We start from the raw sequence: 72,089 nt of genomic DNA, 5'->3' as shown, positions 1-72,089 counted from the left end.
GGTCCCGCATTAATGCCATAGAGCCATTCAATGCGTGATCATCGACTTTAGAGTCGGTCCCTGACTAGTCAGTGTCTCAAGCAAGTAATCAGCATTCATTAGCATTTAATATGCACTCCACATTCACATATATCAACCAACATGCCTCAATATCAAACCGTGCATGTCATATACCTGTACAGGGTGCAACTGTGTTCATACACTGTTTTCTTACCTCAAGTTCGAGCGAGAAGTATGATAAAGACGACCCCTGAGAACGATCGATCCTTTAATTCCTTAGCGGTTACCTAATCACAACCAATTATAACCTCCATTAATGAGAATCCACAATAATAAGGTCTTAACCTAAGCACCACCCTCGGGACCTCGAAACATGCCCACACGGTGAGTAGATTCGATCCCGGGCCTTAAGGATTGAAACCCCAAGTCAAAAACCCTTAAAAACACTCAAAACGGGGTTTGGAAGGAACAGGGTAGCGCTACAGCGCTCAACCCCTAGCGCCACAGCGCTATACTCAGAAACTCCCAAGCACCAGAAAGCCTCCTGAGGAGCGCTATAGCGCCCTAGGGTGGGCGCTGTAGCACTACCTCCAGCCCAAAACATCCCTGAACCGACCTTCTTCATCTCCTTCGTTTCTAACTCGATTCCCAAGCTTCCAAAGCCTATTCTTGATTCCAAATAAACCCAAAAACCATCCTAACACACCCCAAACATCACAAGCATGGGAAACCTAGCCAAAACTCCCAACAAAAACCATGAATTCATCCTAGGAAACTCAGCTACAAAACAAAACCAAAACAGAGCAAACCAGAGAAACCATGGTTAGAAACTTACCCAAAGCTTGGCTTATGAAGCTCTTCAATAGTGGAACACACTCCCAAACTCCCAAGGCTTGCCTCCCAAGCTAGAATCCTCAAAGTTGGCTCAAAAACCACAAAGAAAAAAGAAGAAAAGAAGGTACGGGAGAACTCCTTTTTGCATACTCTGTTTTCACTACTTTCTTCAGCCAACAAGGGTTATATCTATCCTAGGGGTGAAATGTCCATTTTACCCCTAGGTCATTTAATACTTTCTAAAGGCTCCTAAGGGCATTTTTGGTACTTTCCTCCTAACTCGTTAATCATAATTAACGCTCTCCAATTCCCGCTATTCTCAATAATCTCAAACACCAATAATTCACATCCCGTTACCCTTTATCTCCCGGTAACGCTCTAATCATCAAAACCACCCCGAGACTCAACCCAAGTCCCAACGCTTAATCCCGTTGTGACTAAACCGCTAATCAATAATCTACGATCGTCTCATGTCGAATAGCTCGAGCAAACCCACATCATAATGTGGTCTCAACACATAACATCGATATGCATACAAGTAACATTATATTATAATATAATTCTCATAAACATGCATAAACACATTTAATGGCATAACTAAGCAATTATGGCCCTCCCGGCCTACAAATCCAGTCGTTAAACCACATTAGGGAATCCGGGGCATTACAAATACTTGGGCGAGGTTTGAAAGAGGAACTAGGGTTAAACCCTGTTTTGCTGCTTAGAACGGCCTGTTGTAAATATTCTTTTGTAATAGACTCTGAAATTCTATTTTTGGGATCCCAATGTATATATTAAACGTTCTAGTGAAATGTTACATCTTAACCGAAATTTTTAATCCCTAAACCGCTAATCACACTTAGTTACACGTTTATGGCCACTTGACTCGATTAGCGAGTTTAGCACTGTTTGCAATGTGCACTGTAGCGGTCCCTGGAGTTGGGGCGTTACATTTGGAGTATAAGCTAAAGCAAGGGGGAAAAATGGTCATTTTCTCTTTAGGTGTAATGTAGAATAAGCTGGAAAATGTTTGAGAAGGCTAAGGAATTAAAGGAAAACAGCAGCAGCACTCCCTTTCTCTCTCTCACGTTCTCTTTATGCTTCATGGAGGTTTGAGTGGTTTTTGGAAAAATTGAAGAGCAAAGCTTGGAGAATTAAGGTGTTAGGCTTGGGGAAAATCAGAGGCTAGGTTCAGAAGTTTCATCTCTGCTAAGGTAAGATTCTGAACTGAGAGATATCATGTTAATTCAGTTGGTTTATTAAAGCTATGGTGATGATGCATGTTGGATAGTTGGGAAATTGAGTTTTGAGGTTTTTGATGAGTTTAATTTAGTATTTAGTTGGGTTTGATTTCTGGAAAGAGGTATATTATTTTTGGGGATTTAATTGGAAGGTTGGGATGGAATTTAGTGAGTTTTCGCTGGGTTCGGTTGAAGAAAAACCCAGAAAATTTTGGGTTCGTGGTGATGAGTCGCGGCTCTTTTATGGTGAGTCGCGGCCTGTGAAGAAGATTTTGGAGCCAGTAGGGCTCGGATGCAGGGGCGGGCCGCGGCGCCTTAGGGTGTGTCGCGGCGCGCATTGGTTTCCAGGGAGGCCGAGCCTCTGGAATTAGAGGCAGGCCGCGGCTCGGGTGTGAGGGGCCGCGGGCCTTAAGAGGAAAATTGGGTTAAATGGGATTTTTAGATTGGGAACCTAACCATTTGGGCTCGAGATCGATTCTACTTCCTTGTTAAGTGGAATTCGATGTCTCAGAGGCTAAGAGTTGGTTTGGAAGTTGTTATTTACCTGTTATTGATGGAAACTTCCTTATCGCGGTTGTGACTAGGTTTTCGCTAAGGGCTTGAATCGGGGATCGTACTCAAAGGATCGTTGCTAATAACCCGCATATGGACCAAAGGTAAGAAAACTGCACCTGTTATGTGAATGCTTGAATAGAGCTTAGTTAAGGTAATGAACATGATTATAGTTATGTTGCGAACGTCTGATTAGGTATGCTGTAACGTGCATAATTATGATTATGCTTATGACTGTTGAGTGAACGTATTATAATGCATTGTGTGACTACTTGATAAGTATGCTATGTGAAACATATGACTGTCTGTTATGACTGTGAAGCTTAGTTTATAAACTAGGGTGTTATTAGGATGTTAAGTGGAGATCAACTTATTAGTTGATTATATGATGGGCTCTAGGAGATCCTTATTAGTTGAGAATCCCAAGGCTTCAACTTATAAGCTGGAGGCACGTGGTGGCTTGACTTATAAGTCAAGGGCATAAGAGACTTAGTTTATAAGCTAAGATTGGCATAATGCACGTGGAGTGCAGGCCACCATGGCTGGGCCACCCTGGGAGTGCAACATGCACTTGACTGGCTCGGATGCAAACAACTTGATAGAAAGTGCGACATGCACTTGTGTGACTCTATAGTCTCCAATTGAGTTTAATGAATGCGCTGGATTCATTTATTACTGTTTGATGGTTGTTTTATTCACTGAACTGTTGATTATGTTTTCTTGCTGAGTCTTCTGGCTCACAGGTGCTTTGTGGTGCAGGTAAAGGTAAAGAGAAGCTCAACCAGCCATGAGTCGGAGGGCATTAGCAGTGGTATGTACATATGCAGTTCGCTCGACCACCATGGCCGAGATGCTCAGAGGAACTAGGGTTAAACCCAGCTTTTGCCGCTTAGGTCGGCTTGTTGTGTAATCTGAGCGTTGTAATAAGTTTTTAAACTAACGTTTTTGGGATCCCATGTAAAGGACATGTTTTTAACTTAATGGAAATGTTTATGAGTTGATCAAAAAATTTAATATCTAAACCCTTAGTGGCTTTATCCATTGTTTAGTCCAAATGACTTGTTTAGCAAGTCCTGCACTAGTTTTTAACACACTTGGTAATGGACCCTAATTAGCAGGGCGTTACACCTAGTCACAACCATAATAAGGAATTCTATCAACAACAGGAGAATAAAAGCTTCCAGACCAAGTCCTAGCCTCCGGGACGTCGAATTCCACTCAACAAGGAAGTAGAATCGATCCCGAGCCCAAAAGGTTAAGTTCCCGACCTAAAAATCTCATCAGGGCCAAAATTCCCCTTAAGGGCCGCGGCCCGCCTCTAATCAGAGGCTCGGCCTCCCCTGCCTCCAGACACGCGTCGTGGCCCTTCCCCTGTGGCGCCGTGACCCGCCCCTTGCCTCTGAGGCATCCTGGCTCCCATTTTCCTTAGAGGGTCGCGGCACACCAAGTACAGAGTCGTGGCCCAGCCCCTCGAATCCAGAATTTCTGGGTTTTCCTTTAGCCGAACCCAACCACAAACAACTTAATTCTACCCCAAATCTTCCAACTCAATTCCCATAATCAACTCAACCCTTTCCAGCAACAAAACCCAACTAATTACTGGATTAAAACTCATCAATAACCTCAAAACTCTTCCTCCCAACTATCAAGCATGCAAAACACCATAGCTCTCTATAAATCAACAAAACTAACATAAGAACTTCAATTTAAAACCCTTACCTCAATAGTATGACTCAAGTTTTAATCTGCTCCCAACAATTCCCTGGTTTCAAGCCTCCCTTCCAAGCCAATTCTCTTTCAATTTGACTCAACCCACCAAAGATCCAAGACGTAAAGAATAGAACGTGAAAGAGAATGAGTGAGCTGCTGAGATTCCTCTTTACCTTAAGTTTCCTAAGTCATCTAAGGGGTTCCCAGCCAACCAAGTCCTAAACTTGGACGGAAATGACCAAATTGTCCCTTTGCCCTTAGCCTATTCATCATATGCTCTCAAGGGCAATTTTGTCCTTTGTCTCATACCCCGCTATTCACAATTTACGTCCTATAGTTCCCGTTACTTCCAATATTCTCACATGCTTACCAAATAATTTCCCATTACCCACTAAATCCCGGTAATGTACTATATTGCTAAAATACTCCCAAGCTCACCCCAAGCTGGGTATTAAACCCCGTTATGACTTTTCCGCTAACATGCTCATCAAGATCGCCTCACGCTGAGTAACCAAGATATATCCACATAATAATGTGATCTCAATCACACAAACACATATTTGCACTTATACCCTGAGCAGGTCAAATTACTAAAATACCCTTCTTATAAGAAACGGGCCCACATACACATATTTAATATTTCTAACATGCAAGCATAATTATATTATAATATAATTCACATAATAATACAATTATTGCCTCTCGGCCCCCTAATCCAGGTACTAATCCACAATAGAAAATTTGGGATGTTACATTGACATTGGCACTTCTTACTGAGATTGGGATTGTGTCTGGACTTCTTGCTACAAGGCATCCTGCAGTTTAGAAACAAGACAATTAATACATAATATAATTGAATAGTATACATAGATACAAAACTTAGAAAGTTACTTACATATGCATCCTTAGCATTCGTGTTCACACATCCTCGTGTGGGATGATTGTGCATGTCATGGAATGTATCGATAATGTTGGGCAGTTCCTTGGTTTGAAATTCATCTTTAGAAAACAAAATTTAACAAAATCTCAGTTAAATATTGAAATTATTATTTAGATAACTTAAAATATTTCAAATCATCTATATATTTTTATTTACCTTCTTAAATCGAGCAGAAGCATAAGAAGTCGATCCATGGAGACTTGGATACTTCTGTTTTGCTTTGTTGGCAGCATTTGCCTTTGAGCGTGCCATGAACTGTGGAGTGGTGAAAAGGTCAACCAACTTCTGCCAACTCTCGTTGTCAATGTCCTCCAGTGGATTCTTTCTGGCTGTCTCGATATCATCATACCCGTGTTCATCGAAGTGTCTTTTCTTGCGACCTTTTCTATCCTTGTAGTGATCCTGAAACTCTCGCTCAATCCCAATCTCTATCAATCGCCACTCAGGGAGAGCTTTGGGAAGAATGAAAAATTCCTTAAAAAAATGGTGAGATTTTTTAAATTATAAAAAAATACATTACACGTGAATAAGTAGATAAATTTACCTCAAGTTTTTGCATCATTCTAATCTTGTGCTCATCCGGAACACTCTGTCATGAGTCATAATATAACGGGACATGGTGACCAATAAGGTTGCCAATAAGTCTCGTGAACAACGTCCCAATATCACCAAATGCTTTGTAGGTTCCCTCCTTCAGATCAAATTGTAGAGCCAACGGACCTTTATTGTCGTTGACGAGCTGCTGCAAATTTTTGGATCGACACCGACCTCTTCTTTTTGCGGAAGCCGCTGCATATGTTAATTAAACAATACAATTAAATTGAATAAAATAATAACAATTTGTCATTTAATTATGAAAGATAGACTAATTATAGTATATTACCTGTCTCACAGGAAGTAGGAACTCACGTGGGATCTGGAGGAGGAGGAGGATCCGCTCCATCACCGCCATGAGAACGAGCAACAGTAGCAAACATATCTTTGCAGTTTAAATAATTATTAACTTAAACTCAGTTATAGTTGGAGGTTAATTACATAACTTAAATAATTTCGGTAATGCAGTTGAAACTATTGAAAAACAAACATTGTTGAGAAAAGTCATATATTGATTGAAAAATCTTCAAATTAAAACATACACATTAAACATACAAATATGAATATTATCTGTACTTTCTAAATATTATTCCTCATCAATGTCGATTCCTACATCATCATCTGTACTTTCTAAATCATCTTCACTAATTTCGTCATTGATGAAATCATCATCCACATCCAGAATAGATCGAGACATTTCCCCAATTATGCTGGTGTGACCAGGTCGATCCAAATGCATAATCTCCAACTTTCTTAATTCCACAGTGAGTACAAAATTTGATGAAGTGCTATCGTGTACGACATCAACCTCGTTATCATCATCGATACTTGGATGATCACAGATCTTTCGATGATTGACTTCTTGTTCTACCTTCCAATTTTTGTTTCTTGAAGGATCTTCCAAGTGGAAAACTTGTTTTGCTTGAGTGGCGAGAATAAATTGATCGTTCTTGTACCCTTTAGAATTAATCATGATACTAGTTATGTTATTCTCAGTCACATTTTGACCCTTTCTTGCATCGGTGTTGAACCATTTGCATCGAAACAATACTACTGAGAAACCATGGGAATAGCATAACTCTACAATCTCCTCAAGTTGGCCATAGAAAGTGAAACCTTTGGTTCCTGGCACCGAAACTCCACTATTTTGAGTGGTACATCTTTCATCACGACTATGGACCAAAAAGTTCACATTGTTAACAATGCAAGCCGTGTAGGAGTATGCATTCTGATTGGACCCGTTTGCTAAAGAAAATAATTCATCAGTACACTCAGCTGATTGTACTTTCCGCAAACGACCCATCTATAGAGTATGACACAAAAAAAGAAAACACAATGAGAAGAGTATTAATCGATACTAATTTCATAAGAATTCTACAGTTTCGAAAATTTACCTTCAATTTAAACCAGATAGGGAAATCTTTTTAAAGATTTATGTTTGAATTTTCTTGAAGGCATTCACTGTATAGCACAAGGATTAAGGTAAGATAACAGTTTGCCATGAATTAAATTTAATGAATTCATATATGTGTTGAGCTACTTTCTCCATATATGGTTGGATTTCAGGGCAATTGTTGAGTACAAACCACTCTGCTTCTTTCCGATGAGGATAGTCAAGGGATATGATTTTCTTTTTGCTACTTGGACGACATTGTGATTCAAAAACTAACAACTGTCTTTTAGGAATAACAATATCCACATTTCTTTTCGGACGATTAAATTTATTTTGTACGCCCTGAAGATATTGCGAACAAAAAGTCAAAGCTTCATCGGAAACATAACCCTCTGCTATAGAACCTTCAGGGTGCGCCTTATTCCTAACATAATTTTTCAACTTCTTCATATATCGCTCAAACGGATACATCCACCTCATGTAAACTGGTCCTCCGAGGATAGCTTCTTACGGTAAATGAAGAATTAAATGAATCATTATGTCAAAAAAGGCTGGAGGAAAAATTAACTCCAACTTGCACAAAAATTATATCACTTGATCTTCTGCATTCTCCATGTCCTTAACAACCAATGTATGAGCACAAATTTGCTTAAAGAAATTGCAAAGCTCAATGATTGTCTTCGAAATAGACTTATCCAAGTAGCCTCGAAATCCTACCGGCAACAGACGCTGCATAATGAGATTTCAACCCAACAATGTTGCCATCATTGTCAGTTACTTTCTTAGAGAAATTTGAACCGAAGCCATCAGAAAGTATAACTCCTTTTATAAACTGACAAAAAAATTGTCTATCTTCCAGTGTGAAAGAGTACATAGGATGTGGTTTGATCACTTTTGTACCGTCTTCCTTGAGGTACAACTCTTCTCGGATACCCCAATTCTTCAAGTCTACTCGTGCGTTGGTGGTGTCCTTAGATTTCTCATTCATAAGAAAAGTACCGAGTAAATTGTCGCAAATATTTTTCTCTACATGCATCACATCTAAATTGTGCTTTAGTTCAAGTTCGGACCAGTAATCAAGTTCAAAGAAAATACTATTTTTACTCCAATTAAGCTCTTTTGGATCTCGCTTTCTTTTAACACCCCCGAAACTGACATGTTTACCCGGAAAACGATCTAGAACATGCGCTAATTGTTCGAGTATGTCTTGACTACTGAATTTTCTTGGAGGACGTCATTTTTCATAATTCCCATCAAACAAGCGACTCTTCCTCCACTTATGCGTAAAAGATAAGAATCTTCTATGACCAACATAAGCCGTCTTCCCAATTACCCGACGTGAAGGGGTGTCTTCGTTGCATGAAAGACATGCCATATATCCTTAACCATTCCAACCAGACAAACTACTACGGGCAGGAAAATCATTAATAATCCATAATAGTGATGCATGCATTCTGAATACATTGTTCGTTGCTGCGTCTCTGGTTTGAACTCTCTCATCCCACAACTCCTTCAATTCATCTACCACAGGCCTCAAAAAGACATCCATGTCCTTCCCAGGTTATTTTGGACCGGGAATCAATAGGGTCAGCATGAATGATGACACTTTCATGCACAACCAATGAGGCATATTGTACGTGCAGAATATTACCAGCCACATGCTGTAAGATAAACTCATGTTACCAAATGGATTAAAACCATCAACAGCCAAACCCAATCGAACATTTCTGGGTTCTTTGGAAAAATTAGGATAGCTGGAATCAAATTGTTTCCAAGCACCCCCATCAACAGGATGGTGCGTCACATTATCTTCTTTCGACCGTCCCGTACTATGCCAGGTTATATCATTTGTTGTATGCCTTGAACCATAAAGACGCTTCAGCCTAGGAGTCAAAGGGAAGTACCACAACACTTTGTGGGTGACTTTTTTCTCCTTTGTGTCTTTGTCAACCCATCGACTCTCACCACATACAGGACAAATCTGTTTTTGGGAATTTTCCTTCCAGAATAAACATCAGACGTACTTGCAAGAATGAATTGATTGATAACCTAACCCTAACTTCCTCATTTTTTTCTTAGACTCATAGAATGAAGCCAGAATCTTATTCTCCTTCGGGAATGCAAATTTCATAAACTTCAAAAGTTCTTCAAAGGAACTATTTGTCCATTTATTCATAACCTTCATGTGCATCATCTTCGCCAAGAAGTTCAAGGAAGACAACCATGTACAACCAGGGTATAACTCAACTTCGACCTCTGTAAACAAATCATCAAATTAATTCTCTGCACTATTCCCACCACCATCTAAAATTCCTTCATTTACGCATTCTTCGTTAGTGTCTTGTTCACCAATAACATCATTGATGATGTCAGACATCTCATCAATCACTAGAAGCCCGTCGTCCACTACTGGAGGCATATCAACTTCACCGTGGTAGGTCCACTTCACGTATCGCTACAGAAACCCATATCTGTGTATGTGAGCCTTCACCACATCCAGTTTCTGATTCAACATATTGACACACTGAACACATGGGCATCTGACTTCTCCCGAAGCATTCACATGATTCTTGCCCATTTGTATAAATGCTTGAAGACCATTCCAAAACTCATCAGAGTTACGTTGTCTATTAATTATCCAACTCTTGTCAATCATCATAACTGATTCAAGTGGAAAATAAATTATCACAATGTGATAATCATAAAAAAACTACCTTTATTTGGTAATAAATTTTTTATCACCAAAGCACTAATTGTTTCAATTAACTTATGGTATCTTATTGAATTTTATGAATATATTATCATTTGTACTTTTATTTTTAATTATATGTTTATAATTTTCTATTTAATATTATTATTTTGATTTACACTTTATAATTTTTTAATTAATTGATTTAAAATTTACAATCATAAAAATTCTAATAACACTAATTTTAAAATTACATTGTTAAAATTTGTACATATTTATAATTTTCTATTTAATATTATTATTTGGATTTACACTTTATAATTTTTTAATTAATTGATTTAAAATTTACAATCATAAAAATTCTAATAACACTAATTTTATAATTGCATTGTTAAAATTTGTACTTTTTATTTTTAATTATATATTTATAATTTTCTATTTAATATTATTATTTTGATTTACACTTTATAATTTTTTAATTAATTGATTTAAAACTTACCATCATAAAAATTCTAATAACACTAATTTTAAAATTACATTGTTAAACTTTGTACTTTTTATTTTTAATTATATATTTATAATTTTCTATTTAATATTATTATTTTGATTTACACTTTATAATTTTTTAATTAATTTATAATTTTCTATTCAATATTATTATTTTAATTTCTACTTATTTTATAAAAAATATTTTAATTTCCAATTTATGATTTTTTTTAATTAATTTTTATTAATTACTTTAAAATTTATTATTTAAAAATTTTAAACACACTAAATTTAAAATGATTTTGTAATGTTTAGTTTTTCTAAATCTACAAAAATTTCGGCAGCATAACAACTGTAATCTAGCCTATCTCAAAATTAAAAATCTGCATAAAAACATATAAATCAGTCCCAGAACATACAATAATTTGAATTCACAAATAATAACAACAAAAAGATATTATAAACATATTATTTATCTAACCTAACATATATATATATATAATTGAAAACACAAATTTTATTTAACCTCACATATATACAATTGAAAAGAAAAAATTAATCTAACCATACAATTTTTCATAACTTAATATCAAATTAACAAACATAGAAATTTAATTTAATAACTATTTATGTATACAAATTAACTATAATTATTTATCAATACACTAATAATCACAAAACAAAACAAAAAATATTAAAAATTTGAAAAAATACCCAAAAGCTAGAGAATATATCCAAAGAGTACTCCAATGCAATCTGAAAATACAAAATAACAACCAAAAAGTTTAATAAACATTTATCAATTAATATACTAATCAATCACAAAAAAAATAAATAAATAAAGATTACAGACAATACCCTAAGGCTAAGGAAGCTCGGGATGAAATTAATGAATTGGGAAAATGCTCGGGATGCTCCAATACAATTTGAAAACAAAAAAAATCAATAAAATTTTAAACAAACCCATTACAATAACATACAAAATACACACAAATAATCATAAAAAAAAAACTATATTTAAAACAAATAACTACATTATTGGGTATAAATGAACTAACCTTAACAATGGAAGGCCTAAAATGGTGTCGAAACACCTTGGGCGACGTTGGGCGGCGCTGGGAGGCGGAGAAAACCAGAGGACTCTCTGTTTTTTTTAAGAAAGCAGAGCACAAATGAGGAAGAAAGCCTCTTCCTGGGGGTTATATCGTTGTGACCTATGGCGACGACATGTCGTCGCTATAGAGTATATGAATGTCATCTCTGATATCAAACGCACCGTTTCACTCAAATGGTGCGACCCTACAGCGACGACATGTCGTTGCTATAGGATAGTGAATAGTACACGAAATCCCCTTGTATGCTTTTTTGTACTCTACAGCGATGACATGTCATCGCTGTAGGAAGTAAAATTTGACTTAAATTTTTTGGCGATTCACGTTCCCACGTTTTATTTTGGACCCTATTGCGACGACATGTCGTCACTGTAGAGTACAAAATAACTGATTAATGGATTATATTAGACTCTACTATGACGACATGTCGTCGCTATAAGGTGTGCAAAATAGGCAACAAACTCTGGACGGTTGAGTTCCCTGAGCATCCAATAGCGATGACATGTCGTCGCTATAAACAAACATATTTCTCTCTTTTTTTCCTTACGAATACCCTACAGCGACGACATGTCGTCGCTATATAGTTAGTCCCCGCCTCCTGTTCCCTCCAAATTCCAGATACTCTATAGCGACGTCGCTGTAGGGTATCAGGAATTTGGAGGGCCAGATCGTGTGTTTTTTACGACCCTACAACGTTGTAGCTTATTTTTTAAAAAATTAAGAGAAAATAATTTTTCGAGGATTTTGCCAACCTACAGTGACGACTTGAGAGTCGTCGCAATAGATGTCGTCGCTGTAGAGCCTTTTTCTGTAGTGTTAGAGGTATTAAATATGCATATGGGTCCGCTTCTTATTAGAATGGCGACTTTGGTAATTTGGCCCGTTGCGGGCATAATTGTGTATTTATGTGCATATATGTATTTTATGTGGGTTTATTTGGGTTATTCAGCACGAGACAATCCTAGGGAGCAAGATAGCGGGAAAGTCACAACAGGACTCAATTCCCGACTCGGGGCGAGTCAAGGGGTATTTTGGGTATTAGATATTTAATTGGTTATCGGGTTATGAAAATAAATAATTGGAGATATATTTGGAGTTAGAGTGTTTGGGAGGGAATATTTTGGAAATTTACCATTTTTCCCTTGGGGACGTTTTTGGTATCCCGAGCTTTGGGATTAACTTAAGTGACTTAAGTTAGATAAGACAAAACAATAGAACACCTTTGGAAGCTGCCTTAACCGACCCTCTCCCTTATTCACACTCTTTTCTCCTCAAAACTCTCTTAAGCTAAACCATTACAGAACTAAGGAGAATTTTGGGCTAGAAATACAAGGATTGGAGCTAAAATCTCGGGGATTAACTTATCAGCAATTTGGTGGATTCATTCTTCAGTAGAGGTCAACTTTAACCTATGGTTTAAGCATTTAAATTCTGATTTTTTATGGCTGGGTTTTAGTGTTCTTGAGCCCTTGAAGTTCAAAGATTGAAGGTGTGATTTTGATAAGTTTTTAAGCTAGTTTTCATATGGGTTTTATTGTTGGGAACATGTTAGAGTGATTGGGATAGTTGAATTATGTTTTGGGGTGAAGTTTGGTGTAACGTCCTAAACTCCAAGGACCATTACGGTGCACATTGCAAACAGTGCTAAACTCGCTAATTGAGTCATTTGGCCATAAACGTGTAACTAAGTATGATTAGCGGTTTAGGGATTAAAAAATTTGGTTAAGATATAACGTTTCACTAGAATGTTTATTATATACATTGGGATCCCAAAAATATAATTTAAAGGTTTGTTACAACAAAATATTTACAACCAGCCGATCTAAGCGGCAAAACAGGGTTTAACCATAGTTCCTCTCCTTCAAACCTCGGCCATGGCGGTCGACCAGCTGCATATGTACACATTGTCACCTAAGCTCTCCAACTCAAGGATGGTCCAGCTTTCTTTTGCCTTTACCTGCACCACATAGCACCCGTGAGCCGAAGTCCAACAAGAAAACTCAATATTCTCATGAACAATCATATCATGATATCAAATCATATCTGGCATGCCTAGCAACATAGCTTTATTCAAGCATGCAAATAAGTTCAAACAATGCTGGGGAATCAAGGATAAGAAATCCTGCCCTCCTGATTGGATGACTAACAAGTCAATCCTAATCAGATGAGTGGTTCAACACTTGAGGTTCTGGTAAACCATACTGGGTGACCAACAAACAAGTCACTACAGGGCTCAATACTCAAAGTCATGCAAATGATGATCAGAATGATCATACAGAGCTCATAGCTCTGAATAGATGAGTGAATATCACTTGGAGGTTCTGTTAACCATACTGAGTGACTGACAAGCAAGTCACTATGGGGCTCAGTGCCCATAGCCGTGTAACGAAACCGTTACCTGGGCTTTCCTGCAATGGCTCTAATCAGATGAGTGACTGATGGGTAGTCACTAACCTAAACAGATGAGTGATTGACGGGTAGTCACCAGCTTAAACAGATGAGTGACTGATGGGTAAGTCACACAAGCGCTTTTAGTTTTCATCGAACTTGAGGTCGGTCCAGCATTAACGCTCTTCTGAGTCATTTAATGCAGATGTCGATTAGATCTAATCTTTATTGGCTTGCGTTAAACATGCTAAGGAGTCAGCACTGTGTGACCAGTGCAAAGTACCACTGCCAAACCTGACTAATGAGTCACAGCTTCACAGTTGATACTACACCTTTGCCAATTCTGACTAATTAGTCAGTGCCATGCACAAGTAAGCAATGCTATCAAACATATGTCATATGTCGAATATTCAAACGTAGGGCATTCAGCATGCTTACTTAACAGTTGCTAGCACAATTATGATCATGCGCAAACACAGAGACTCAAGCACTGATCAATCTCACAGTCAATATTCATGGCATGCCCTAATCACATGTTTCTCGTGCATCACACTTAATCATCCAACATGCCTTAATAATAACCATATGAAAATGAGCAAGATTGCTAAGTATTCAATCATCAATCCATGTCCACATTTAAAAATCAACATGCCTCAATAATCACCATGCATGTCCAATATGGGCTGCAGTTTTCTTACCTTTGGTCCAAGCACAAGTTACTAACCTAGTCACAACCACAAATGGTGATCTAATGAGTTCAAGTTCTAAAACCAACCCCGGAACCAAAACCTAGCCTCCAAGACATCAAACCCCACCAATCCGGGTAGTAGGAATGATTATGAGGCCTAAAACCAAGTTCCCGAGGTCAAAACACTCAAACGGGCTCAAACCTGCCCAAGGACTGTGGCCCTAGAACCTTGAGCCGCGCCCCCTAGCCTCATCAGGAGCAAGGGCCGCGACGCCCCACACATAGGACCGCGGCGCCCAGCAAGGCCAACAAGCCCCCACCAGTTTCTTCGAATTAAGGCCGCGGCCCAACTTCGGGCCAGCCATTTTTCTCCATTTTCAACCTTTTAAAACCTCCCAAAAACATACCTAAACACCCCCAAATCCAAAAATCAAAGTTCCCAACACATCCCCATGATCCAAAACCCATAAAACCCAAGCTTCAATTCTAAGAAAAACTCATCAAAACACAAAATCCAATTCAAGCTTAAAAACTCTTAAAACTTAAAGCTTGAATTACCTCTAATTGAATTGTTTCCAACTAAATCCTTCAGCTAATAAGCTTCTAATCTTCCCTAGGATCGCTATGCCTCGATCCTCGCTTGAATCCGAATCCTAGAACTCAAGTTATCTTCAAAAATGCGATCGAGAGACGAAAAGGAAACTTAGAGGGAGAGAGAACGTACATAACTTTCTTTTATTCTTTTAAAAGGTTACTTCAAGCTTAAGTAGCCTCAACTAAATCCTAATGCTCGGGGTCCCGAAAACACCCCTGGGGACAAAATAGTCAAAACCTCCAGAATTTCCCCCTAATCTTACTAACTCCCAATTTATCACCAAATATTAATCCCCATTACCCAATAACCCGGTAATACTCTAAATACCCATTGACTTACTCTGAGTCAAGAATAAACCCCGTTGTGACTTTTCCACTAACTTACCTCCTAGGTTCGTCTTGTGTTGAGTAACCCTAGCATAACCAAACAATAATGAAGCACCACACACACATCACATATATGCCCGAAAATGGCCAAAATATGAAAATCACCCAATTACTCAAAAATGAGTTCACATGCATATTTAATACACCTAAACATGCATATTATCATTTAATAACACAATAAATTAATTATGGCCCTCCCGGCCTCCTAATCAAGGTCCTAAACCTTATTAGGAAATTTGGGGCATTATATTTGGTATGGTTAGGATTGAATTTGGTTGCTGAAATGGAGGTTATTTTCTGGGTTTGAGGGGCCAAGTTGCGACCTTATTCTTGAAAAGTCCCGACTTAGCTTGAATCAGGCGCCTTGGGAGGCCTCTTCCTGGGGGGCGCGCCGCGACTTGATAGGCCAAGTCACGCCCTGTGCCTCTGGACAAAGAGAAGGAGGAGGTTGGTCAGGGGGCGCGCCACGACCCATAGGGGGGCAAGTCGCGGCCCGCCTGGGTAGTTTTTCCTTGGGGAGTTTGTTTTAAAATATAACTTTTTCCTTAGGGCTCAGGATTGTTTCCACTACCTGGTTTGGTGGAACCCGAGGCCCCGGAGGGTAGGACTTGGTCCGAAAGCCTTTGATCGCTCAATATTAATAAAATCCTATTTTATGGTTGTGACCTAGGGTGTCGCTAGGGGGCTCAGAACTGGGATCGTGCTCAAAGGTCGTTCTCATTTACGCTTGCTTGGACCTAATGTAAGAAAACTGCACCCAGAATGTGTTGTATGTGATTAGGGCTTGGCCCATCTGTTGTATATTAATATGATTAGGGCTTGGGCCCCAAGATTTGATATGTTAGGCTATTGTTCTAAATGCTTGTCGATAAATGCTTAAGTGCTTATAATCGTTACATGAATTCTATGATTAGGGCATGAGGCCCCGTTATATGAATATGTTAGTATTATGAAAATGGTTATTTACTGGGATTATATGATTAGCATGAATATGTGCTTAATTTTTCGGGATGTGCCTATCCACATCTGTTTCTTATAAGTAAGATATGTAATCCTGGATCAGGGCTTGACTTATGAGTCAAGGACGGCAATAGTGCGATGTGCGCTGGTCGAGAGGCATTGGCCTAAACCAGCAACGTACTATTACATTGATCGACTCTAAGGTCGATGGTGAACCACGGGGGTTGGGCTAGCTCTATGGCTAGTGAGATAGAGCTAAGGGCGAGGCCCAGGTGACTTTATGGTCACATAGCTAGGACATAGGCCCGGGAAGTGGCTTAAAAGCCAACTGACTAGGGCAGCGACCCCAGGTTGATCCAATGATCATGTGATTGAACTTAAGTGATATTGGCTATGTATTGATGTTACTGATTTTTATTGAATGGTTATTTTAAAGTTATGTTTTATGTTGTCGCATGTTCTGTTTTCTTGCTGAGCCTCGTCTCACGGGTGCTTTGTGGTGCAGGTAAGGGAAAGGGAAAGATCGACCGGCCATGAGTTGGAGAGCTTCGGTGGCGGCGTGTACATATGCGGCTGCTCGATCATCACGGCCAGGATTATCTTAGAGGAACTAGGGTTGTAGCTCTGTTTTGCCGCTTAGGCCGGCTGATGTAACTTTTGATATGTATCCATCCTTTTTAACAGTTAAATTGTAATATTTTGGGATCTCATGTTGTATAAAACTTTTGGAATAAAAGTCAATGGTTCTTTGACCAAAAAATTTAACCCTAACCCTTGTCACTAATCTTAGTTACACGTTTTAAGTCAAATGACCTGATTAGCAGGTCTGACACAATTTTAAGTACACAGTGTAACGGTCCTATATTAGGAGGGCGTTATAGAAAGGGCTACGGCGAGATCGGAGATGGCGTTGTGACCATAATCAAGAACGACGTTGGGGCTAAGGTTGGGGACGAAGGGACACGCGAAATCACAGTTTGAAGGTTTAATTTTATTTTTTATAATATAAAATCTTCAAATGGTTGAATTTTTCTTGCAGATGGTTGGGCTACCAGTTTCCTTTGGCAGAGGAGATGCGCAGATATGGAACTTGTGGGAGTGACCGAGAAGAGTAGAGCTGCGGTGGGAGGGTTCTTGTTCAATTGGGGAAATCTAAAAAGTGTTTGGGCGAAGGTCCTTATACGATTGAGGCAGATCTGAAAGGTAATTGTGCGTTTGGGTTTTAATGCTTGCAATGGATTATGAAGCTTGTACTGGGTTTTGTTTTGTTCATGTGTTTAGTTGAATTTTTGTTCATAATTTATATATGAAATAGATCGGTCTTTATGAGTTTTGGATCTAGATTTATGATGTCGATGAAGTTCATTTGTTTTTGAATCAACAATGATGAACTCATGAACAAAAAACATAAAAATCCAGTACAAGCCTCATAACAAGAACAATAAATTATATTTGTGGATTGTTTAAATTAATTTATGTTTTATGTGATTAATTAGATAATAAATTGTATTTGTGATTTGATTTAAGATTAATTAGTTTCAATTTAATGATATATAATTCTTTATGTTAATTTTTTAATTATATTTTATTTTAAAGTCAACTTATATATATTTTATTTAAAATGTATTTTTGATTATATAATTAATTCATTAATTAAAAAACTAAAAAGTATTTTGATCATATTAAATAATATTTTGACTAAAATTTTGTTGAGTGTATTATTTTAGTGTATTATTTTGTTTGATCAAAATTGTCATCTAAGAAGATATATACTATTATTGCTATTATTATTATTATTATTATTGTTAGCGAGTTCTACATTTGTACTATTCTTAAATTTATAAAAGAAGTAGAAGAAGAAAAACATATCCTTAACGCTTTCCCAAAGTGGTATAAAAATTCGAGTGATAACAAAATACAAGAATATAAACGTAGTATATAATTACAAAATTTCCTTTGAGGTGCATAAATAAGCAAGAAAATTACCTTATCATATCAATTTACGTTGAAATTAGAGCCAAAAATCCCAAGAGCATTGAACAACGAGCTATTAATACAACTTTCAATATTATTGTATTAATAAAAAGAAAGAAAGGTAGCCGCAAAATATAAAGAATCTAATTTCCCCAAGACCAACTAACCATATCCAGTGAATTAAACGTTTCCATCTATCCAGTGGCTATATTTTATTTGTATGTTCTGTTATTACTTTAGTAAAATAAAAATAAAATTCGATTAGAATAAATGAAAGTGGGGTGCGGAGATATATATATTTATATAAATATATATACTTAGGCACGTGACCAGATAACCTGAACTCCACAATTGGATATGTGATGACATAGGGTTTCAGGGATTCCTTCCTTAAAGACTCCATTTCCTCTGCAGCCAGTTTCCATCATACAAAAATAAAATGTATATATATATATATGTATATCATTTATTAAAAAAGTATATGGATAATAAAAAAAGTATATTTTGATAAATATAGACCATTGAGATTTCAATTTTAGAAGTCAAAATTTGGTTGAAATCAAAAGAATAAAATAGAAATATTTTCATTATCAAAACTTAGTATAAATTAAAAAAAATGGTTACATTAATGAAAATATGATGATAAATAATCCCACAAAAATTTATGCTTTTAATTTTATATATTAGGACTATTTTCATCCTTATTTTATTCTTTTATTTTGACTTATAAAGAGAGATTTTAATTGTTATAAAAACTAAAATGTTTTTTTTTTTAATTTATAAAATTAAAGAAGATTAAGCTAGTTTTTTAATTTATAAAATTTATAAAATATCTGATGCAAATCGAAATTGATCATGAGTTTTAAAATAATAAAGGGAATTGTCAAGTAGAGCAATACAAAAAATGATGGATCTAACATTTATCTTTTTGTTATATTATAGTGAAAATAACATATATAATAACGTACATGTTATACCCATTGGATGGTGATGGTTTATATAATGACTACAAGTTCTAAGTAACTGGACAAATATATTGCTATAAATATATGTTAGATAAACCACAAGACAAGATGGTAGGGTCCCAAGTCCTTCAACTTGGGGCTGCTCTGATATTGTATCTTCTCTTTCTTCTGTGTGATTTGTTTTCTTTAAAGTTTAATAAAGCAGCCATAGCCACTCATAATTTTTTTTTTTTTTAAATGACCAAAATAAAGGAGCAAATAGGGTTAGGAGCACGTGAGGTGAGAGGTGGCTTTGGTATTTGGAAGAAGGAATGAAGTCATATATATATATGTATTATCAGCTACTTTAATACTTTGAGTGAATCTTCAACTTCCCAATATATATATAATATTGGTTTCACATATAACTTGATCTTTCTAGGTTGATTTCAACTAGATTTTTTATCGAGAGAAGAGAAGTACTTATCTCTTAGTGAAAGGTGGATTACGTCACTAATCACTATCATACTTAAAAGCTCCCCTCGTCATTCACAAATTAATAAATCATAACTATCTCCTAATTAATGAGAATTATCACTTATGTGTAGTGGTAGAGATGTTTTTACGTACCAACTATTGTTTAAAAAATCGAAGTATATCAGATAGGATAGTATCTCGATCAAGTGAGCTCTTTTTCTTCGATCAAAAAAATCATAATAATGTTTTGATTTGGATTATATCATCACTTCATTTATTTGTTATATGTTTATATTCAATAAATTTAGTTATACAAAATTATCTGATTAATGAGCACTAAATTTTGATCAAACTTAAATTTATCTAAGAGCATAATGGCGTGTATTTAAGGTATAATTTAATATCGATTTATTGAATATAAAAATTAAAGTATTTTGATAAACAAATAATGAAATAAACAACAATATAATAAACAATTTATTATAATATTTTTAAAAATGTAACATGACTGCTGCTGCTAGGCTAGCTATCAAATAAAAAATATTGGGTTTATATTTTTTTTTAACCTTACATTTTATCAAATTATTTGTTTGGACTTTGTATTTTAACAAATAATTTTTTTTGGACCCTGTGTTTTATAAAATAGTTTAAATAGAATCCTAAAATCAATTTTGGTTAAATTTTTCTAAACTAAAATTACAAATAATTCATCAAATTAACAATTTAAAACAAAAGTAAAATTATTTTGCTTAATAACTGTGTTGTCATATTCAGTTTATCCTTTATCAAAATTATATTTAAAAATTTATTTAAATCATTTTACAAATTATATGTTCAAATTTTTTTTATCAAAACTAAAAACACAAGATACATAAAAATATAAATAAAAAATATTTATATGTTAAAAAAAAAAAAGGAGAATGGCAGTGTACTAACTCCGGCTAAATATAGTGGACGCGGATCCCTGTCCAAATTTGTGTCTTACTCCCTGTCCACCAAATAAGAATAGAACACGTGGCAGCTCACTCATCCACTTAAAAGCCAATAACTGAATCAATAAAATGATAAATGCACGTTAGCCTTTCTAGATCAATAGTTCATATTAATATAAATTAAAATCTATAATAAACATTAATATATTTAGAAAACAAATCATTGCAAAATCATATTTATATACTTTTCTTGACAAAAAAAAATTGTACATTCAATTTTATTTTTTTTCTTTACAAATTTGTTTAGATGTATAATGATGTAGTGTTTTCTTAAGATCTTAATTAAAATTAAACTTTAAAATAATTTTGCTTATTCAAAAAATTATTATAAATATAATTATCTGTTTTATTTTTTTCCCTATAATCTGCATTATTATTTAGCTTAAAAAAGAAAAAGAATAACCCATTAATGCTTAGCTAATACTATATCTATAACCTTTCATTTTTTTAATGTATAACATTTAACATTGAAAACATAAAAGAATAACCCATTAATGCTTAGCTAATAAAAATAAAACAATTATATAATCCGTTAAAAAAATGAACAAAGAAAACAGAAAAGAAACCATAATGTATATTTAAAAAAATGTGTAATCAGTACAAAATCATAAAAATTATTTATATACTTTTTGTTGATAAGAAAAACTGAATATTTTATTAATTTATAAATATACTATTAGCTAAACATTAATTAAATTCTTTTTTATTTTAAGTTAAATAATAATGTTGATTTTAAATTAAAAAAACAAAATACATAGTTAAATTAATTCTTTTAAAGTTGAAATTTTTAACTAAGATCTTAAAAAAAAATAAAAAATACCAGTTTGACTCCTCTGTTTTGCTCGAATACTCAATCGACCCATGTGTTTTATTAATTAACAAATCAGACCCCCTGTTTTGCAAAACGAATCAAAATGATACCCTAAGCCCAATTTTAGTCAATTTTTTTAATATGACCAAAATACCATCAAGTTTTATTAATTAATGAATTAAAAATAGGTTTTCAAATAAAAATATATTCAATTTAATTTAAAATAAAACTAAAACTTTTTTTAGCCTCTTGTGAAATTAAAAAAGAAACTAACTTTCTTTTCCCTCTCTCTCTCTCTCTCTCCTGTCCGACCCTCTCTCTCCTTCTCTCTTGTCTACCTCTCCTTCTTCTCCACTGCCATCCATGGTAGCTCCCGCGTGCGAGATCCCTTGGTCACATGTGCTCCACTAGCATCCTCCTCTCACCGTCGCAAGGCCACCTTGGAAGTTTGGAGTCTCGATTTGGGCCATATGATGTGCGTGGGAACCATTAAACTCGGCAGAGAGTTTGAAGTTCCACTGCTTTCCATGGAGCTGAATCCGAGGGATCTTCCAGTTAGGTGGGTCGAAGACCACCGGTGGCGACGAAACCAGCTCACTGGAATCCATAGACTCCAGGGATGTTTGTGTAACGTCCTACTAATCCAGGACTGTTACACTGTGTATTTTAAATAGTGCTTAACTTGCTAAACGAGTCATTAAATATTTAAATTTCGGTCAAACAGTAACCATTTTATTAAAAAGGTTTTAGTTCATACATGGGATCCCAAAAGAGTTTATAAACTGACACCAATACAACATAAATACAAAAAGTCGGCCTAGGTGGCAAAATCAAGGTTCAATCCTAGTTCCAGCAAGTAATCTCGACTGTGGCGGTCGAGCAGGCTGCATATGTACACTCCGCCAATGTAACGATCCGAATTTGCTAATCAGGCTTAGGGGCCTTGATTAGTGTGCCTGGAGGGCAATAAGTGGGTTAATGTGCTTATATGTGAATTTATGTGTATATATGATTATGATGCATGTTTAATTGAGTTAAATGTGCATGTGGGCCCCGTCTGGATATTAGGGGCATAAGTGTGATAAATGTTGTATATATGTGATATGTTTGTACAGCACGATCCGAGACAGTACTGGGGAGCGGTTAACCAGAGTGTCACAATGGGGTTGAGATTCGGACTCGGGACGAGTCGAGGGGTAATTTGGGTATTAGATGAGTTATGGGGTTATCGGGACATGAAAATAAATATTTGGAGATATATTTGAGGATAGAATGTCTAGGCGGGAATATTAGGGAAATTTGCCATTTTTCCCTCGGGGATTTTTTGGTACCCCGAGCCTTAAGGTAACCCTTTAGACTTAAGTCAAATAAAACAAAAAAGGGAAGTGTTTAGAAACTTGAGAAACCGACCCATATCTCCTTCTAACTGAAGATAGCTCTTGTTTTTCTTTCTCCCTCACTCTCTAAGACAAAACTCAAGAAGAAACTCAAAGGAATTGCCTAGGAATCAAAGGGATTTCAGCTGGGATACTCTAGGAATTTGAAACTTGGGGATTGAGGATCAAATTCAGAGACAAAGCTCTGCAAGGTAAGCTCTAATTACTAAGGGTTAGTCTTAAATTTCTGCTGGTTTTAGGGAATTGCATGTTAGCTAAGCTTGATTTATCTTTGGGTGTTCTAGCTGAGTTTTGGAGCATATTTTAATGAGGTTCTGATGTTGTTTCTGTGCTGGAATAATTGTGCTGGATATCTAGGAATGTTAGCCAAGTTTTAGGAGGAATTGGCTTGAGGAAAGGTTTAGAAAATGGTGTGAAAATTTGGGTTCGGTGTAGAGCGTCGCGACCCTAGGAGGGGTGCGCCGCGGCCCGCGTACGCGCGTGGCCATGGGAGGCCGAGAAGCTCATGCGCGCCGCGGCCCGTGTGGGGGTCAGTGTAGTGCTAGCCTCTGTTTCGAGGCTAGCCGCGGCTCTTGTGGGTGGGGCCGCGACCCTTAGTGCCAGTTTGAGTTTTTAGGGTATTTTAGGCTTGGGAACTCAAGGGGTAAGGCTGGGGATGGATTTTGTCACCCGGATTGATAGAATTTAATGGATGGACATTGTTAATGTGTTGTGACTAGGGTTTCGGTGAGGCTCACGTTAGAGGACTGTGCTCGGGGCATCGGTGCTCAGAAAGCTCGGAACTCATGTAAGAAAACCCCTGTTCCCATAGAGCTTGTGTGTAGGGCTGAGCCCAGTGTGCTTTAATGGAATTGATATGCAGGGCTGAGCCCAACATGTTAGAAATGCAGGGCATAGCCCTTTATATGTTTATGCTAGAATTATGTACTTGCTGCTATACCATGTATGATGTTATGTGAGTGATCGGCAAGAGCCGGTAACGGTGTAGACCAAGAATGGCGAGGGGCCGGGAACGGCGTCAGGCACATTGAGTGCAAGGCCGAGAACGGCAAGGGGCCGGGAGCAGCGTTGAGCACGTGGAGTGCGAGTTGCCAGGGCGAGTCCTTAGAAGGATACCTGGGATATCCTTACGGCATGGTCCGCGAACCCAGGGCTTGGTAAACGTCTGGGACGGCTAGGCCATATGTGTTTAGCCATTGGTGACTTGTTTTTATGCCTGACTTATGTGCTGCATATGTTATCTGTTTGTGGGTTTTCTTGCTGGGCTTCGGCTCACAGATGCTCTGTGGTGCAGGTAAGGGTAAGGAGAAGATCAACCAACCATGAGTACAACAGGCGTGTACATGTTTGGCCAGCCTGGCTGCCACAGCCAGAGATTTTTGGGAGATGCTTGTAAATGAACTTGAATTTTGTCGTTTAGTTGACTTAGTACAGTTTTTATGTTGTAAATATTTCTAAACTGTATTTTGGGATCCCATGTGTCAAACTTTTATGATTTACTATGAAAGATTACTTTTTCTAATGTTTTTCCTTTGTTTACGGCTTAATTACACTGTTTGGCCTAAAACCTCAATTAGCGAGTTAAAAGCATGTTTTTTTAAACTCACTTAGTAACGGCTCTAAGGAAGTAGGGCGTTACAACTTGGTATCAGAGCGAGCCAAGGTTATTGGTTCTGGAGATTGACCGAACATGTACACACACAGTCAGTGACAGGCTTAACTCAGGGTTGGATGGTAAGATTGGATGATATGTCTGAAAATGTGTTTGCATACCCTGTTTGCCTACCTATTTTTTTATAGAGCATGATGAATGAATTAACATATGCATGATGCTAGGGCACGACCCGTTGTGTGTTATATGTTATATGAGTTATTATGTGTGGATTACTGATGTGCCTGGGAGGTGGATCTTGGATGTTGTTATCATACCTAATGAGCGGCGTCGTTGGTTGCAGGCATATTTGTTGAGATGCCTCGTCAATCAGCTAGACTCCGCGACAGTAGGGCCGAGGATGACAATCAGGGTCAGGACCCTCCACCTGCCCCACAGAACTGGCAATAGATATTGGCCGAAATGGAGGCTAGACTGCAGAGAACAGAGGAAGAGCTGCGACAGATGAGACAGCAGGCTCCGCCTCAGGTTACTGGGCTGGCATTGCAGCAGGCTGCAGTGCCAGTGCCAGTGCCAGTTCAGTCTGCCTTGGAGAATAAGTGGGAACCTTTGTATGAAAGGTTAATGAAGCAACAACCTCCTACCTTTGAGGGCGGTTCGAACCCACTGCTGGCAGAGCAGTGGATAAACATGATTTCCTTGATCTTAGACTTTATGAGGGTCGAGGGAAGTGAAAGGGTTGCTTGTGCGAGCTATATGCTTAGGGCTGATGCACGCATCTGGTGGGATGTGGTGAGTCAGCGGAGGAATGTTGCAGTCATGACATGGGAGGAATTTAAGAGTATCTTTAATGAGAAATACTACAGTGTGGCAGTACGAGCTGCGAAGGTTGATGAGTTTATCAACCTGACTCAGAATCGATCGACAGTAACAGAGTATGCAATAAAGTTTGATAGATTGGCAAAGTTTGTGCCAGATCTAGTGCCGACAGATGCGACCAGGAGGGATAGGTTCGTTCGGGGGTTGAATGTCATGATCGCCCGCGATGTGAATATTACCTTGGATCCAGCGACTACTACTTATGGCCAAGCGGTGGATAAGGGCCTTACTGCAGAGAGGGCTAAGGATCAGATATGGAAGGACAGTGCTGTTAGGCGCGATGCCAGGAGGGCGGTGCCTCCTTTTGTTGGGTCTAGTCGGGGCAGTGGCCCCAGTGAGCAGAAAAGAAGGGTTCCAGATTCATTTACTCCTCCTAGTTCTGATAGGAGAGTGCGAGGTGCATCTCCTGGCCGTCAGGGTGGCAGGGATAATTGGAGGAGTTTTCCTATGTGTCCACGGTGTAGGCGTCGACACCAGGGTGAGTGCAGGATCAGGGCCTGCTTTGTTTGTGGGAGTGCCAACCATTTGAAGAGGGATTGCCCTCAAGTTAAGAAGGAGGAGCAGAAGCAGAGTGACAGTCTTGCTCCTGCCAGGGTATTTACTTTGACATAGACTGAGGCGGAGGCTAGCCCCTCAGTGGTGACAGGTCAGATCTCTAGTGCTGGTTCTTTGTATACTGCATTGTTTGATTCAGGGGCTACCCATTCATTTGTATCTGCTAGGGTGATAGATCATCTTTGTAGACCTAGTGGTGTGTATGCTAGGGGATTTCAGACTTTGTTGCCGACAAGTGAATTGGTAGTCTCTAGGAAGTGGATTAGGGCGTTGCCAGTGGAGGTAGATGGTAGGGAATTGTTTGTTGATTTGATTGAGCTAGAGATGGATGATTTTGACATGATCTTGGGAATGGATTGGCTATCCAAGTATGGGGCAACGATTGACTGCAGGCGCAGAATGGTGACTTTTGAACCAGAAGGGGAGGTACCCTTTATGTTTGTGGGGTCGGTTAGTGGACCGCGTGTACCAATGATTTCTACCCTAAAGGCTAGGGACCTGATGCAAGATGGTTGCATAGGATTCCTGGCAAGCGTTGTGGATACTTCTAAGGTGGTTCCGGTTGGACCGGGTGAGACAAAGGTGGTGTGTGAGTTTCCGGATTTGTTCCTAGCGGATTTGCCAGGATTGCCGCCTCAGAGGGAGATTGACTTTGTTATAGAGTTGGTACCAGGAGCGGAGCCAGTATCTAGGACACCCTATAGAATGGCTCCGGCGGAATTAAAGGAATTGAAGATTCAACTGCAGGAGTTACTTGATTTGGGGTTCATCAGACCGAGTTTCTCGCCATGGGGTGCTCCAGTGTTGTTCGTTAAGAAGAAGGATGGGTCCCTCAGGATGTGTATTGATTACAGGGAGCTGAACAAGTTAACCATTAAGAACAAGTTGAGCTTATAAGTTGAGCTTTTATATTCTCCCCGCCATTACGACCTACGTTTCACATGCTATTGCCATCCTCGACTTATAAGCCGAGCTTCTATGTTGGCCCTGCCAGTTCGGCCTGCGTTTAGCATGCTATTGCCATCCTTGACTTATAAGTCGGGCTTCTATGTTGGCCCTTCGATTCGGTCTGTGTTCAGCACGCTATTGTCGTCCTCGACTTATAAGTCGAGCTTCTATGTTGACCCTGCCATTCGACTTGCGTTCAGCACACTATTTCCGTCCTCGACTTATAATTCAAGCTTCTCAATTAGATACAAACAGATAAACATCTATTACTTAATACCGAGTTGCACAATGTACTCAATCAAGCTTAATCAGACATATAATACATGGTTATAATCATGTTCATTAATCGGGGCTCGAGCCTTGATCTTAGACCGGGTGCAGTTTTCTTACCTTAAGTCTTGAACGAATATAGTATAGCGACCCTGAGTACGATCCTTTCCTCCTGAGCCTAGTAGTACACCCTAGTCACAACCATAACAAAGAATAACCATCAAGAAATGAACCAATAAAGGCTTTCAGACCAAGTCCTAGCCTCGAGGACCTTGAATTCTACTAAACCAAGGTAGTAGAATCCTTCTCGACCTCTTAGGTTTGAGTCCACGCAACTCAAGACCTCATTTGACCATTCTCCCTAATTAGAGCCACGGCCTGCCCCTTGAAGGGTCGCGACACGCCTCTAGTCAGAGAGCCCCGAACCATAAAGGCACAGGACATGCGCCGTGGCGCCAAGACGGTTCAGAAGAACCCCAGCGCCTCTGAGTTCACGTGGGTTGCGGTGCAACCCCGCAAACTGGGAATTCCAGTGTTTTCCAGCCATTTTCTCCAAACCAAAACCCTTCAAATTAGTCCCCAAACTTCAAACAAACCCAAAATTGAGTTCTAAACTCATAACAACACATTATACACAGCATAATAACATCAAGAACCAAGCTAAAAACCCACCACAACTCAAAATCCAAACCTTGAGTTTAAAACTCAAGAACACTAAAACCAAACTAAAAATTCACCAGAAACAGAGTATAAATCCTTACCTCAGTTGAGAAATTCGACCCTAAGTTGCACCTTAATCCAATTCCCAGCTCTAAGCCTCCAATTCAAGGCCTTCCTTCCCCAAAATTTAAAAAAAAAAGAAGAAAAAACTTAACCACAAAGAAAGAGAGAAAGAGGGAAAACGAGAGAGAGAAATGGGAGAGCTGCTTAATTGTTCTCCTTTGGTTTTTTCCTGATTCTAAAGGCTTCTAATTGACTAAGTCAAACCATGGGCATGAAATGACCAAAATGCCCATTGCCCAAACCTTAGCACTTTAATGCCCTCAAGGGCAAAATAGTCTTTTGCCACCATTTCCTACTAATCCAAAATTAACACCATATTTCCCAATTAATCACCAAATAACTTCCCACTACCCAATAAATCCCGGTAATGTGCTAAATTATCAAAATATCCTTAGGCTCACCCCGAGCTAAGTATTTAACCTGGTTGTGACTAAACCGCTAATTTGCTCACTAGGATCATCTCATGTCAAATATCCCAAATATATCCATATAATAACATGGTCTAAATCATATAATATAATATAATCACAGATATACCCATAGTAGGTCAAAATTACAAAAATGCCATTCTTAATAAAAACAGGTCTATAAGCACATTTAATACACTTAAAACATACATAATCAGTCATATTATAATATAGCCCATGTAATTCACATAATCACATACATATTCAATTAATTCACATATAAACACATAATATTCCAATAATTCCCTCCTCACCCCCTAATCAAGGCACTAAGCCTTATTATGAAATTTGGGACGTTACAGTTTGGCTTCGATCCGACCCCCTCAACTCGTCGTGGATTACCCTATCACCACCGTTAGCTTCCTTGCGGTCAGGGGTTTAAAATCGAGGAATTTTCATGACCCCAATTTCCTTGTGGCTCTAAGAATTTCAAATTGTTCTTGGAGTATGTATTTGATTGTTTTGATTTGTAGTTTTGCATTTGTTTAATTTGATTTAGTTTTTTACATTTGTAGTTTTGATTTAGTTTTGCTTTTAAAGTATTGATTTAATTTTAGTTTTAGTTTTAGTTTTATTTTAAATTAAATTTATTTTTAATTCAGGTAAATATCATTTTGGACCCTGTGTTTTGCAAAAGTTACCAATCGGAACCCGTGTTTTGTTAAATGATAATTTGGACCTTGTGTTTTGCAAAATGGAACAAAAGAGTACCCTGGACCAGATTTCAGTCAATGTTTTTTTAATATGACCAAAATGCCCTCATATTTTTATTAATTAATAAATTAAATAAATTATAAAAATATATAAATTATTTTGAAAATAGTAAATAATAAAAAATATTTTAATCAATTAAAAATATTACAAAAAACTAAAATCTATTTTTTCTAAAAATCTAAAACAAAATCAAACAACATTAAAATTAAAAAGCAAAAACTTAAACAAAATAAAAAAAAATCTAAATACCCTAAACCCATATTCACTCTTCTTCTCCGTCTCCTTCTTCTTCTTCTTCTTCTTCTTCTTCTTGCTTGTAGATGTGAGGCAGCATAGGGTAGCTTAGAGACACAGATCCGAAGCTTGGGGCAGCATGGGGGAGGTGCAACGACGAGAGGCACTCCTCATCTTTTTCGTTGCAGGTGGTCAGACGTGGAGGAAATGGCGCGAGTCTAGAGCTTGGGGGTGCAAGGGATGCGCAGGCGACGACGGACTGATGGATGAGGTGGATATGCTACAATCGACGACAATGGGTGTGGGTCTTGATTGGGTTGTGGGTGTTGTTTTAGATCTGATTTCGTGGCTTCGAGGACAAAGATTGTGGACTTCAAGGATGAGGACACGCGAGTTGCTTCGAGAACGAGGACGGAATTCCGAGCTTCAAACATGGCGGAACAAATTCTTGTTGACATTGGGGCTCGTGAGGACTACTAGAGTTTTGGAGTAAATCTCCCTTTCTAATTTTGATTTTTTCCTTTTCCTGAAATTATTGAGTAAAGTATATTGATTTAGAGTTTATTTGTATACATGTTTATGAACATTTGAAGATGGTATATATTATGATATATGGGTTCTTTGTGTTGAAAAATTGATGTTTCTAATTTGATTTTGTTGTTAGAAGTAAGGGAAAAGCTTCGAATAAATCTGAGTTTAGATTTGTAATGGTTTCTGGTTTGGATTGAAAATTGGTGTTTGGATCTGTAATGATTTCTAAATTTTAACTTTTTGATAGAAGTTGTTGTAGTGATACTTGAATCTGGGTTTAGTATATGAACTCAAGAACGTATTTTGATTTATTTTTGGGTCTTAAATTTGGGTGAATATGTTTTGATTATTTGGTTTGATTTTGATTAATGTTATAATTTATGTTTAATTAATTAAAATATGATTTTTTTATTTTTATATTTTATATTAGTATTTTATTAAATTTTAATTTAATAATGTTTTATTTGGGATTATTAAATTCATTAATTTATAAAACAAGGGACATTTTGGTCTTATTTAAAAAAAGTTTGACCAAAATCTTGTCCAGGGTACTTTTTTGTTCCATTTTGTAAAACGTAGGATCCAAATTGTTATTTAACAAAACACGGGGTCCGATCGGTAACTTTTGTAAAATACAGGGGCCAAAATGGTATCTACCCTTTTAATTCATTAATTAATAAAACTCGAGGGTATTTTGGTCATATTAAAAAATTATTTGATTGAAATTGGGCTCAAGGTATCATTTTGATCCATTTTCCAAAATAGAGGGTCTGATTTGTCATTTAACAAAATATAAGAGTTGATTGAGTATTCAAGCAAAACACATGGGTCAAACTGGTATTTTTCCTAAAAAAAAATCTGCATCATTATTCATCTAAATAAATTTGAAAAATAAATTAACATTTAATGTACAATTTTTTTTATCAACAAAAGTATATAAATATGATTTTGTAATGATTTATTTTCTAAATACATTAATGTTTATTATATATACTAGATACAAGCAACGTGCAATATGCACTTTTACTTAGTTTTATTTATAGAATTTATATTAATGTCATATAAATTTTAAATAAATATCATATTTTAATTAAATAATTTATTTATTTTTGTTAAAGTTTATGTTTGTTCAAGTTTTTGAATTTGGGAGGGACACCAAGAGATCATATATTATATGTTTAATGTAATATTAAATATTACACGTAGAATTTAAGTTTAAATTTCTTGCTAGTTTTTTAAAAAAAAAAACAATTTGTTGCTAATTCACAGTAAATTATATTATATGTTTAATATGATATTATTATAATAAGTGAATTTAAGTTTAATTAAATTATATTTAAGTTATAAAACATATGATCTTATTATTTTTAAGTAATTATCATTGTAAAATATATCAAAAATATCATTTTAATTATTTATTATTTTTAAATAATTATTATTGTATAATATCTAAAAAATATCTTTTTTTAATTTTTTATTTTATTTTATTTAAGTTTAAGTATTTACAAACTATCGTTAAATATAAGAATATTCTGTTAAATATAAGAATATTCCGTTAAAGTTAACCTTTAAAAAATAATAAACCGTTAAAACTAAAAATTTCCTTTATCTACGCACTTATATATTAGTTTTTTTTAATATGAACTATTGATCTAGAAAGGCTAATGTGCATTTATCATTTTATTGATTCAGTTGTTGGGTTTTGTAAAGGATTAATTCCATTTGATTTGTTGTGAAAATGATTTAGGCAAACAAAGTCTTATAAGTGGATGAGTAACCTTACATGTGTTCTATTCTTATTTGGTGGACAGGAAATAAGACAATTTGGACAATAGGTAAATGATTTTTTTCTAATTCCCCCATATTTATTTACTTATTTATTTAGAGTTGTTCCCTATTTTGTTTTTCCAAATTAACATAGTAACACCCTATTTTGAAGTCTAATCTAATCTACAAGAAAAAAGTCATTTTGCAAAAATAATAATTTAAAAATAACCATTTTTAACTAAACACTCTACTTTTATATATACAATACATAGTATGTTAAATTTGACTACGAATATAAATATATCATTTGATGTGATGAGAAGAGAATTGGGATTACACACAATAAATATGGTTGGATGAGTACTACTACGGTTTGGGTCCCTCCAAGGCTGGAAACGCGGTGCAAAAACAGACCGAGATAACATTGATAATATGTACAAAACTAAAAACTATACAGAAAGAACGTGGCCACATGTCACATAATTTATTAACTCTTACATATATACATACCTAAAGTATTTAATTTTTATATTACATATTTGTATGTGGTCCAAAACCCTTATTATGATCACTTGGCCTTATTATTGGATCGATGTCTCTCATCATTTCCCATGTTAATTTCTGATCACATTTACATAAATCAAGAGTAATACAACTACTACTATATATATATATATATGGAGTCACCAAAATTTTATAGCAGCTGGCGTGATAGTTTTTTTTAATTAAACATATTTATTTTAAAGGAGATCCATTATTTTAAAACACAATAATATATAATATTTTAGTGAATAATTTGAGCCTATATCACTATTCATATATATGTGTATGCTTACGCTGATATCATGCCTTTCAGCCAAGGCTCCACCCCACCAAGATATTTTCAGATGTAACTATTAGACTGCTGATTTATTGTCATCATTATTTAATGTACTTCTCACTTACATATATATATATATTTATATCATTTTTGGTGAATATAATGATGGGTGATTTCACAACTCCCCGTTTAGGGGACTCAGGGCACACATCCCATCATCTATTTTATAACTGGTTTTATATATTTAAATTTAATTTATATTGGTTTTTAATCAATTTAAATTAAAGTACATGAATTTAAAAAATGTATGTTAAATTTAAAACTAAATAATTAAAATTAAACTCAAAATACATAATAAAATTTGTCTCCAAAATATAAGAGGAGAAAATTCGAAGTCTCCTATATATTAATTTGTTATAGGCTAGCAATTACCACAACCCAAACTTTGGGGACCTTTGGAGAAAATTTAAAATGAAATTCAAATTTTTAACATTAGCGTATCATTTAATAAATTAAACAGCAATATAATTTTAAAACTTATTAGCTTATAATAACAAAAGAAATTATTTTAAGAATATATTGTTTGTTTGGTAAGAAATGATACAATCATTAATTTAAATTAAAAATGAAAAAAAATCATTTTGTTTTTTTTAATTACACTGAACAGACTCACTACAGTGAATATTAAAAAAAAATAAGAAGAGACCTAATTTTTTTATTTTTTTACTAACATATATTTTTTAAAATATATTAATATCTATACTATAAAAACGAGGCTCCTATATTTGAACGTCTTTAGGTAAGGCCGGATATAACAACTTTGTTTGGCTAAGTTTAAACTTGTAGTTTAACTTATGAAAAAATATTTTTCCAATAAATCACATTTTGTAACTTCTTAAAAAATAGTTATAAAAGTAAAAAGTTCTTTTTATTGGAAAACTTAATCAAACATACTTGTACAACTCAATACACATAAAAATATTTTGAAAAGCTATGTCAACCACACTTTATTTATATAACACCGATATAAGAATTCATAATTACTATACCATTTATTTGTGTTATTAATTTTTGATATTTATTTGGATGACTCTATTTGACCCAAACTTTCTATTAATTATTAGTTGATTATAATTATTCAGCAATAATTAGCGTTTATATAATTTTCAGTTAGTTAAACCCACATGCAATTAAATACAAACTCTACCAAGCTAAAGAGCACGTTTTATTTTTTCCACTTTCTTTGGCCAACCACAAATGAAATTTTCTCCTACATTTTTGGTTTCATGGGTCGGTCATCCATTTCTCGGCAATTTATTTATTATTACCATTTTCAAATAATACATAAATACATATATAAAATAATGAAAAGGAAATAATAAAATTCACTAAAAACCGAGTTAAAAGTAATTTGTTAGAGAAAGAGTAACTATCAGTGAGTTTAGATAGATGCACATGTATTTAATGTTTTTGTCGGTTTTTACTCCATTTCTTTTTACCAAAGAAGGCTCGGAATAAAGGATCTTATGCCCATCTTAGTTGAGCTGTTCACACCAAGGAAGTTATATAAAAAACATGTGTTGCTCATGCTGGCACCCCCATCAAATAATTGCACACACACACACACACACATATATATATATATATAAATAGAGGAATTCTTCTGCAGGTATTCACTTTAAGCCTTATCGGTAGGACTTTCAGTGTTCTTGATATGTGAATAGTTTTCAGCGTGATTTTTTTTTTTATGACCGTATATATTGTAGCTATCTAGAGCATCTTGCAATTTTTCAGAAAATTTTGAATAATTTACAGTATCGAAAACTAGGTTCAAACATGTTGCTGCACGCGTGACTAATTTTTTTTATGCGAGTGAAAATCAACATATTTGAACCTACTTTTCGGTATTGTAAATTATTTAGAATTTTCTGAAAGTTTGTAGGATGCTCTAAATAGCTACAATATACACGGTCATAAAAAAAATCGCGCCGAAAACTGTTCACAGGTCGAGAAACACTGAGAGCCCCACCGGTAGGGCTTAAGTAAAGCCCCTATAGAAGAATAGTCCTATAAATATATACTGACTGAAATGTTAAGAAGCAGCTACCCAACACCACAAAGAGATGATATACTGTTTTTGGTGCAATCTAATATAAGATCCCGCACATTTGAAATTGCAAACTAACCATAAAGTGTCACCTCATATAGTATTGGACACCTTTGAGGTGCTAAATAACAATACATATGTGTATATATTAATTAAAATAAGGAGCCTTAATCTTATTATTAAATTTGTGGGGTATTTGTTAAAGACACATGAAGCCACACTTTTCATATTTTTGTCCCTAAAACAGCTACAATCTATGGTTATTATTCTTTCTTTTTCTTCAAGTAACAAATAAGATTAAGATACAATCTCCTAATTATACTTTGAGAGATAATAGAAAATTTAGGGTTTAAGGGGTTGTAGAGAGGTATATATTTTGTTACACGCCAATGCACGTTTATGGACTGTTATTTATTTTTTAATAAAGAAATGATAATAATGTTATTAAAAGGAAACATCGTAGTTTGTCTTTTACTTAATTAAAATAAATTAGTGTTTTTTTTAAGTGAACAAAATCCTATTGAAGATTCACCAACCATGGTACATATAATGGAAATCCCATGAAACAGTTTAATATGGTAATTAATATTAATATACAATTTATCAAATTTAGATTAGCATATGAATCTTATGGAAAAATAAATTAGTTTTTAAAAAAAAAAGATAACTATTACTTGTTTTTTTTTTGGTTGACATATAGGGAAACTATTAGTTGGATCTATCACCACATAAATCTTATTATATTTGAAATTTAAATATATAAAAGAGATTAAAAAAAAATCAAAGGGAAAAATCAACCATATCAAACACGTTTCTGTTAATTGCGCCAAAATTTGGAAAATCGTCAAAGAGGAAAGTATCCTTGAAAATCACGTGCTTTTATTGTAGAGCCTAAATTGAATCCCCACTAACTAAAAACTTTCATTTAAAAAAATATTTAATATATATATATATTTTTAAAATTAAATTAAATTAAAAAAACTTTCGTATATATATATGAGAACATGGCCGCTCATTTTGTTAGCTGTGTGTGTTGTTGTGACTTGTTACCTTTCGAGCCGCATAAAGACTCTCTCTTTTGCTTATCTCTCAAACTCTCTCTCTTTCTCCAGTACCATCAATGGAGTGGGTTCGTGGAGAACAAATTGGCCGTGGAAGCTTCGCCACAATCAGTAAGACAAAACCCAGAAAAGGTTCGCCATTAATGGCTGTCAAATCGTCTAAAGCTTTCGAAACTCTGGAGAACGAAAAGCGAGTGCTCGACAGAATCGGAACTTGCTCACAAATCATTAAGTGCTATGGGGTAGATAAGAGTGTCGAGAACGGCGAGTGTTTTCATAATCTACTGTTGGAGTACGCCTCTGGTGGCAGCTTATCCGACCTGGTCAAGATCCACGGCGGTCGATTGCCGGAACCCGAAATCAGAAGGCACACTAGGTCCATTCTCAAAGGGCTTTCTTTCATTCACTCCAAGGGTTTTGTTCATTGCGATATAAAGCTTCAGAATATTCTCATGTTCGATAATGGAACTGCTAAGATCGCTGATTTTGGATTAGCTAAAGAGATTTCTACTTCGTCCCAAACAGAGCCGTTAACACTCAGAGGCACTCCTCTGTATTTGGCTCCTGAGTCAGTAAAAGACAATGAGTACGAGTGCCCTTCGGATATTTGGGCTCTGGGCTGCGCCGTCGTCGAGATGGTGACCGGAAAGCCGGTCTGGAATTACACACAGGAACCGAATATTTGGGCTTTGTTACTTCGAATTGGAGGAGAGGAGGTTCCAGAGATTCCAAGCGAGTTGTCAGAAGAAGGTAAAGATTTTCTATCAAAGTCTTTGATTAAAGATTCGAAGAAGAGATGGACGGCTGAGATGCTTTTGAATCACTCCTTCGTTTGTGGAGGCGATGATGAGTCTGATAACACTGTTATATTGGAAGAATCATCTCCGAGGTGCCCTTTGGATTTCCCTACCTGGGAGCCTAATTCACCAAAGTTTTCTCCTGATTCGTTTAATGGGTTCGAATTCTCTTCTTCTTCTTCTTCAAATTGCTTTACTTCGCCGGAAAATCGCCTCCGGCAACTGGTATCCGGCGATTCAGCCAATTGGTCATTTTCAGAGAGTTGGGTCAGAGTTAGAAACTGAAAATCTCTGCTGATATTTTTTCTTTTTTGTTATTTTTTGTAAATATTAGTGACACAGACCAGATTTTTTTAGTTCGTCTGATCTGAATGAGGTTGATTTTTATAAATTAAATATTATTGTACATTAAAACAAAATTTTTGATTGAGTTATAATATATCAAAGAATTTTATTTTTCGGCGAAATATTTTCGTTTGATTTTTTGTTGGTTATAAATTCCAAAATCTTAAATTAATTTTCACGGTGTGCTAACAGCTCGAAAATGACGCATTGTGGCTCAACTTATTTGGACTCGAAAAGTAGTTGAAGAGCCAATTCAAATAAAAATATACTTATAATTTGACTCTTGAAAATTTGATTTCTTATTCAATAATAAAATTTAGAGTATATACCATTTTTCTTTCTTTTAAATGTCAAATATTACACCAAAATTAAGCTTAATGGTCAATTTGATATTATTATAAAAAAATATAGGGTTGTAAGTTAGTATTTAACTAGAACATATAAAAGTTAAAAGTAATATTACTATAAATAAAAATATAGAAGTTTATTTAAACAAAACACAAAAGATTAATGTGATATATGCATTAAAATTTATTATTACTATATGACCATTTTGCTTTTGTATACGAAATTCATTATGTATTCAATCAATTTCCTTTTTGAATTTTTATTTTTTTTCTTTTAACTATGATTAAAAAACTAATGAGAGGTACCTAACCAATCATTTGCTAAATGAAATAAGTAAATAATATATTATGTGGTATATAATATTTAAATATGCATTATTCTTTTAAAAAAAATTACGGGCTTGGACTTTAATTACTATATACTTTTTTTTTAATTAAGATTAAAAACTAGTAAAAGGTAAATAATATACAATACAATCATTAGATTAGTTAGATGGGAAAGAATATGCTTCAAATGACTTTTTTTTTTGTGGTATATAATATTTCCATTTTTTCTAACTTTATGGGCTTATTATTATTAAATTATAAGTCGTCAAGTTTGGTGGACATGTGGGTTTCTTTACTCAAAATCTAAACTAAAGCAAAACTATAAAATAGAAAATAGATCATAAGACTTCGAAAAATCACGAGTTAAGATCTGCATCATATGATTAATCACATCACAATACACAACCTGTTCCTCAGTGTATTATAAATTTATATATATATATATATATCTTTTTTGAGATATATTTTGTAGGATATTTATGTGCTAGCTAGTAGAGTTTACAGCACACACACTCTCAATCCCCACTATATAATCAAAATCAACTAGTTGTGTTACATATATACACAACTCACCAAGATCTCTTTAATTTTAAATATCTATATACACGATCACAATAGTGCTATTTGAGTTGACTTAGTTCGATTTAATGTTACTGTTTAGATTTTTTTTAAAAAAATCTAAAAAGGTTTTCAATTTTATACACGTTTATCTTTATCTACAAATCTAGCTACCTAAGATTAAAAAGTAGATTGATCTGTTGAAAATTCAGTATAATCTTTCTATTAATTTATTTTCTTATTTTAGGATGTCTCACATTTCTCTTTTGGACACAACTGCCGACGCTATGAATCTCCACTTTTAAAATTATTTGTTTTTTCTAATTATATAGTTCTGTTAAAAGTACCACAAGATATACAAGGATATAAATTTATAATATATATCCATATATATAAATATATATTTTTTAAAATAATAAAAAGATAAAGGAAATCATTTGTGTATCATATTTTAGATTAGGTTAAGAGATTTTCTTTCTGATGAAATCTCTTGATTTTTTTTTTCATATATCTTTATTATCATTGAGTGATGATAAGTACTATTTATATTTAGATATTTTGTTCATGTAAAATTAAGCCTTCTGATTTTTAGGCTAGTAATATTTGAAGATCAATAAAAAACTATGTCGTTTTTGCCAGAACAGCAAAAGAGAATGTCATGTGACTCGAGTGTCATTTTCCATGGAGTACCCTACTTATTTCTCAATGAAAATCACGTGTTGAGTTGTCGTTTTTTTGTATAATAAATGGCATATAGTTTATAACAAAGACATCTCGTGTCGTTTACAAATGTAACTGTAGCAAATTAAGAACTTCACACGTCTTAATTAGCTTAATTGTCGTTTCTCCTGATTGTGGTTAAAATAGTGTATGTTTTTGTTTTTTAAATGAAAAATGACATAAAATAACAGCTATCGTTTTCTTTTAAGGAAAAAACAAATTAATAATGAACGATCAGTAGTTTTTTCTCATTGAGAAATTCTTCAAACTAATAATTATATAAATGAAAAACATTTGTTTACTTAATCCTATAAATGCATTGTGTTTTTCATAGAAGACAAACATAGTAAAACTTCTTTGACATCAAACTTATTGTATTATAATTGAGAAGTTATAACTAAATAGCTGTATTGCATACAAAAATATACCTCTTAATTTTAATTTTTTAAAAAATTCCTAATAGCCAAAATTATTAACTTTAACATTAGTAACAATAAGAACTTTTTGATGATTATTATTCAAAAAATATTTATGTAAATTTGTTTGTCACGTTGATTTAATCTTTAGACTTATTACTATATCATTATATCTAATTAATCTCATAATACATAATGAGTAGAACTCAAAAATGACAATTGACTGTATATATAATTATAATTATTCATATATAGAAGTGTATTTTCTTAACAAGAGACTTAACAAATTTATGTAAAAATTAAGTAGTGTACCAATTTTAAGTGACCAACTCTCATTTATAGTTATATTTTGAATTTTTTTCTGTTTATACCCAATATTTTAATTACTATTCCTATTATATCATTTTTTTTTGTTGCTCAAACACATACAATACATTATATTTTTCCAGTAGTATTATGAGAAATGTGATAATAAAAATAAGTAATATTAAACTAAATATATTTAGTGACTATTTTTAGTTAATTAATCTTAAAAGTGAGTATTTTCCACGTTATTTCAAAATTTACAACTAATTACAATTTAGAGATTATTACTATTTATAATTGGCTCAAATTAAGACTAATTTTTTCAATAATAAAATAAATGTTATTCCTGTATAGAGGTTTTAAACTAGCGGCATTAAAAGGATATGTAAGAACTATTTCAACAATAGTACAAAGTTTAGGATAACGTTTTAATCGTGTTGAGAATTCAAGAGCTAGAGTGATTAGTTATGATTAATACGACAAGTTAAGTTTTTGGCAATTGTACAAAACGTTTATTCGAAACCCAATTTCAAAGTTTATGGTATCGGGCCAAATTTAGAAATTCTCGGCAGTCTATAGAAACAAAAAAGTATTCTTCTAAACATATTTAAATTATGGTATTTAAAAAAATATTACTAATAAATATTAGAATAAATATGATTTTTACTCTTGAACTATTACCAATACTTATTGTGCCCCCTTAACTTTTCACGTTATTTTAAATTCCCCTCAAACTATTACCGTTATTTTATTGTACACATTCTATTAGTTTTCATCCGACATAGCTAATTAAGTATTGATATGATACTTTAGGTAGTGACATGATATTTTCACGTCAAAAAAACATAATTTCAAATAAAAAATAATTAAAAAATCTTTTTTTTCTTACTTCTTTTGTATTTTTTTCTTTATTCTCCTCCATTAAAAAATTATAATTTTTTCTTAATATTTAAAATTAAATAAGAAAAAATAGAAAAAAGAAAAAAAAGGAAGTAAAAAATATATTTTAATATTAAATATCTTTTCCTATTAAAATATATATTTTTTCTTTTCTTTTTTCTATTTTTACTTATTTAATTTTAAATATTAAGAACAAATTATAATTTTTAAAGGGAGGCTAAGAAAGAAAAAAGACAAAAAAGTAAAAAAAAAAATAGATTTTATAAATTTTAAGTTATTTTATATTTTTTTAAAACTTTTGAAATAATTTTCATAATTTTTATTTATTTTTAAAAAATTTAAATATACACGTGTCAATGATGTGTCAATGTCACGTTACTGCCTTAAGTGCCAAATCATCACTTTGTTAACCATGTAGGATGAAAACTAACATAATTGACACAATAAGATAACGGTAATAGTTCGGGGAAATTTAAAATAACGCGAAAAATTCAGGAGGCACAATAAAATAGTAGTATTAGTTCAATGGACAAAAATCCTATTTATTCTAAATGTTATTATAAAAAAAAGAATATTACACAAGACACCAAACCCATAACTATGAATAATTGTTCTCTTACTCTTAGTACTGACTTGTTATCAAAGTTACAGCATATATAGAAAGTTGGAGCTTTGGTATGTCCGTTCTTGGCTTATATGGATAAAAATCTGATTTGCAACAAAATATGGTAATTTTCCTTAGCAGAATGACTTGTAGAATGTAGTTGTGTCATTAGCTGATGTTAACTATATTTGATACCTTAAGTGCCCCGACACCACATGAGATGACATTTATGATTGGTTAGCGATACTCCATAATACTTATTAAATTCAAATGTGTGGTATTCGATATTAGATTACACAATACCGATATGACACTTACTTGTGATATTGAGCACCAGTGGTTCGTACAAGTAGCATTGTACCTCGTAGCCTTGTTGGTTATGTTTTTGTTATTGGAAAGATAAATGTCTGTCTTGATCACATTGTGTGTGATGTAGTTTGATTATAGAACACATCTACAAAATATATATAACACTCCATAACTATATTTATCCCAAAATAAATACACCATGTGACATAAATAAAAAAAAAATATTTATTCATAACAACATCCCATATAGGTTTGAATTGTATACTCTTTATATATATCTAGACTAAAATTATGCAACTCATATTAATAAAATAATTAATTAAAATTATATAAAAATTTAATACAATCACAAATATAAATTTATGAAAAATTAATTAAAAAATACAATAAACTCATTTTTATATTATATGATTTGCTAATTTTTTTATTGTTGTATTGTTTATCTATGGGAAATTATATTTATTAAAAATGAGCTTTTATTTTACATAATAATAAAGGAGTTATCAGATATAGTGAATTATATTTACACTTTTTCTAAATATATATATATATATAATTCCCAATATTTTTATATTTATAATTATCAAATTATTCCTAATTTTTCTATGCTATATACTTTATTTTTATAATTAATAACCACAATTAGAGTGACTAAAAAAATATCACTTGTTTACATTTTTAGAGTTGTAGTTTATATTTATGAATATGTGGTTTACACTTCAAAGTCTACCATAAATCTGATGTGTTTTTTTTCTTTCACAAATATATGTATCCAAATGATTCAATATGTTATTATACAACACAAATACCTATATTTTTTCGTCTGGGATTCAATTCACGAAATTATGACAAAAGTTACAGTTTTGAACGAAATTTAGCGAAAAGAGATTAGCCAGCTTTATTTTTTAGTTAATATTATTTGCTAGGGCTTTATTTGATTGATTGAAAAGGGTTTATTAATTGAGACATAAAGCTTCAAAATATTCTTCTAGTTTGACAATGGAGCCACCAAGGCAAGCTTGGTGACTTGGGACTAGACAAAGAGGCATCAAGAACAGAGGAACCAAAAACAGAGCCTGGACGAGTCTGAACGACCCTGACTACTCCTTTTATACATCATTGAACGACAATAATGAGTAGGATGTAAAACGAATTTCCATTTGTGATCCAAAACATAAAAAATTACCCATTATATATGATCCAAACCTTTTTTTTTTGTTTTGAAAGTTACCCATCAGTTTAATCATTGTTTTTGAGAAAGTTGAAATGAAAACGAAGCTGAATAAATTTTAATTTTTTTAATATATATAAATAGTATTTTTCTAAATTATCTATAAATTATGCTATTTTTAAACATTTTGGACCCCGTATTTATTTGACTCTAACTATAATCAGAGCCAACCCTAGTGGTAATCGATCCATTCATAGTCTTAAAGTTTGATGAGAACTTGGTTCCTAATTCAATTGTTGCATAATAACCAATGTTATTATTTTTTTATAGGCTCGTTAGTTATAAACTTAAGTTAAATTTTATTAGTTTATAGTAATGTGACGCCCTGGATAGCCAAGACCGCTACACTGTGTCCTTATAAAGGTGCAGGACTTGCTAATCAAGTCATTTAGTGAAAAACGTGATACAGAAACCACTAATGAACTAGGGTTAAAATGTTTTGGTCTCAAAATGGTACATTTCATATAATTAAACATTTTTACACATGAGATCCCAAAAAGGAACAGCGTTCAAAATTCAGTTCGCAAAATTTCCAAAGTTTAAACAATCATTAGCCACTCTAAGGGCAAAACAAACGTTTCTGGTTCTCCTGTTCCTGTCTCCCTCTCAACCGTGGCGGCTGAGCAGCTGATTATGTACATTCTGCTCTCAGAGCTCTCCGAATCAGGGCTGATCAAGCTTGCCCTTGCTTTTACCTGCACCACGAAGCACCTGTGAGCCAAGACCCAGCAAGAAAACATATCATATTATATAACGAGCAATAATAACATTTGGATAACCCTTTAAGCATGTTCATACACTTAATATAGCACAGTAATCACAAAACATGAAGATTCAACCAAAGAATCTGCTAATCAACACTCAGCTATATAACATAACAATCCACCAATCATTAATAACAAACAAATCACATAACAATCAGGGTCGACGCCTTAGGTCGCACCCTCTGTTTACCCCACTGACTCCGGCCCGCTTAAACCGAGCTCAGTGCATAATAAGTTGTCCTCAGCTACCAGTGGCCGAGCCGCGCCCTGTACGCTAGTGTAAACTTCAACACTCTTAGGCCATTGGTTTACTGTTTACATGGCATAATACCATCCTTTCAAAGCATACAAAATATGGAACCTTTAGTCCCATTATAAATCCACAATCGGGTACAGTTTTCTTACCTTTAGTTCCCAAGTGAACTGACTACGAGCGATGCCTCTTGAGCACGATCCGATCCCCGAGCCCTAGCTTAGTATCTAGTCACAACCAAGATAAGGGATACCATCAATAATCGTAAAAGGACTTCTAGATAAAGTTCTAGTCTCCGGAACATTGAATTCCACCAAACACGGTAGTAGATTCAATCCCGAGCAGCCTAGGTAAAATTCCCATGCTTAAAGTCACAAAATTCCTTAAGGGCCGTGGCTTAAGCCACCTATGCCGCGACATAGCCCCCAAACAGAGCCCATCTAGGCTCAGAACCAGACACAGGCCGCGACCCTACTCAGACCATGCCGCGGCCCTCCCTCCATCTTCAGCATCCATCAGCTTCAGAGGGCCGCGACTCACCAAGAATTATGCCGCGCCCGACCCCTTCGAACCCAGAAAAACCTCCATTTTTGACTCTCAAACCTCACTAAAACCCATCCAAAACTATCCCAATTCCACAACTCAGTTATCACAGAGCTTCCAACACAATTCCAGCAACACATCCTAGCAATAACTTAACCTAGAGACTCACCAAAATCTCACTTCAATCTATGAAACTTAAAAAAACCTTAAAACATTAAAACCAGTCATGGAAACACTAAAGTTCAGCAATTAAACCATAAATTCGAGCTTACCTTCTTTGATGAACCAGCTTTCTAAAAGGTTTCTGAGCTAACTCCCAAGTTTCAGCTTCAATCCAACCCTTCAATATCAAAATCCATACATACCTCAAAAACCAGCCAAAAAACATAGAATTAATCACCACGCACAAAGCTTATAACTTACCTTAACTCTGATTGAACTCCTAAGCTGAAAACTGGTTTAATCCTCTAAAACTCCAACTCAATCCACTGAATTCCAGCTGAGTTTTCCCCAAGTTTTCTGTAGTGTTCTTAGAGAGAGAGAGAGAGAGGGAGATAGAGGGAAGGTCGGTTCCTTGGTTTCCACTGAGTTCTGATTTTTTATTTAGTCTATCCTTAGGTAATTAAGTTAATGCCGAGGCTCGGGGTATCGGAAACGTCCCCGAGGGCAAAATGGTAAAATTCCCCAGTATTCCCACCTAGACTTCCTAACCTCAAATATATATCTAATTATTTATTTCCATCACCCGATAACCTAAATAACCATCCAATACTTAAAATACTCCTTGACTTACCCAAAGTCAAGTATTAAGCCCCGTTGTGACTTTCCCGCTAACTAGCTCCCTAGAATCGCCTCAAGTTGCTTGCTTCAGATTCACCCACATAATAATGTGGTTCTCACAATTAAAGCATATAATCACATTTATATTCATATAATCTTACTAGCATGCTTATCATATAATCATGCATTAAGTTAATAAATTCACACATAAACCAATTATGCCCTCCCGACACACTAATCAATGCTCTTAAGCCTTATTAGTGATTTTGTGTCGTTACAAGTAATAACTTGAGTGGTGGAATTTAAAAACATTACTTTAAGTTTAAATTATTTATTTTAAGGTATGATCTTAGAAATAATTATAATTTAGATAATTATAATTATTATAGCTAGTAATTTATGAGATTTTTATTATATGATTAAATTATAATATAGTTTTAAGCTTTTATTAAAATAATGTTTAATGGTAACTTAAGAAGTATACATGTGTCATAAAAATAAGTCATAAATTATTTGAATTTAGCTAGTATGGTCGAAATTCCCTATAGAATTAATAGGTGGATTTTTCATGAATTAATTAATTAAGTAATGTAGTTAAATTGAAGAACCAAGTGGAGACTTACCTAGTCTTGGGCGTGTAGCATAAAAATAGGATAATTTTGTACTCATTTTGAACTTGCATGGATAGGTGTCACACTAGACTTGAACTAAGTGTATATGTTGAAGATAGGTTGAACCATTTTGAACTAGTTTGAATTTGAATATGCTAGGTGTAGGCGTGAGCATGAGTGTAGGGTAACTAGGGAGACTTTGACTACATATTGTTAAAAGATGAGTATGTGTGGCATTTGGAGAGTATTTTTAGCACTTTGAATAGGTAAAAATAGTAGCTGGCCAAAACTACCTAGGGGAGAGAAATCTTGAATTTTGAAAATTTGTTAAATGGAGGTGGAGTGAATTAAGGAAAGAGGTTGGGGTTGGAGTCTATATATATAGAGTTATTCCCATCACCATTTTTGACACTCAACAAAAACTTTCAAGTCTCTCATTTTCAAAATTCGTAGCTCCCAAAAGCTCTCATATTTTTGCCCCATAAACACACCATAGCCGAACCACTATAGCCTTTATAGTGCTCGTGAATTTATTTCTTCTTCTATTTTTTCTATCAAGCCTCAAACACTATTGTCCTTATAAACCCTATATCCGAAACACTAAACCCTATCAAGACAATATATATAGCCAAAATCTACTCAAGTATTAAAGCTCTTGCTGTCATTGTTGGAGATAAACATTAGAGTGAAGGCTCATGATTTCATCTTTGGTTCTAGGGTGAAGGTATGACTTTATGAGGTTTAGAATTCTTGGAAGTATAGTTTTATTATAAGTCTCTAATTTAAATCTTTTATGTCATATATAAGGTTTTGGGCTAATTCTATTAGCACAAGCAATCTCTTTTCGTCTCTTTTTCCACACTCAATGCAAGAAAAATTAGGTAATTTAGTTTATGACTTATTAAGTGATTTCTATGACCCTAACATTTCAGGTACAAAAAGAGATAAGTGTGGCTAGACCTAAGGTGTTTATAAATGTATATCAGACCTAAGTTGATGTCCGGTAGGCATGGTTGCCAAACTTGTATGACTAACCTAAGTTGATGTTAATTGCCACCCCTTTTATAAGCACTTATTTTTTTCTTATACCTATCTTGTTACCTATGATTATGACCTATGTTATGACCTAGAATATATTATGATAGTGTATGATTAGTATAAATTAACGTTGTTATGAATACTTGTATGAACTTATGGTATGTTTGTTATGACTATGTGATTATATGATTGCTTGTTTGTATTGTCCTTACTGGGCTTAGAAACTCACTCTTTATGATGTTATTGTGCAGATAATTAAAATCAAAATGGTCGGTGATGAGTGAGACCTAATAACTTAGTGATGTATTGGTGGGGACCATATAGTCGAAGAATGATCAACCAACTTATAATTTTATTTACAAAACATTTTCTTTTTAAGTTTTTTTTTTCTTTTTATTCAAATCTTGTACATATTGAAAGCAAATGAACATAAACTAACACCAAAAGTATATATATAAATATAAATATACATATATATTTATATATTCTTAGACCTTGACATGTTTTGATCCCATTAATTGATTAATTACACAAATACAATCGAATTTATGCCAAACATGTGTAATATTTATATTCTTGGTAGTTCTCAATTGCGGTGAGATGTAGTTATTTAATGATTCATTTACTAAACGATGGATAACTATGGATAAAATATGAAAAAAAATAAAGTTAAAAAAGTAATCTTTTGTAAAACACAACCAGAAGTCTGAAGGGTGTGGCCTTCAATGGTTTAACATTAAGCATAACAAAATATTAAAAATGTACGTCCAATACATAATATAATGTAACAACTAATAATATACTTATTATTTAGTGGGTAAATACTATTTTAGCCTCTGTGTTTTGCAAAATTTACCAATCGAACCCTCTGTTATAGTAAATGATAATTTAGATCATGTGTTTTGTAAAATGGAACAAAATAATAACTTGAGACTGATTTTGGTCAAATAATTTTTCAATATGACTAAAATACCCTCATATTTTTTATTTAATGAATTTTAAATATTAAAAATGAAAAAAATCATTTTAAAATTATTAAATAAAATATTATTTAATAAAAAATTTGATATAAAATTAAAAAAACAAGCAAAATTGTGAAAAAAAACTAGAACCATTTTTTCTTGTTAAATAAAAATGAAAACAAATTATGAATCTAAAATACATCGAAAATTAAATCTGAGGCTAAGCCTGTCCTAAATCTCCAATCTTCGTCTTCGTCTTCGTCTTCATCCTCTTATTCTTCTTTAATTAGGGGCTGGGTTACCAAGATTCTAACATTTTCTCACCTTCAAACAAAACCCAGAAATGATAATTGCTCCAAAGTCTATCGTTCATGACTCTTCAGAATCATCTCTGAAAATTTTGGGTTTTACAACTTCCAAATAGTAGGGCAGTTTCTAAAGACCTCCGGATCCAAACCCAGCTCTGATCCGCAACCTCAGACCTTCAGATCGACGCTCCATGTCCTCAGATCTCCAGGTTCGGCTCTAGATCCAAACCCATCTCCGACTCGCGTCCTCAGACCTTTAGATCGATGCCCCATGTCCTCAGATCTCCGGGTCCGACCTCGACTCTTTTAGATATGCGCCGAGCTTCTCAATTCCATATCTGTGCCAAGCTTCTCAACCAGTTGGGATTCTGTTGCAAGATCTTCCACACACATAGCATTTGTTCGAGAGATTCTCCCTGTTAATCCACAAGCTCCGATAGGTAGCAGAGACCCTCCCCATGATTGAAAGCAAGTAGTAGTAGTGAAAAAGGAGAGAGACAAATGTGAAGAATGTGGTGCCTGAAAACACCAAACAAGAAACCATAAAACTTAACAAGAACAAAGAAAATGGTAGCCAAAACAGAGAACACAAATATACACAACACAACAAATTACGTGGTTCACCACAATGATTGTGCCTACATCCATGGGAGAGAATAACTAGTTGGCTTGGAACTTTATTAATGAAACTTTGAGTACAGATTACAAAAGAATACAATCTTAGCCTTAGAACATCAATGGTTTCTTGCATCGAATACAAAAACAGTAGACAAAAATATAGAAGAAAGGTTTAGAACTTGGGTTCTCTCATCTGAACTTTCTTCTCTTCTCTTGCTGAAATTTCTTCTTATCTGAAAAAAGAGATTGCAGCCTTCCTTTTATAACTAAGAGATGCTGACTTGGACCAATCTTGAGAGTAACTGTTTTTACTACCAACAATAATAGAACATAAGTGAGTTTAAGTGAGCTGAACCCAACAAATTCCACTTGGTTTAATTCACTTAAATGAATCTGAATGAGTAACTATAGCTAGGCTGACTATTCTCTAATTCCAATGAATAAGTCTCAGTAAGAGACTTAACAACTTTCAACACATAGCAAGTTTAGACAATGTCTAAACTTTTCTGTAGTGACACTTTAAGTAAAGATATCGGCTGGATTGTCATGAGTGCTAATTTTCTTGACAAAAAAATGTTTGGACTGAATGATATCTCTAATAAAATGTAGTTTGATGTCTATGTGTTTAGACCTCTCATGAAACATAGGATTCTTCATAAGATGTAGGACACTTTGATTATCACAATGAACTGTGATATCACCCGATTTAAATCCTAGTTCTTCAGTTAATCCTCTGAGCCAAATTGCCACTTTAATTGCTTCTATAGCTGCCATGCATTCGGCCTCTGTAGATGACAGTGCAACAACCTTTTGTAAGTTTGATTTTTAGCTGATACAACTTCCAAGAGCTGTGAAGACATAAATTGTTAGAGACCTTCGAGTGTCAATGTTTCTAGGAAAGTCTGAGTCAACAAAGCCTGTTACTTCTTCATTAAATTGACTCTCATTTCTGAACACCAAACCTGTGTCCAGTGTTCCCTTAATGTATCTCATAACCCACTTGACAGCATCCCAATGCTTAGCTCCTGGATTGGAAATGTATCGGCTAACAACACTCATAGAGTGAGCCAAATCTATCCTTATGCAAACCATAGAGTACATTAAGCTACCAACACAACTAGCATAGAGAACTTTGTTCATGTACTCTCTCTCAGTATCTGTACTTGGTTATTGTTTCATTGATAGCTTGAAGTGTTGGGCAATGGGTGTAGAAAAGAAACAGCTTTGGAATTGATTATTCCAAACTTCTCCAAAACTTTATGTAAGTACCCTCTTTGAGACAAGGTAATGACATGTGGTTGAGGCCTTTTAATGTCAATACCAAGAATTTTCTTGGCTGTCCCGAGATCCTTCATCTAAAATTCCTGCTTAAGCTTTTCTTTAAGCTTATTAATTCCTGTTCTCTCCTTTTCAATAATCAAGATATCGTCAACATATAACAACAAGTAAATCTGATTATTGGAATATATAGATGGATCAATCTTATTCTTCTCATAACCAATCTTAGTCATATAATCATCAAATTTAAGATTCCATTGTCTTGGGGCTTGTCTAAGTCCATAAAGTGATTTCTTAAGTAAGCATACCTTATTTGGGTCTTCACTTTCAAATCCTTCGGGTTGATGCATGTATAGTTCTTCATCTAGACTTCCATAGAGGAAAGCAGTTCTAACATCCATTTAGTCCACCTCTAGATTGAACTTTGCAGCCTTTGACATCATTACTCTAATCGAAGTTTGCTTGACCATTGGTGAGAATATCTCATTGAAATCTATGCCTTCTTGTTGTGTGAAACCCTTAGCTACTAATCTTGCTCTGAACTTTGTACTTTCAACTCCTGCAATGTCCTCCCTTTTCTTGAAAATCCACTTGCAGCCTACAAGTTTTTTCTTTTCTAGTTTGTCTCCTAACACCCAGGTGTTGTTCTTTTGCAAGGACAACATTTCTTCTTGTATGGCTTTAAGCCATTCTGCAGCATCTTTACTGTTAGTAGCTTCATGATATGTTGCTGGTTCTGCATTATCTATCTCCTCAGCAACAGATAGAGCAAAAGCAATAAATTCAGCATAACCAAGTCGATCTGGAGGTTTTGTCTCTCTTTTTTCTCTATCTCGAGCTAGTTGGTATGACCTTAGATCTTTATGTGTAGTGTCCATTTCATCTATTTTATCTGCATTGTCTTCATCAGTTTTATCCATAAGTTGTTGGTCCACCTCAAATTGTACACTGTTAGATTTTTCAGATTGACAAGCTGTCACTTGAGGCTTAGGTTTTCATAGCCATTTCATTCTCTCTAAACAACACATCTCGACTGATAATACATTTCTTGTGCCCTGGTTCTAAGAACCATAGCTTGTAGCCTTTGACACCATCTGGATAGCCTAAGAACATGCACTTAAGTGCTCTTAAATCAAGTTTGTCTTGCTTGATATGAACATAGGCTATGCAACCAAATACTTTCAAGTGATCAAACTTTGGTGGCTGTCCTGTCCACAATTCTTGAGGGGTTTTGAAGTTATTGGCAACTGAGGGACATTTGTTTATAAGACAGCATGCTGTTTTCAAGGCTTCTCCCCATAAATGTTTATCCAAACATGCACTCTTCATCATACACCTAACCCTCTCAAGTAGTGTCTTGTTCATACGCTCTGCCAACCCATTCTGTTGTGGTGTTCTTGCCACTGTAAGGTGTCTTCTTATCCCTTCTTTGTTGCAGAATTCTTTGAATTCATTTGAGCAATACTCAAGGCCATTCATTTGATTCTCTTACCAGTTTGGTTTTCAATCAGTTTCTTCCAATTAACAAAGGTTTCAAATGCTTGATCCTTACTTTTCAACAAGAAAACCCATACCTTTCTACTGAAGTCATCAATGATGCTCATGAAGTAGTTTGCTCCACCTAATTTCTGAACTCTTGAAGCACCCCAGAGATCCGAGTGTATGTATGCAAGTTTCTTAGTAGTTGTGTGCTCACCCTTACTAAATTTGACTCGGCTACTCTTACCATAAACACATTCTTCACAGAACTCAAGTTTGTGTTTCAAACCTCCCTTGAATAATCCTTGTTTATTGAGCTCGTGCATACCTCTTTCACTCACATGCCCTAATCTCAAGTGCCATAATCTGGTTGTTTCTTCTGAGTTAATGCTGTTGACAGTAACAACATTTCCAGTCACAGTTTTCCCATCCAAGAAATACAAGCCATTTGTCAATTTACCTTTCATAACCACCAATGAGCCCTTTGTAATTTTCAAAGTTCCATTATCAATTTTAACTGCAAATCCATTCTTGTCAAACATACCAATTGACAATAGATTTCTCTTTAACTCTGGAACATATCTCACATTCTGTATTGTTCTTGAAATGCCATCATGCATTTTTACCAATATCGATCCCATTATTTTGACTTCACAGGCTTTATTGTTCCCAAGCAACGTAGTTCCACCATGTTCTTCTATTATAGAGTTGAACAAATCTTTGCTTGGACTCATATGAAATGAGCAACTTGAATCCAAGATCCATTCTCCACCTGAAACAGAATTTGAAACCATAAGCACATCTGTAGAATCATAACCATCAGTAGCTACACTTGCCTCACCATTATTTATGTTCTTGTTATTACCTTCCCTTTTCAATTTAGACTTGAAATCCAAACATTCATCTCTAAAATGGCCTTCCTTTTTGCAATAATAGCATTGTTTTCCTGTTGCATTGTTTCTTGTCTTTGATTTGGATCCGTGATAACTTTGGCCTCGAGAGAATTTTCTTCCTTTGTACTCTTTCTTTTCTGACCTTCCTCTTACAAACAACCCTTCTCCACCTGTTTCACTTTTGTCATCTCCTCGTTTCTGTTTCTCCTTTGAACTCAAAGCAGATTTGACTTCGGACATGGTCAAGGTGTCTTTGCCATAAAGAATTGTATCCACAAAGTGTTCATACATCTTTGGTAATGAACTTAAGAGAATTATAGCCTGATTGTCTTCATCAAATTTGACCCCAAGATTGTTTAAATCAAGTATAATTCCGTTGAAGTCATCCAAATGCTTCCTTAGTTCTTTTGATTCATCCATTCGAAGAGTGTATAATTTCTTCTTGAGATACAATTTATTTGCTAAGGATTTCTTCATGTAAATCTAACTCAGTTTGTTCCATAATTCAATAGTTGTACCTTCATTAGACACTTCCCTCAAAACTTCATCTCCAAGACTCAAAAGGATAGCACTATGAGCCTTTGATTCAGTGTCCTTCTTAACCTTCTCATCTTTTACATCCTTCAATAAATCTGCATCTATTGCTTCAGATATGCCTTGATACACTAAGAGTGCTTTCATCTTGATTCTCCACAAGCTGAAGTCATTGGCTCCAGTGAATTTGTCCATCTCGAACTTGGCTGTCCCCATTTCTTGGTCAGTTATTGAACCCCAAACCGCTTTCTTGAATCAACTTAATAAAACCTGTGCTCTTGATACCAATTGTGGTGCCTAAAAACACCAAACAAGAAACCATAAAACTTAACAAGAACAAAGAAAATGGTAGCCAAAACAGAGAACACAAATAAACACTACACAACAAATTACGTGGTTCACCACAATGATTGTGCCTACATCCATGGGAGAGAATAACCAGTTGGCCTGGAACTTTATTAATGAAACTTTGAGTACAGATTACAAAAGAATACAGCCTTAGAACATCAATGGTGTCTTGTACCGAATACAAAAACAGTAGACAAAAATATAGAAGAAAGGTTTAGAACTTGGGTTCTCTCCTCTGAACTTTCTTCTCTTTTCTTGCTGAAATTTCTTCTTATCTGAAAAAAGAGATTGTAGCCTTCCTTTTATAACTAAGAGATGCTGACTTGGACCAATCTTGAGAGTAACGGTTTTAACTCCCAAAAATAATAGAACATAAGTGAGTTTAAGTGAGCTGAGCCCAACAAAGAAGATGAAGCTTTCGTGCAATGTTCCTCTCCTTCCATCCGTGAGAATCAATTTTTTGTTGTTGTATATTACGTGATTTTGATGTAAATGGGTTGCTGTTTAAATTTTTGTTTTAGTTTTGCTTTTAATTTTTTTTTTCATTTGTTAAGTATGATTTTTTAAAATTATTTTTACCAATTTTATATTATTTTAAATTTAATTATATTTTATATTTACTTCTTAAATGAATTAGTTTATAAAAGCAAGTGCATTTTTGTTATATTGAAAACTATTTTAACTAAAATTGAGTCTAGGGTACTCTTTTGTTTAATTTTTCAAAACGCAGGGTCTAATTTGTAATTTAACAAAATACATGGTCAAATCGGTAATTTTTGCCAAACATAAAGTCCAAAATAATATTTCTCCTTTTTATTCTATTTTACCATTTCTTTTATACTCCAAATTATATAAGCTTTTTCTATAATAAAAAAATAAAAAACGTCCATAATGAGAGAGTGAGAGAAAGAGAATCGATGTACAAACTCAAAATTTCAATCCATGACAATAGAGAAAACTGAGAATATTATATTATATTATTTATATAGGTATATATAGCTTAAGTCACTGGTAAGTGCACTTGTTCTTGAGGGTCAAGGCTGAGTTCATTTTCTTGGAATCCATAACCACAGAACACTGGATCCTCTTATAGAACTTGGGCTTCACCAGTTTTCCCAACACATAAGCTCTTGACCGAACCATGAAGTTGAGTGTGAGGGGCACTGGTTGAATCGGTCCACCATTGATGCTTCCCAAGCTTGCTCCTCCTCCATACAATGGAATATTACTTCCTTTCATCGTTACCATAACCGATCTTTGACTCTTTCTTGACTGGTAAAACTTTTTTATCTGCAAAACCCAATTATAATATCAAATTAATAATAATAATAATTTCATAAGGTTCTTTTTTTAGTATATACTAGCTAGTTATGAGTCCGCACGGTTCCAGTGGCTACGGTGAGTGTAGAATAGGAGAGATCTAGAGGAGTTGAAGTCACATGGACCCCAAAAAATGTAGCAGTGTTACGAAATGTGAACTTCACTGTCGAATTCATGGACACTAATTCAGTTGCCACTCCTGAGTGGTCCGTACCCGCTTGGATCACAAATTGATCGAACACAATGCTCTGCATTATATTAAGAACCAAAAAAAAAATTATGTGTTACGCACACCATATATATATATGTATGCATATATTGTAGGAATTCTCTTCTTATACTCCAACTTCGAACACATGCACAATTCCCACGCTCGTTAGTCAAAAGGATTCCAAATTTTAGAAAAATGCCACTTTTTTCATATAAAAGGTTCATAAATTTAGAAAAATACCATATTATCTATTATTGTTATAAAAATATCTTATTTTGTATTGGCACATAAAAATTCAGAGCATGCCCTGCACAGACAAGAACTCACCCAAGCCAAAAAATAAATAAATATAAAACATACAGAAAAAAAACACAATGGAGTTATAGAGGTTTCTCTCCAATTTAGTCTTTTTGAGCTCTCTTGGAGAGATCTCAGCTGCACTACTTGATACAGATAAATGATATCTATTTTGGTAACTAATTAAATGACCTATCTAATCTTGGTAAGATTTCTTTAGAGTTTATATGGGAACTGAATTTTCACACATATATAATATATATAATTTGAAGTTATGAGGTGTATATTACCTTCATAGTAATAGTAGGTCTCTGAGGCTGACTTGCACCCCAAAGAATCAACGAAAAGAGAGAGAAGAGTACTAAAAAGCCAACGATGAAAGCCATGAAGTAAGAGCGACGAGAGAGACCACGAGAGTTAGCATCATCATCAAGAAGCCCTTCTTCTTCAATGGCATCGAACTGGTCCTTCCATGGCTTCCAGCTCGAGCCTTTTCTGTTGGAGCCGCCGGAGCTGTTGTGTTTTCGGGAGCCAGAGAATCGAGTGGAGGAGGACTCCCGGGAGTGCGGACCGAGTGAGGAGTTGGAGTGAGAGTGCGGCGGCGACCCCATTGGACTGAGTACTGGGCTCGAGTTGAATGAGTTGGTCGTCTTTTCGCCATCGTTGGACGAGTCACGAGATGGGCTCTGGACGTAGTAGACTGGCCGGCCTCGACTCGGAGATCGGGACGGGGATGACTGAGTTTGGCTGCTCACTTCCGAGTCAGTCTTGGCTAGCACCGACATTGTATTCTCCATGAGAGAGAGGTTTCAAAAGAAAACAAAACAAAAAAAAAAGACTAAGTTATTGAGAGAAGAAGTAATGTGAATATATATTTTTTTTACTTAAATAATTATTATTAATAATAATAAGAGTAGAATCTCTAGAACGTAAGTCCTGGGTATTAGGGTTAATGCACGTTGTGTTATGTTTTGTTTATTGTGTTGGAAGTGGTGTGTATTAATGAGACTAATTAATATAAGAAGATGAGTACTTGACAGGAAAGTAGTGTGGTCATATTCAATGGCTTTTGTCTAAAGATTTTTTTTTTTTTAAGATTTATTATTTTGTACACTTTGGTATGGAAAGTTATTAAGTCAAGACATTAAATGCGACGATTTTTTAATGTATTGTAACAGATCGATCTAAATCGAAGACAATGAATCAACACTACTAGGACAAAGAATCTCAGATTGAGTAGATGTTTCCCTTTACATTTTACCATAACCGCAGAAAATGTTGAATATAATATTGAACGAAATGAAACTGTGTACCTTTACATTTCATATGTACTCATCATTATATGGTTTTCACACATGCATTAATAGTATTAATATAATATAATATAGGTTTGATAGAACATTTTCTTTCCCATAATTATATTTCTGATGACAGTCATTATCAACAAGTTTATGAAGACTAAAGTCCACTCTAAAAAATAATCAAGTGGTAAAACTGTCCAAATTCAACATGTTATATTATATGATGTAAGCATATAAATATGTATATAAATATATACTTCTCAAAGTCAAAAGTCCGCCCTTATTGTGCCAGAATCTAAGCATATGAATATGAATGAGGATGTGGTATAAATTGAAGGGTAAGGGCCAAAACAAGTAGTTATCAAACCTAAATTGTGACCCTTACACTGACACACAGAGAGAGTTCAGGTTCTAACAGCTGCAGATGATCTGGCAGCTGATACTTTCAATCACAAGTTCATAAATAATTTCAGCACCCAGTAAATCAAACATAGTAAACAAGAGCTAACATGCAATGTATATATATATATATTTATATAGAGAGAGGAATTATTCAAACATGGGTCAGGAGGCTAGGCAAATAATAATCTTAACTCATGGGATCCACCCCACACCAATATTACTAGTGAATAGATACACTAAATTTTTAGAGTTAATAAAGAGTAGTAGTACATAATTTCAAGATATATTTTTTTTATTCATTTTAAAATGTTCTGCCATGATAAACCACAGACAGCTAATACCAAGGGTCAAATCCACGTGTAGTGGTTATGGGATCCCATTGTGTAGTCTATGAAACCAAAGGAGTACTCTTATTATTGCCCTACCTTGCAAATAAATGAGTAATGAGGCCATGGCATTGGCAAGAGGATTCAGATTCTCACATAATTGGTGGGAACCCATTTAAGCGCTCCTCTAAAGTTTAACCTTTTTTTATTTTTAATGCTTTCAAACAAATGAAGAAGAGGGTATACATACCGTACATTTTATATCAACAATTTTGAGCACCCTTTGGCCTTTTTCAAAAATCGGTTTTGTCTTCAATTATATATGGGGGAAAAAACCAATGTTTGAGACTCGAGGTTTGTGTATCGATGTTGGAAAGTCATCAATTTTTTGTTCTCTTTTGCATGCAAGATTCTTAATGCCTAATTAAATAGATTGATTACTCATTCTCTACAAGGACAAGAGTGAATGGTATATTCCCATGCAGTGAATGCCTTTTATTTTTTGTCTTGAAAGGTGTGAAGTCTCATTTTTATGTTAGTTTGATTGTTTGTTTTGGGAAATTGGCTGATGGACATAGTAAATGATATATAGTGTTGTAATTTAATTGACCATAATTTTTTTTGAGCAATGACAGGTTCAAAATGCATCATTTAAAATAAAATAAAAAAGAGTAGGGGCAAGATAAGTAAAAACTTCAGAACTCGTACTTGATGATTCTACCAAAACGAATTCATTTCTTCACCACCAATAATATATTGCTAGCTAGTACTTCAAAGTAGGCCCTAATTATTAGATATATATGTATTTCAGTTGTATAGTTTCTGTCTTCTTTTATTTTTCGTTAGTTGCGTGAGTTTGTTGCAACTGTTTCAGTAACTGTTTCAGCTATATATACATAGCTCAGCCTCTGTAATCATACCATTCGATCAATACAAAATCTCTTTTTCTTTTCCGCATTATGGTATCAGAGCCGGAAGGATAAGCCTTCCTTTCGATCCCTCTTCTTCTCCGACGATCCTTCTCCTTCTCCGCCGATCTTCTCTGCCGTTTTCTCTGTTGTTCGTACACTCTTCTCCGGCAACACGTCTTCGAATATGTCTAACACCGGTCAATCCACATCTCCACCAGATGACCGTGATACATCCGCCATTGATGACTCTCCGCTTCCTCCAATCTCCTCTAACACAAGAACCCACCTTGAAGATCCATCAGATCCGTACTACCTTCATCACTCCGACAACCCTGGAAACATCCTTGTTTCACAGGTTCTTACAGGTCAGGATAATTACTCTTCTTGGAGTAGGGCAATGAAATTATCCATTTCTGTCAAGAACAAAATAGGTTTTCTTGATGGTTCGATTTCAAAGCCTTCCCCAACCGAGACTTCTTTGTACAATTCTTGGTGTCGCAACAACAACATCGTAATCTCTTGGATCCTCAACTCAGTTTCAAAAGACATTTCAGCCAGTATTTTGTACGATGATTCTGCCGCAGAGATTTGGAAGGATCTCCAGGTTCGATTTCAGAGACGCAATGGACCGCACATCTTCAACCTTCGAAAAGAATTGATGAACCTTAAACAAGACACCCAATCCGTGAGCATCTACTATACGAAGCTTCGTGCGATTTGGGAAGAGCTCTCCAATTACAGACCCAATTGTACCTGCAACAACTGTACCTGTGGAGGAATTAAGAAGTTCCAGGAGCATCATCATATGGAATACATAATGTCCTTTTTAATGGGACTCAAAGATTCTTATTCCCAAGTCAGGGGGAACATCTTGCTCATGGATCCCTTACCTGATCTAAGCAGAGTTTTTCATTTGATTACTCAGGAGGAAAATCAAAGAAGTGATATCACTGCTGACCCAACTTCTTCAATGGCCTTTTCCCTTCAAAGCAATAGATCATTCACTCAAAGATCTGACTCAACAGCATCCAAACCATATCCTCCGAGAAGAAATAGGCCCTTTTGTACCCATTGTAATAATCTTGGTCACACCATTGACAAATGTTACAAGTTGCATGGATATCCTCCTGGTTATAAGCAGAAATCTTCCAAAGAATCATCGGCAAATCAATTCAATGACTCTAAGGATGACATCGATGCTACAAGACCCGAGCAAACACAGTCCAATTCCAAAGATGTAGCCGCAAATCAATTCAGCACTGCGACCCTCCTGCCTCAACTCACAGCCACCCAATATCAACAATTACTCAACCTTCTTGCTACTCAAGCTCCTGGTATGACTTCTACAGAACCAAAATATTCCTCAGGTAATCAAGAACTTGTGTTATCTACCAATTCTTTCAGACCTGTGCTTGATTCTTGGATTGTTGACACAGGGGCTACAAGACATATATGTTCTAATGTCCATAGTTTTCAATTTCTAAATCCTATAATTCCTACTAAACTCATACTGCCTAATAGTGATTCTTTATTTGTTCATCACAGTGGTTCAATTGCCATTAATCAAGATTTAGTTCTCACTGACGTGCTTTATGTTCCTTCTTTTAAATATAATATTATATCCGTTAGTTGCTTGACCAATCAAGGTTTTCTTTCCCTTAGCTTCAATTCTAATTGTTTCTATATACAGGAGATGCCAACCAGGAGGATGATTGGCACGGGTAAAGCCAGCAATGGACTATACATTCTGGACGAATATTTTTCTAAATCCAATTCATGTTCTCCTTGTCATGTTCTTTCCATTTCTGCAGAAACTTGGCATTCTAGGCTAGGCCATCTTTCTAATAAACGATTGCATTTACTTAGATCTGTTTTGCACTGTAATGTTTCTGACTTACATAAAAATGTTCCCTGTTATGTCTGTCCAAAGGCAAAACTTAAGAAATTGCCATTTTCTAATAATAATCATTTTTCTACTCATCCTTTTGATCTTGTGCACTGTGATATATGGGGACCTCACCACATACCCTCTCATTCTAGTTATAAATATTTCTTAACTCTTGTGGATGACTGCTCTAGATTTACTTGGCTCTATTTTTTAAAACGTAAATATGATGCTTTACAGATTGTACCACAATTTCTTTCATTCATTGAAACTCAATTTAAGTGTGTTCTTAAGAAATTTCGATCTGATAATGCACCTGAGCTAGCCTTCACAGATATTTTTGCTAAAAAGGGCATTTTGCATCAATTCACTTGTGTCGAAACACCTGAGCAAAATGCAGTAGCTGAACGTAAGCATCAACATTTATTGAATGTTGCTCGGTCACTCTATTTTCAAGCTAATGTTCCCATCAAATTTTGGTCTGAATGTGTTTCTACAGCAGCTTATATAATTAATCGCATTCCAACACCTAATCTTCAAAATAAAACCCCTTATGAGATCCTCTATAACACACCTCCTGATTATACTACTTTTAGATCTTTTGGTTGTTTGGCTTTTGCATCTACACTGACTGCTCATCGCACAAAATTCGATTCACGGGCTAGAACTTGTGTTTTTATGGGATACACCCATGGCATAAAAGGATATAGGCTTTATGATTTAAATACCAAAACTTTCTTTATTTCTAGAAATGTGATTTTTCATGAACATATTTTCCCATTTCACAAACTCAATACTTCACATTCCTTTACTGATCCTTTTTCTAACATAGTTTTGCCTTCTCTTGAAGTTACTAATACTCCTATTATTGATTCTTATCATGATAAAACTACTCCTATTACTACTGACATTTTTTCGCAGGATATGCCTTCACCACAGTCTTCCACAGCTACCACCTCTAACAATTTTACTCCTCCTGTAAATGATTCTGTTCTTGATGCTGCTACTGCCTCATCACCTTCATCTCAGCCTTTCCCTAGACGTTCCAGCAGGCCCTCTCGACCACCTGCCTACCTCCGTGACTTTGAGTGTCACTCCTCTATACATACTAAATCTTCTACTCTCTATCCCATCCATAATTATATGTCTTTTTCTAAGTTTTCTCCAACTCATAAATCTTTTATTTGTGCAGTTTCATCTCAAATTGAACCTCAGACATATAAACAGGCCATTCAACATGACTCTTGGATTCAGGCAATGAATGATGAATTGCAGGCTCTTCAACGCAATAACACATGGACCATTATGCCTCTTCCGCCCAATAAACAAGCAATTGGTTGTAGATGGGTGTACAAGCTTAAATTTCATAATGACGGCTCCATTGAACGTTATTAAGCTAGACTAGTCGCTCAAGGATACTCTCAACAAGAAGGCCTCGACTATTTTGACACTTTCTCGCCTGTTGCCAAGATGGTTACGCTAAAGTTGCTCCTTGCCATCTCTACGATTAAACAGTGGCATACTCTACAAATTGATATTAACAACGCCTTCCTTAACGGCGATTTAAATGAAGAGGTATATATGTCTCTTCCCAAAGGCCTTACTGTTTCTCTTTCTTCTTGTGCAGATCCTCCCCTAGTTTGCAAATTACACAAGTCAATCTATGGCCTCAAACAATCATCTCGGCAGTGGTACACGACACTCTCAGATGCTCTTCTCTCCGCTGGTTTTAAACAGTCACAGGCAGATTATACTCTCTTTACAAAGGGACAAGACGACCAGTTCATTGCTCTCCTTGTCTATGTTGACGACATCATCATCGCCGGCCCAAATCTCAAGCTGCTCCATCAACTTCAGCACTCACTTCATGCTCGTTTCAAACTAAAAGCTCTTGGTACACTCAAGTACTTCCTTGGTTTTGAAATTGCCCGCTCTGAACGTGGTCTCTTCATTTCCCAAAGACAGTACACAATCAATCTTCTTGAAGATACAGGATACCTGGGCAGCAAACCTGCCAAAACGCCTATGGATCCAAAGCTGAAACTTGACAACATCCAAGGTGAACCTTTGGCAGACCCCTCTCAATATAGACGCCTTATTGGACGTTTGCTTTATTTGACACTGTCAAGACCTGATATCACCTACTCGGTTCACACCTTAAGCCAGTTCATGTCTGCTCCCCGCACTACTCATCTACAAGCAGTCCACCACTTGTTACGGTTTCTGAAAGGCAGTCCTGGCCAAGGCTTACTCTATTCTTCTACTTCTTCTCTCCACCTCCGCGCTTTCTCCGACTCAGACTGGGCTGCTTGCCCTCTCACTAGGCGCTCTACTACAGGTTTTTGTGTGTTTATAGGCGATTGTTTGATATCTTGGCGAACTAAGAAGCAACCAACAATTTCCAAAAGTTCTGCTGAAGCAGAATATCGTGCCCTTGCCGCCACTGCCAGTGAACTCACCTGGCTGCAATACATCCTAGCTGACCTCCACATTCATTCCTCCACACCCGCTTTTATTTACTGTGATAACCTCTCTGCTGTCCACATCGCTAACAACCCCACATTCCATGAGCGAACCAAGCATATTGAGCTTGACTGCCACTTCATTCGAGACAAAATAAAGGCTGGTTCCATACGCCTCATTCCTGTTCGTAGTTCCCTCCAACTGGCAGATGCTTTTACTAAAGCTCTCTCTTCAACCTCTCTCAATTCTCATATCAGCAAGATGACCGTTCATGATATCCACCGTCCATCTTGAAGGGGGGGTATTAGATATATATGTATTTCAGTTGTATAGTTTCTGTCTTCTTTTATTTTTCGTTAGTTGTGTGAGTTTGTTGCAACTGTTTCAGTAACTGTTTCAGCTATATATACATAGCTCAGCCTCTGTAATCATACCATTCGATCAATACAAAATCTCTTTTTCTTTTCCGCATTACTAATTGCAAGGATTGAGGATCAATATTTGTGGTCACCATTGGACTCCTCACAACGTAGTTACCTGTCTCCGCTACCCAACTCAGTGAGCCTTGAACCATTTTTGCTTACAACACCTTTGGACCCTCCGAAGTCAGCTTGTGACTTAGCTTCTCATACTTCTCTTGAAAACTAACATATTGGTCAGTGTCCTCCTAAACTCCACAACTTTGGAACCACTGCCAGAACTTGAACCATCAACACCATTAAAATATGTGAAAATTACATATTATATGGGATTTTTAATAAATTGTGCAAAAATATGGCATTTTTTTTAAAGAAAAGTTAATCTATGACTTTTTTATTTTAAATTTCACTTTTATGGGTTTAGTTTTCCATATTTTTGTATAAAAGTTTGATTATGCCATAGTTTTACTCTTAATCAAGTTTTATTAATTTGGAAGGGTATGTTTGTAATTTGATTATTTTTTTAGTTTATTTGATTTTTTTATATAACTATTTTTATATTAAATCTTTTCATGGTTGTTTTGCAAATTTTTTGTTATTTTTTTTAATATGAATTGTGTTTATTATTTTATTTATTTATTATAAATATTTTTTTTCTTCAAAACCTGGGTAAGGTAACCAGTTACTTAATTGATTTTTCAAAGTTATGTTAAAAAAAATCCTACAGCTAAGTTAAATAACATTTATCCAGAGGGGTAACCAGTTACTTGTTTGATTTTTCACAGTTATGTAAAAAATAGTCTTAGAGGTTAAATAACATGTATGAGGAGGGGTAACCAGTTACAGTGAGATTAGTAACTTATTGCCATAAGAGGGGTAACCAGTTACCATAAGAGGGGTGACGAGTCACTCATATTATAAATGAAAAGAAACATCACATTTGAAGGAAAAAAATAAAATAAAGAGTAAGTATGATTTAGTAACCTAGGTAACCAGTTACCATAAAGAACCCACAAATATACACACACATCAGAATGTGAAGGTAACCAGTTACCTCCTGAAATATACACACAAAGAACGTGAAGGTAACTAGTTTCCACAGATCTGAAGATAGAAAAAAAAAAAACAGATCTGACCACGAACCAACCTTCTCCCTCGCCTTCGACCACCACCAGAAACCCCCATCCCCTGTGCGCAAAACCCCGTCGCAAACCCAACCATTCCCGTCGTTTTGCGCAGCTTCGAGCACCACGAATCACACTAAGCCCAGGCGCCACCCTTCTTCCTCGCCTCCGACCACCACCAGCACCCTCAGCCTATCCCCATTGTTTTGGATTTGGGGGCTCACGAATGGAATCGCGTAGATATGCGCAAATTGAGGTTGTGTTCGTCGATGGTGCGGCTGGGGTGTACTTGGCTGGGTTTCACGGAGGTGCGTGCCTAAGGTGGTGAGGGTGGCTGGGTTTCACAGAGGTGCGACTGGGGTGTTCTTGGCAGGTGGTGAGGGTGGGTGGCCGGAGATGATGGTGGAGATGGTGAGGCAGGCGAGTGGAGGACAAGGAGGTGGCGGCTAGGGAAAAATGAAAGAGAAGATGTGGCTTGGCTGAAGGAGTTTTGGCTATGTTAATTACCATAGTACCCCTCCTTTTGCTGATTTTTTTTGTTTAATTTTGATTTCCAATATGTGATTAGTTTTTCCATAAACTAAGTTTTTGTTAATTAAATTTTCCCATACAAATTAAGGAAAGTTTAACTCCTATATTTTTGCACATTGATGGCTAAAAAGCCATATTTTTAAAAAATTCCCTTAAAATATGGGTAATTGAGATCCAAAGACTCATACATAAGGCCAACACAAGTGTGATTAAACTTTGTAATGATTTCAATATGTTTTGCTTTGTAATTCATTCCTTATTGAAGCTTAACACACTCAGTCTATAGTCAATTTTTAGCCAATATTCATAAAATTGAACTCATGGTGGACTAAAATATGTACCAAATTTGGCATATGTTAAAAGTTGTGCCAAATTTGGCACAAAATATAGCATGAGCCAAATTTGACGCACAATAAATATAATATTTTTAATTACTTCTTTGTCATTCATTAATATTTTTAATTTATCTTTTAATAAAAAAAGTAATTATTTTTGTATATTTTCTATAAACATTAATATCTACATTGACTTTTTTTAGCTATTTGCACCTTGTGTATTGGAATACAAATACAAAAAGTGGGTCAAATATATCATTGACACATATTTTAGGCTAAATTTAATACAAATTAAACATCATCCATCGGAGATGGTCTAATGTAGCAATCATAAACGAGCCCAAGATCAATTGCCTAATTTCCTTGAATATATGGCCAGCAGGCCTTAGGATTTTGTTAATATGTTTTTAGAGATTTGTTCTTAAATACATATTTTTTTGTTTTTTTTTTGACTTTTTTACGATTCCTATGTTTTTTAAAAAAATACGCACTCAAGTTTTCAAAAATACGATTTTCAAAGTTTCATAATTACGAAAATACGATTTTTAAGAAAAACAACTAAAAATCAACTTGAAAGCAACTTGAAAATAACTTATTGGACTAACTAAACATCAACAAAAAAACCTTGAAAACAACTAGAAAACATTACAAAAGAAAGAAAAAAGAAAAAACCGTAAAAATTTCATTAAAACCGTAAAATTGAAAAAAAAAATGTTAGAAATATTTGACTGTAAAATCGTAATTTTTTAGCAAAAATTAATATTTTATATAATTTTCTCATGTTTTACATAAAACACATATTATTAAAATAGAATGTAAAATCTCCACTATGGTTTTTCTTTTTCTTTTTTTTAAAGAAAAAACTCTAAACAAAATTAGCTTCCTACGAAATATTATTATTACAATTGATGGCAAGCACAATTAAACCAAGAAAAATTCCAACAAAGTTAGATTCACAAATATATGCTGATTTAAAATTGATTATAAGAAAAAAGAATTAAAAAGCAAAAGAGAAGATATCCATTCCTTCCCTTCTATAGTTTCAAAAGGTTTCAGAACAAGATAGAGTGAGAAAAGACTTGTGGCCTTATGGGACCGTCGGCATAGTTATATATTATAGTTCATGTACTAATTATTAAACCAATATATGTAGTATAATTAAAAACTCAAAGCCATTTAGTTATTGTGTGGATAATTTTAATCTATTATAATAACGTGTGCTTTTAACTTATTACGTAATACATCCCAAAATTCACAATTACGTTTAAGTGTTTAACACGGTTGTTCAACTCTCTTATAATCACACATTCAAGCCCCTCAAATTTATTTTAATGAGTGGAAAGAAAGAACAAAATTGATAGACTTAACATTTTTCAACCCAAAAAACAACATTTGGTTTTTCCCAATCCCAATGAGTAATGCTACGTTCATATTTAAATTGCATATTTTTTTATACCCTATAATGTGTATTCAATTTTAGTCATATATATTTTTAAGTGGAGATCACATTAATTTTGATTGTGGGGTTAAGATTAAATATGTAAAAATTGTATACAATTTAAGTGTATTGCAATCATTACTTTTTTCCAAATGAATAATGCTATATTCACACTTAAATTGCATACATTTTTTTTTTTTTACATGTATTCGACTTTATTCATATATGGTTTTTGGAAGATAACTGATTTTTGGAAAAGGCCAATGGGTATCCGAAATTGTTGAAAGAAAATATACCTACTCCTTGATTTTTTTTTTAAAAAGACTAAACTTTTGGGGAGCTTCGATAGGTTCCCACCAGTTATATGAGAATCTAAATCCTCTTGCCAATGGCATATATGGCCACATTTATTTAAACACTACTGCACAATATGGGATCTCATTACCACCACATGAGGATTAGACCCTTCATGGGATTAGCTTTTTATGGTTTAACATGCCAGAAAGTTTTAAAATAAATTAATTAAATGATAGTGTTATAATTAAATGGACCATGGTTTTGTTTTTTTAGCAATAATAAGTCCAAAATGCATCTTTATATGAAAGAACACATAAAATGAGATTAAAGAGAGAGAGAGAGAGAGAGTAGGACCGAGAGAAGTAGATACTTGAGAAGGTGTACTTCATATATTCTACTAATTCATTTCTTCACCACCAATAATATTGCTATATTACTTCAAACTTGGCCCTAATCAGTACACGGTTACTATTATGGCAAAGATTTAGGATCAATATTTGTGGCCACTATTGGACTCCTCACAACATATTTACCAGTATCCTCTACCCAACTCAGTGAGCCTAGAACCACTTCTGCTTTCAACACCTTTGGACCTTCCAAAGTCAGCTTGTAACTTAACTTCTCATACTTCTTCTTGAAAACTAACTTCATAGGCTCAACCTTAACTTTTAACTCATTCATGACACTGACTTTTACACTATAACTTGAGTTTTCTTTTCCCACATTGGTCACTGTCCTTCGGAACTCCACCACTTTGGAACCACCAATTCCATTAAAATAAGCAATAAAAGATGGGTAATTGAGATCCAAAGACTGTGGCCCAACACAAGTGTGATTCGACTTTGTAATGATTTGAATCTGTTTTGCTGTGTATTTCATTCCACATAGAAGCTTAACATAGTCCTTTGATGTTGCATCATAAATGAGCCCAGGATCAACTGCCTTGTTGGGCTGAATAAGGCCAGAACCAGTATCCAGGCCAGGGGATTCGAAGTTGTCCACATCTTGAATGGGCTTTTGGGTGTTGTCCAATGGGTTTGCTGTGGTCATTAGAGCTGACCGAATAGCTGCTGGGCTCCAGTCAGGGTGGACTGATTTGATCAGGGCTGCCACGCCTGCAACATGAGGCGCAGCCATGGAAGTGCCTGAAGCGATATTGAAGTCGCTGAACAAAGACCTTGATTGATCCTCAGCTACTGAGCTTATTGGAGACCAGGCTGCCAAGATAGATGAGCCAGGGGCCAAAATATCTGGCTTTAACACATTTGGGCAGTTCAGAAATGGCCCCCTGGAGCTATAGCTATCCACTTTTGGAGCTGGTTTTGAACCTAGGACAGTTTTCTGAAACTCAAATCTTCCAGTGGGATTTTTGCTATTCTTAATATAGTTTATAACAGCTTCACCATCCTTTAAGCCAATAAACGCAGCTCTAAATGAGCTTCTAGTATAAAGATCAGATAACGATGAGTAATTACTAATAAAGACAGCACCAAACACTTTAGCAAACTTAGCTTTCTCAACTTGATCACTTATACTCAGGTTGTCTTTACATACCACTATCTTATTTCTAACTTTCTTAATTTGGTTCAAATCTGCACACGCATCTAAGAAAACTAGGCGAACTTGGATTTGAGAAGAGTTTCCGGGATATAATGAATCGAAATTGATCTGAAAGTCGTTTCCCAAGTAGTGGGCCATTGTTTCCAGCCGCAGCTGCAACAAATATACCTTTCTCCATGGCTGCAAATGTGGCTACTGCCACAATATCATCACCCAAATCAAATTCATCATCGCCTAACGCCAAAGAGAGAGACAAAATATCCACACCATCTTCTATTGCCTGGTCTATTGCTGCAAGAAAATCAGAAGAGTATGCTGAGTTTTTCCATATAGTTTTATAGATAGCCACTCGAGTTCTCGGCGCCAAGCCGCTGGCAGTGCCAGCTGCATAGCCAAAGTAGGACGCGCCTTCCACATAGCCACCGGCTGCGGTCGAAGCAGTATGCATGCCATGCCCATCTTCGTCTCGTGGAGAGTTCAAGGTGATATTAAAGTTGGGGATGTTAGCTCGAAGACCCTTGTGATAAAATATAGATGAGAATACAACATAAAACAACCTCATCTAACAACATGCATTTAGTTTTCTACGTATACTAAAATAGAGATGAGTTAGAAAATGCATACCTCCACCATTACTGCTTAGAGTTTGAGAAAATGCCATCTTAACCTTGTAAATAGCCAAGAACAATAATTAGAAGGTGAATCTGACATAGTCTCTTTTGGAGCATCACACTACTTCACTCTGGTAGAACTCCATCTGAATACTATCTGTGTATTAGAGATGACCCTTTCATTACCCTTAAAAAATATATCGTGTATATAATATACAAATATAGAGTAATGAATTAATATGATTATTGGGCCTTGAGTGTTTGATCAAAAGAATGTATGTAAACCCAATGGGCTGGTCACATAGATTTTTAGTGTGTGTCCAAGGAGACCATCTATATATTTAGAAATATAACACCATCTCATTATGGTCCCCAATAATACCATTATCAGACCAAACATATATGGTTGTTAAACAATGAAGTGTTGTATTTATACTAGTCCACATAATTTATTTCCAACACCTTGTTGTAAAAACGAGCTCCGATTAGTTTCTTGTTGCACATGGAAGAGTTGAACTGTTCACCTGACTCGCACTTTCCTTTCCATCTAGAGGGCACCGGTGTCATTCCTTTGTCACTGAAGCTCTTGCTCTCTGGCCAAACTCCTGTGTCAACTACACCAATTATGATGCCTTCGCCGCAAGACGATGCTGGCCATAAACCAGAAGTGGGGCTCAAACCAAGGAACTTAGGAGTACGAGTGGTGTGGGGTTTAAGGAGACGATCAGGGGTAGAATGAATGTAGCCAGGAGTGTTTTTGAGGGCTTCAAGCTCAAAAGGAGTGAGAGTTACACTGAAGCCATGGATAGAGTTTGTGTAAGTATGTATGAGTTTTGAATTGATAGGGAGATGTGAATTCTCTGATATGGTAGAAAGAGTAGACATATACCAGCTTTGGTGAGTTGAGAAGGCATTGGGCATAGCTGTTCGGTCCATGTGTACAATATGGGTTTGAGACTTTGCTGAAACTGAGTAAACGAAGCTTGTGGCCAATAAGAATATGATCACTACATCCATATTAAGTTTAGTAGCCATGGCTGAACTAGGACTATCTGATGAAACAACTCTTGCCATTTATGGCCAATATCTCACACAGCAGAGCAGAGGGTTGGAATGAATGAATGAGAGGTGTTTTTGACCAGTTTCATTACTTGTGTGAAAGCATAAGGTCAATGGGAACACAAAATTATGAATACTTTTTCAGCATAAACTATTCCACTTCCCCACCTTAGAGAAATTATGTACTGTAAAAGTTAATCAATCAAGTTTTGGGTCCTAGTTCTTCTTTTCCAATCATGTAGAGTTTACTTTAATATTTGTTTTGTCGTAATAAAGTGGGAAGTATACAATGGATTTTGGTTGTTCGAGTATGTTCTTCTACCTATTAATATTTCCCATTTTATGCGTGTCAAATTTCATATCAATATGATCTGAGACTTAGGATTCGATGTGAGAATAAAAAGCAAGCACCACAAGGGAATGAATGAACCACTAATTATGAAGATTAAAGAGAGAGTTGACCAAGAGACATGCATTGTTTTGTGTTTTCTTTAGTGATAGTGGAACTCATTGAGTGTCTTTTTGCTGGTGGAGTGGCTTAGCCACGTCATCCCATAGATATATTTTGGAAGCTTTCCACGACACCACAAATTATTGATCACTTACTCTAGTTAAACCTATGATTAAACTAGCTAAAACAATAATGGCATATGATCTACTTTCTTATATGAGTTTGCTCTATTTAATATCCAAATTCAAAGGTGAAGTAAGCTATATTTCGTTATACTTGGAGTGAGTTATATGGTACTAATTAAAGAAAACATATCATAACTTTGATTGGAATTCTAAAAACTTAAAATTGTACTTCCATCTTAAAGTTATCTACCAACTTTGATACAAGAACACTTGATGGGCACTCATTAGACTAGTTTAATGGTATAATTAAGGGCTTAAGTCTCTCACCAAAAGAAAAAAAGTAGTTAGATTTGAAAGAGCTTTAGTACCATATTGGGGAAAACAAAGATGCTGATTTTTTTAAGGTTTAGTATATGAATGAGTTGAGAGAAAGAACCCAATTAATAATATAGTAATTCAATTTTACCATTAAACTAGTCTAATGAGTGCCCATCAAGTGTTCTTGTATCAAAGATGGTAGACAACTTTAAGATGGAAGTACAATTTTAAGTTTTTAGAATTCCAATCAAAGTTATGATATGTTTTCTTTAATTAGTACCATATAACCCAATTAATACTTTTAGATAAATTTTGAAGAAAATTCACAAACTACATAAGTTTTAATATATTGCTAATACTATTAAAAAAATGAAAATAGTTTGTTTATGACTTCCAATAGAAATTCAAATTTCCTTCCGATATACCTAATTGAAGGCCTAAAACTCTTTAGATACCCTATCGTTAAAGATACAATTCTTTATAGGGAACTTCTTAAGTCCCTCAGTCCCTTCGGAAGGACTTAGTCCTTCAATAAATGTGAGTCGTCGGATGTGTGCACTTTTTGTGTTCAACGACTGGATTTAATTTGAAGGCTTTGGTTGTGCAAAAATACTGAAATACCCCACATATGGACCCTTAAACTGGCTACCATTTATCTTCAGGCCTTAACTTCATTTTTTTTTTCAAAAAAACTTATGAAAACTGAATCAGTTTGTTTCCCTCCACCGACTAACCGAACAAGGTTATTCCCCTCCCTTGACTCTGATAAGAGACATTATTTGAAGAGAAAAACCCCCCAATGAGGAATATTTGTATTGGGTTCTTGGTTTTAATTGAAGCTGGTGGCGTTCGTTGGCTTGGTCGATTAGTTCGTGGGGTTTTTTTTTTAATGTTCTGTTTCGTGTCACTCATTCCCTCCCCTGAGTTATCATTCGCGTTTTCTGAAGTCAAATTTCGTTAGGAATAAGCAGAGTAGCTTCGCAGTTTTGGGTTGAAGGAATGGCCGTTTATTAGGTAGGTCGATATTTTCTTGGGGCTTTGGTGTTCGGGTTCGTGTAGTTGTTCCATTCATGGTGAGTTTCCTCTAACCGATTTCTTGATTATGCATTCTGATTTTTTTTTGAGTAAGTAATTTGTATGGCAATACATAAAATTTCCAAGTTGGGATCTTTGTTGTTCAACTTTAGGGAAGAGTTTTTTTTTAAATAAAAAATTTGGACTTTATGTTTGAAGTTGAAGATTGATTCGCCCAATTTGAGAATGGTAAGATGGTTATGAGAAAAAACAAGAGATGAGTACAATAGGGTTGCTTGTGAACTGATAATATAGGATTAGTTGTAATAGGATTGAAGCTCGGACTTTTAAAAGAAGTTTGAAAAAATATCAATGTAAACGTCAGTGAACTACTTATCAGTTGTGCTTTGTTATGTTTACCGTGAAATGCACACTATTTTGGGCTTGAGTTACGGTTAGACAAAGTATTTTATGCTGTGCTTGCCTTTTATGTTGTGGGTTTTCAATTAAA

The 72,089-nt window shown here is 35.0% G+C and overlaps 3 protein-coding genes and 1 pseudogene across 4 annotated transcripts; 2 read left to right on the top strand and 2 right to left on the bottom strand.

Annotated features, from left to right (window-relative positions):
- The first annotated feature begins 35,878 nt into the window (after nucleotides 1-35,878).
- LOC133809889 (mitogen-activated protein kinase kinase kinase 20-like) lies at nucleotides 35,879-37,175 on the top strand. Its single transcript, XM_062245983.1, has one exon. It carries the CDS (start codon nucleotides 35,971-35,973, stop codon nucleotides 36,991-36,993), a length of 1,023 nt encoding a protein of 340 aa, XP_062101967.1. The 5' UTR covers nucleotides 35,879-35,970; the 3' UTR covers nucleotides 36,994-37,175.
- A 16,829-nt stretch (nucleotides 37,176-54,004) lies between these two features.
- On the bottom strand, nucleotides 54,005-55,918 carry LOC133778842 (uncharacterized). 2 transcript variants are annotated; one of them, XM_062218865.1, is made up of 3 exons: nucleotides 55,299-55,889; nucleotides 54,563-54,748; nucleotides 54,005-54,470 (listed from the first exon to the last, which is right to left on the bottom strand). In XM_062218865.1, the coding sequence occupies exons 1-3, from the start codon at nucleotides 55,803-55,805 to the stop codon at nucleotides 54,186-54,188; spliced, it is 978 nt and encodes a 325-aa protein (XP_062074849.1). In that variant the 5' UTR covers nucleotides 55,806-55,889; the 3' UTR covers nucleotides 54,005-54,185. The 2 variants fall into 2 exon arrangements, with proteins under 2 accessions (XP_062074849.1, XP_062074854.1); XM_062218870.1 differs by lacking the exon at nucleotides 54,563-54,748 and having other exon boundaries at nucleotides 55,299-55,918.
- A 5,385-nt stretch (nucleotides 55,919-61,303) lies between these two features.
- On the top strand, nucleotides 61,304-62,590 carry LOC133779081 (uncharacterized mitochondrial protein AtMg00810-like). The gene has a single exon (XM_062219083.1). The coding sequence runs from the start codon at nucleotides 61,304-61,306 to the stop codon at nucleotides 62,588-62,590; it is 1,287 nt and encodes a 428-aa protein (XP_062075067.1).
- Nucleotides 62,591-66,803: 4,213 nt separating this feature from the next.
- On the bottom strand, nucleotides 66,804-69,702 carry LOC133778828 (subtilisin-like protease SBT1.9; annotated as a pseudogene).
- Nucleotides 69,703-72,089: the final 2,387 nt, after the last annotated feature.

Source organism: Humulus lupulus, chromosome 1, assembly GCF_963169125.1.
Source record: "Humulus lupulus chromosome 1, drHumLupu1.1, whole genome shotgun sequence".
Classification (NCBI taxonomy): domain Eukaryota; kingdom Viridiplantae; phylum Streptophyta; class Magnoliopsida; order Rosales; family Cannabaceae; genus Humulus; species Humulus lupulus.
This window is presented reverse-complemented; position numbering and strand designations above follow the sequence as displayed.

Excerpts from the sequence above, each read along its gene's own strand:
- LOC133809889 (XM_062245983.1), top strand. The coding sequence starts at position 35,971 with ATGGAGTGGGTTCGTGGAGAACAAATTGGCCGTGGAAGCTTCGCCACA.
- LOC133778842 (XM_062218865.1), bottom strand. The coding sequence starts at position 55,805 with ATGGAGAATACAATGTCGGTGCTAGCCAAGACTGACTCGGAAGTGAGC. Across the intron at positions 54,749-55,298 it reads GACCTACTATTACTATGAAG|AGCATTGTGTTCGATCAATT; the intron begins GTAATATACACC and ends AATATAATGCAG. Across the intron at positions 54,471-54,562 it reads TCACCGTAGCCACTGGAACC|ATAAAAAAGTTTTACCAGTC; the intron begins GTGCGGACTCAT and ends TGGGTTTTGCAG.
- LOC133779081 (XM_062219083.1), top strand. The coding sequence starts at position 61,304 with ATGGTTACGCTAAAGTTGCTCCTTGCCATCTCTACGATTAAACAGTGG.